The sequence below is a fragment of the Mytilus galloprovincialis genome, chromosome 10 (genome assembly GCF_965363235.1).
Source record: "Mytilus galloprovincialis chromosome 10, xbMytGall1.hap1.1, whole genome shotgun sequence".
Classification (NCBI taxonomy): domain Eukaryota; kingdom Metazoa; phylum Mollusca; class Bivalvia; order Mytilida; family Mytilidae; genus Mytilus; species Mytilus galloprovincialis.
In genome coordinates this window covers 20,445,018-20,517,106 of record NC_134847.1, presented here as the reverse complement: position 1 = coordinate 20,517,106, position 72,089 = coordinate 20,445,018, and the positions used below count along the sequence as shown (strand labels likewise).

The 72,089-nt window shown below is 31.0% G+C and overlaps 2 protein-coding genes and 2 long non-coding RNA genes across 5 annotated transcripts in view; 1 reads left to right on the top strand and 3 right to left on the bottom strand.

Moving 5' to 3' along the window:
- LOC143049036 (uncharacterized) overlaps nt 1–1,800 on the bottom strand; it is a 13,415-nt gene extending 11,615 nt beyond the window's left edge. Inside the window, exon 1 of the long non-coding RNA XR_012970015.1 lies at nt 1,481–1,800. This is a non-coding gene — a long non-coding RNA (uncharacterized LOC143049036). The remainder of the gene's footprint in view (nt 1–1,480) is intronic.
- A 9,866-nt stretch (nt 1,801–11,666) lies between these two features.
- On the bottom strand, nt 11,667–15,668 carry LOC143047135 (uncharacterized). The gene is made up of 3 exons (XR_012969419.1): nt 13,918–15,668; nt 12,946–13,063; nt 11,667–11,854 (listed from the first exon to the last, which is right to left on the bottom strand). It is a non-coding gene; the product is annotated as an uncharacterized LOC143047135 (long non-coding RNA).
- Nucleotides 15,669–28,163: 12,495 nt separating this feature from the next.
- On the bottom strand, nt 28,164–64,915 carry LOC143047133 (uncharacterized). Of its 2 annotated transcripts, none has more exons than XM_076220085.1 (5): nt 64,505–64,915; nt 63,300–63,408; nt 59,432–59,561; nt 35,911–36,050; nt 28,164–28,762 (listed from the first exon to the last, which is right to left on the bottom strand). In XM_076220085.1, exons 1-5 carry the CDS (start codon nt 64,770–64,772, stop codon nt 28,519–28,521), a joined length of 891 nt encoding a protein of 296 aa, XP_076076200.1. In that variant the 5' UTR covers nt 64,773–64,915; the 3' UTR covers nt 28,164–28,518. The 2 variants fall into 2 exon arrangements, with proteins under 2 accessions (XP_076076200.1, XP_076076201.1); XM_076220086.1 differs by having other exon boundaries at nt 59,444–59,561; nt 64,505–64,912.
- Nucleotides 39,222–57,578, top strand: LOC143047134 (uncharacterized). The gene is made up of 2 exons (XM_076220087.1): nt 39,222–39,656; nt 56,733–57,578. Exons 1-2 carry the CDS (start codon nt 39,383–39,385, stop codon nt 57,293–57,295), a joined length of 837 nt encoding a protein of 278 aa, XP_076076202.1. The 5' UTR covers nt 39,222–39,382; the 3' UTR covers nt 57,296–57,578.
- Nucleotides 64,916–72,089: the final 7,174 nt, after the last annotated feature.

Genomic DNA, 72,089 nt, shown 5'->3' with positions numbered 1-72,089 from the left:
ATAAAATCAAAAGTAAAAAATAAACTTAACCTTTGCATTAATAGAAAAGAAAAAAATAAGATAATAAGTTTACAAGTAATGGAAACAAGACAGATATACACACACATTAATAGTGGAAATGAAGACACGCCTTCAAGTTTCTTTAAATGGAAACGTGTCCTAAATTTAGATTCTTTAATCCCAATTAAATCAATGCTTAACTTTGTATTTACTTATTTAAAAGATAACAGATTAAAAATATTTAAATGGAAATTGCTGCATCATATCCTTCCTTGTAAACAACTGCTTTTTCAATGGAAGATAAAAGAAGACAGTAAATGTGACTTATGTAATGTAACAGAAGATTATAAACATTTTTTTCTAGAATGTCATTACTTTAAAACTTTTTGGGAAAAGATCAAAATACTATTATAGTCGCCGTCAGCTGAAATTCGTAGCGGTTATCGGTAAAAATAATCTAAACTATCAATCGCGTTCACTCGAGATATAGTTTTTCACATTCCATTCATAAATCGCAAAAAGAAAAACCACTACTGACCTACCTTTTAAGTGATCGCACTGTAATAATCCTGACCTTCACTTTTTCATAGACGATTTTGAATGGTGGAATCAGCCATTGTTTTTACCGGAAGTGTTTCCATGGAGTTCAATTTCATAAAATTTGCATAAAGCGCGGGAAACCTTATCACATCAATGAAAGGAACATTTCAGGAAACTGCGTACAGTGACGAATGTCATATGTAAACAAATGATGCTCATAGAAACGAAGATGGCGGAATAACAATGGAAAATATTCTGGAAAATGTGAAGGTCAGGATTATTACAGTGTGATCACTTAAAAGGTAGGTCAGTAGTGGTTTTTCTTTTTGCGATTTATGAATGGAATGTGAAAAACTATATCTCGAGTGAACGCGATTGATAGTTTAGATTATTTTTACCGATAACCGCTACGAATTTCAGCTGACGGCGACTATAAACAAAGTTAAAATAGGTCATCATATCCTAAACTACAGAAATCTCATTATAGGATATAAAATCAGTGATATTAATTATTATGATATAAATCTGTTGGTGACACTCATCACATTTTCTATTCACAAGTGCACCCACAGTTCAAATTATAAAACTACAAATTTTGATGTGTATGTCCTGTTCAAAAAAGATTTTTTGAACTACTTAAATATTTCGACACTTTCAGGTGGTAAACATGGTAAAATTTTGAAAGAAGTAAGCTTGTACATATAATAATTATTCTTGCATATATGTTATATGCTATATTTATGCAGCAATACATGTGTCTCAATATTATTTAATCTTAGAACCACGTGCTGTGGACTTCGTCATGATCATGATCAGCGACAGTGATAAAAGATTTAACCCCTACTATTCTTGAAGCATCCTTCATGTAATATATCACATATTCATAAATAAATAAACTTATATAATGTACTTCAATTCGCAACCAAGTATATACACCTACATAATTAATATAACAAACTGCTTCGACTGTTAATTTTGCCTCCATCGTGTGATCCTTGATCAATAGGTGATGACCAGGTCAACTAGCATATATACAGAGTCAAAGCGGTTCACGAATGTAATTTTTTCCGGAAATTAATTTCTGTAGTAATCTGTATACATACTATTGTTACATGTAAATCTAACCTTCTATTATTATTATTAATTTACTGAACAATCTCCCTGTTTGTTCAGTAAAACTAACACTACAGGGGTGCCCTGTCAAATGCTGTAGACATGGTATTCATTATAACAGCAATAGTGCAATAAATCAGATTTTAGATAAAAAAAAAAAAAAAGAATGTAAGTGTGCTCAAATGTTACATTTTATGCATCAAATGAAAAAAAAATATTTGTTTTAAAGTTGGAACAGTTTTGGTAATTGCAGTAGATAAAAATAAAAATTTAAAAACAGGATAGAAATGCTGGACCAACCTCCTTTTCTACCTGTTTCTAAGCCATGTTAATATCAAATTTCAAGACAATAAAATGAAAATGAGGAATGTGTCTAAGGGACAATAACCTAACCAAAGAACAAAGCTCTCCAATAATGTATGGGGATTTTATATTTATCATCAATACCATACATTAAGTTGAATTTACCTGGATCAAAGAGGAATATCTGGAATTTCCTCATCATCCTCTTCATCATCAGTACCAAGGTCTGCTGTTTGATTGTTATATTCCTCGTTATCTACAGAAATATATCCTCTACCTACCCTACCTAGCATCCTATCTAAGTCAATGTCCATTTTGATCATATCTATATTTGAAGAAGGCTGAGTTGGTAAGTTAGGGAAAGAACATTTTCTACCATTAGTATTTATTTTTCTCAAACTATTACTGACAACTCTCATATTCTCTGTAGAAATAATTTTACTATGTCTGGAAGCTTTTTTGGAATGTTGTGTTCAGCATCAAAATTCCTGCATATTTGGGAAATGACTGGTGCTGCTGCAGTAACAACAGAAATAGCTGTTTCAGTTTTATTAGTGCCCAGACCCCTGATCAACTCTTTTTGATTCCTTACAGAATGTTCCTGTACCAAGTCGGCCTCGATGTTATTGCCTTGTCCACCTCTCAAATTAACCATACTGCCTTCCAACACTCTAAGTTTTTCCAAAGGAGAAAGAAAACAGGTTACTTTAGTTATGTAATCGACACATTCAAATAAGTATTTTGAAAGGCAAGAATGTGCATAAAACATTGGGATGCACACTTTCAGGTTTGGAATGATTCTAGAAATGTCACCTTCTTTTATAGTGTCCTCCATTTGTAGGTAGTGTAATCCTCTAATTGTTAAATTTGTACTGTAATTGAATAATTCGTCATTGCTTTCTGAAGGTACTTCTGTACGCATAACATCAAATTTATGAAGTATTTCACCTGATAGTTCCATCATTTTGTTTTCTTTGGTGAGTCTGCTTGCCTTGCTGATATTTTGTGGATAAGCTGTAATATTTTCGAAATTAAGGTTAAAGAGTTCAAATACCTGTTCTCGAATCAGCTCCCTTACAGTAAATTTTAAATTCGCTGTGTGAATTGAAGTGACCCTTGACTTTGCCATTAACATCAGTTTTCTTTAATCTATTTCTCCAAAATGTCAAGGTACCTAATTTGTCCATTGAATCCATCTTGTAAAGTGCTTTAAAAGTTTTCTGTCAAAGAAAATTGGAAATATATAATTATACTGAGATAGAGTAGCATTATACTGTTTTCATTGGATATGACCATCACATGATTCAACGGTTATTTTACGTATCTGACGCCTTGTTTCTATTTTTTCATATATTGATCCCATGTTTAGAATCATATGTATGTAAGTGATCAATGTCAAAAAATTCTTGCTAAATTTAGATAGAGACATCATGACGTCACACATAACAAACATGTAATGTTTAATACAGATGATGAAAATACAAGAATGATAATGCAACAAACTATGCAGTTGTTAAAACAAATTGAATTTTCAATTACATGTTTAATTTCTTGCAAAATACAGTTAAAAAAATGCAGATCCATATACATGCATAATAAGGCATTGACCTCGTCAAAAGTCCACAACTGATATACATGCTTTAACAAAGTCTTTGTCTATAGATAAATATAATAAAGATGTTATCATGTTTGAGGAATATGTACCCATGTGTTCATTCAATACTAAAGATATGGAAATTTTATAGAAAATGAACATACTTTTCCCCTTGTACTCTCCATATTTTGCAATTCTTACTTGATAGAGAGAGGATTATTGCATGGAGTGCTACTAGCAATAATTTCCTTCTTGAAAATTTAGATATCAGTTGAAAATGAACTTAGAAAGCCATGTCTAAAAATTAAAAAGATCAACAGACAAAGTCACAAAAAATAGTACACAGAACATATTGGACAGAAAACATGAAACTTCAAGTAGAATTTTACTCTTTGCCGGTGGGTTGCTGTCTAATCCCTGGATAACCCACATCTCCTTTTATTCATATGTCAATTTAATTAGTGCAATTCCATAACAACCAAAATTATCTGACTAAATAATTTAGCACTGAATTATAATATACATTATTTGAGGTAATATTTTGCCAAACCATCACTAATTATGGCTGCATTCTATAATTAAAATGATATTTTATTCATACAAACTTCTAAGTAATCTTGTTTAAGATGCCACAGCTCAATAACAAATGGTCTCAAATGATCAAGTCTTCCTGATGTTGTTGGAGACGTAGTTTTTTTGCGCCTTCAAATCTGACTTTGGTCAGTTGGTCACCAGATGCAATAACTCCAAATTCATCTAACATTTCAACTGTTCCTGAACAAAAATATAGAAGAGCTTTATATATATATATATTTGTTTTTGTTTATTTTTTTTTTTTTTGCACATAAATCAGGCAATATATTACATCATTTTGTTTTTTTGCTGCCTTTTACTACTGAATATGTGGTGAGTGCTTTTTCATTGTTTAAGGCAATACGATGAATTAAATGGTATAATTTCTGTTCCTCAAATTTTGTGCTTTTTCACATATCCTGAGTGGTGTGAGGAAAATATTTACTGAATAACTTATTGTGACGACAAGAAAAAAGATGTCCATGTCTGAAAAACATCAAAATGTGTAGAATTTTATTAAAATTGCAACAATTTTAGTTTTGAAAATGAACCACTTTAAAATCTAGGGAATCAAGTTTGATTGGACTTCAGCTTCATCAAAAACTACCTTGACCATTACATGATAGATATGGAAGAGGAACTTCTGTATCTACTGGCCTCAAAGTCAGGTTGTTGATAAGTATAAAACTGAGGACATGCTTTATTGCCGATGACACAATCATGTTCAAATGAAGTCAACATAAGAAATTATAGGCCTGCATGCAGCCTTTAGCAATGATAAAAACCCAAACTCTGTAAGGCTTGTTTTTCCCAGCCCCTAGGTTGCTGTGTAGTATATATTTTTTTATTGTTGCTTGTCTTTTTGTCGATCTTGCTTTTGAATATAGTGTTGCCTGTTTTAAAACAATACACGATAAGTCCTAGTTGTATATGAAATAATCAAATTTAGTTTAAATAATGTTCAAATGAGCCGACCGTGCAAGGGCTGTATAGGCAGTCAAGGTCGTTAAAAACTTTCATTTTAATGAAGAACATTGTATTAATTTATGATAAACTGTTTAACAAATACAAAATGTTTGTCGAGAAAATAATTTTTATTTACTTTGCTGGATCATGGGAATTTACTCAGATATATACTTCCATAAAGGAATGTTAAGTTGTTGTTTTTTTTATATTTCTTATAAATCAATTAAACTGTTTTCTTTTTACTTTCTATTTGTTAGATAATTTTACACTTATAAATAGTAATTATTTTACTATTTATGACCTTAAATAAATTGCGCCAAAAAAAATGGTAAAATATGGTATGGATTTTCACATATTTGAAGGCCACGCAGTAAACAGTTGTTGTTTTGCATTCTCATTTTTTTTACCATTAGTCGATTGCTGTCTCAGTGAAGTTCGTAACAATTCTGTTTCTTGTAATAGATGACAGATACATACATCATCTAATCAACTATAATAAAAATCCTTCGTTTTACGTATGTTTATGTTCAAGTTGGTGACTCGGAAAAACAAACAAAAGATAAATATTTTTTTATTACCTGCCTATCGTATCGAGAAAGAAATATAATAACATTATTTCCACAATATCCAGTTTCAAAGTTCCACTTATATTTCCTCAGACTGTTTACAAAAGTCCTTGCTTGACTTCTTCCCTTACTGAAACAAAATATAAATTTAAAATTAGAAAAACACTGTAGATTTGCACTAGATTTCTCTACTGATTTGTATTTCTGTTCAACCCTGTAGGTAAACAATAAAGTGTAGTCACCCTTATGTGGAATAGTTGATGACAACTGACTTTTAGTAAGCATATTAATTGTTTACATGAGACCGAAAATGTTCATTTGTATCAAATACATGCTATGACGCTAGATATATATATCTTGGGAACAATCTTGGCTAAAATCTTATAACTTGTAAACAATAGCTAAAAAAGGAAGATTCTTTGTCATTTTTTAAAGTTTGGCACGGAAAGTGTTCCGTTTGCAAAACAAATGACATTTCATAGACCGACGTTTTACAAAGATTTGAATGATGTTATATTAGTTGAAATACTACTTCTTTCATTTTCGTACCTTAGGAACAAAAACTGTTGTATTATCATTAACTCCTCTTTGTATAAGAATTTAAAAATATGACTCTTGTATAACAACTTATTGGCGTACTAAATTATAATCCTGGTACCTTTGATAACTATTGACGTTAGAACAGAACTATCAGTGACGCGAAAATAACAACCAACGATATCACAATATCTGGTCGATATTCGGCAACATCAAAATTAAAGTTTAAAGAAGCCTGTATATAGTTATCAAAGGTACCAGGATTATATCTTTCACCTCATTTAGAAGTTTTGTATAAAATTGATAAAATACAAAAACAATATGTATTATAGTTGAATATCATGCTGACCTCTAACTTTAGTTACTTATTCCAATTTTAATTATTACTGCTCAATGCATGCTTTATGCCTCACTTGGTGTTTTAACGTTGTTAATACGTGCGTTCCTGGTGAGTCGTAAGTAAATGATACCAGCGTTTGGCGTACAGTTGTTTTTATCCTGGTATATATGATGAGTTTATTAATTACAATTTCAAATATAAATCAAACATAGAGTGAGTGTAATTGGAAAGTCTTTACGTTGTGATTAATCGATATTTTGTTCATATGCAAGTTGGTTTTCAAAACTACATATCATTTCCTCGTTTACATATGATCATATATGATATATTTTATGAAATGAACTATGAAAAGTCCAAAGGTGAAATAACACTACAGATAGGAAATCTACAATTCATTATCGTAAAGTTTAAGTCAAATATTCTTTCTGGCATTATGAAAAATAACTATCCAATGAAATTTAGGCAAGATTAGCTAATATGCTAAGATTGTCCACGAAAAAAATAACCAGCACAGAAGAAAAGACGATATGTCTCAGAACTCACGTCATAATTCGGCCTTCAGTATCGACAAAATCCTTATTAGTCAGCTTACACCCGACAGTACAGCAAGGCTTAAGAAATATGAAATAGGAGAAAACAAATACAATAATTACTAATGTAACGTAACTAAATCAAACTTTGCATCTATACTACTAAAGGAAGAGACCGATTTTATTGAACTGCAACTCCTTTGAAACAATACAAAGTCGGAAATATTTGTGATGTGACGTAGAAATGTAGTGTTTTGTTTGGCTTTATAACTATTTTGATCTGAGCGCCACTGATGTAGACGAAACGCACGTCTGGCGTACTAAATTATAATCCTGGTACCTTACTATTAACACCACTGTGTCGATGACACTACTGGTGAGCGTTTCTTCCCTGAGGGTTTCACCAGCCCAGCAGTCAGCACTTCGGTGGTGACATGAATATCAATTATATGGTCATTATCATAAATTTCCTACTCCTTCCTGTTACAAAATTTTGAATTTTTCGAAAAAAACAAAGATTTTCTTATCGCAGGAATAAATTACCTTAGCTGTATTTGGCAAAACGTTTTGGAATTCTGGGATGTCAATGCTCTTCAATATTGTACTTGTTTGGCTTTATAACTAAGTTTTGATCTGAGCGTCACTGATGAGTCTTATGTAGACGAAACGCGCGTCTGGAGTACTAAGTTATAATCCTGAATGATCTTTATTCTCATAAACCAAATACATAGTTACAGAGAAGATATTACAATAATATATATAACATATATACGATATAGTATGTGTGAAATACAAAATTAATATGATAAATATTTACACAAATGATAAATAAACATATAGTTGTATTAACCAGGAGGATATACTTTCACAGAAATAGATTTGATAAATCTACAAAGTTTCTCAAGCTCAACAATATTTTGGGTTGAACATACTTGTTTGAATTTGATAACATTTATATTTTTATTACAATAATGTGGTAAGTATTTGCATCTTTCATCTTTGAAATAATTACAAGACATGATATAATGGTATTCATCACCAATGTCAGCTGAGCCACAAAGGTGACACAATCTTTCAGATCTTGGGATGTTGCGCCACCTTCCAGTCTCGATGGGCAAACGGTTATTCCCTAATCTAAATTTACATAAGGTTATTAATAAATTAAATGGTAGTACTGATAAATAGTGTTCAAATTTAAAAACATTTTTGTACAATCTATAACACAGCCCCTTTGGCGAATTGTTCATTTCTGTTGACCATTCTTGAATGAACTGATCTCTTAATATTTGCTGAACACTCAATACAACCCAACGTTTCTCAAATAAGTTGTGACTTTGCCATATATCTGACATTCCACAGTCATCAAAAATTTTCTTTATATATAATATCCATTTACTATCATAACCATAGTTATTGAGATTTACATATAACAGCTTATTAGGCGAGTGACTTATTTCAAAAAGACGCTTAGTTAACGACTTTAATGCACCCACCTAACACACGGCTGTATTATATATCATTCGAAAGCTGTTTATCTGTACTTTCTGTTTTGCCCGGTCGTAAAAAAATCGTACGGTGCAATTTTTGTTTAATAAAGGTCAAAGGTCATGAAAAAACATTCCAATTTTTGCGATTACTAAATAAAACGCCATTTTCTAATTCTTGTACCATAAAATTTTCCAAAAGATCGTATGAACTTTATGGAACATGATACATAATTTCCAAATCAAACAAAAATACAAGATTCGATGCGCAAAATTTCTCGAAAATTTAACTTTATCACAAATCTAAAAAAAATGAAAAATTATTCAAAAAGCAAAGAATATCTTGGGGAATCGATATTTTTATGCTAAAAAAATAGATCAATGTATATGTTTTAGGTCAAGGAATATTTGTTTTGTAATTTTAAGATGCAATTATAAATTATTGTTCATGGAACAGCCTTCTATTGAAGTGTTTGCAGTTGCCCAAAAATCTGCCATCTGCAAATAGCGATCAATTTGTTAATCTGTGTTAAAATAGCACATCGCTAATTGTGAATATCAGGGAGGAGAAGGATTTTCCATAATAAAAGAAGGGGTATTTAAAGTAAGAAAAGAGTATAAGCGAGGTTATTGAGGTTAAAATATGTATTTTACGAAGTCAAACCTTTTTACTTTTTGTAATCATGTTTAAATGCAAACATTACTTTGCTACTAAATCGTAGGCAACATTGAAATAAGTAACCTTGTTTAGAAACACTTGGTTGTCTAAAGCGGGATGTAAACGAACTAAATAAAATGCGGCTGCTTCTTATTTAGTTTAAAATCGTGTTATAGTAAGTCATATTAAATGTGTTTAGAAGTTCAATCGCTTTAATTATTTGAATAAAAGATGCTTTGAGTATTTTCTACATAAGCTTTAAAAAATACAAATGCATGTCATTGTGTATGTTAAACACTATAAGCAGTTGTGAAATAACAAAATGAAAAAGTTAAATACCCTTCCTGACCTCATAAGATCATTCGCTGTTTTAGGAGTGTTCGTTTTCATGGTATGCTGTGTCTTTTGGACTGTTGTTCGTCTCTTGGACTTTAATTTTATTTTGTTCATGGTTTTAATTAACTTTATTTGATTCATGGTTTGAGATGTTGATTGTCCCTTTGGTATTATTTTACTTTGAAGACATTAACTTGCTGTAATAAAAATCGGCCAAAAAATCACCTCAAAGTAAAGTGAAGAAGATTAACGCAAAATGACAAATACCCGCGAAAATAACTTAATTTGCTCACGGTGATATACATATAGAACCAAATCGTTATCATGATACATTTAGCTACACTGATCTATAATTGTTAAACCTTTTACTACTTGAATAGTGACGAAATATATCAAAGGAACATCAAACTAATAATTAAAAACGAACTGACAAAGCCGGGCAAAAAACGAACAAGACAAGCAACAGTATACAAAACACAACATATAAAACAACAGATTTAGTAACACAAACCCCCCCAAAAAAAAATTTGAGTGAACTCAGGGGTTCCCAAAGGGTAGGCAGATCATGTTCTACATGTGACACCCGTCTTAGTTTAAACAAATTTATTTTATTTGACTAGTAAATCGATTGATGACCATTGAATAGCGGTATACCATAGTTGCCTTTATTTCAGAGGAGTTGAGGCTCAATGAAATCGGTCTCCTCCTTTAGTAGTATAGATATGCAGGCGTTGCTATAATGTTGTTACATAGAAATGAAAAGTTTATAATTTGGTAGTAAAGGGTGTTTTTATGGGTTGTTTTATGCTCATCTCTTTTGTCGTATAACGTGTTCTCAACCAACCCTCATCATCGACTTCAAGATACGTGATAGAGTAAACTATATTTGTTGAGTCTTTTATTTTCAATTTCTATGGAAAATACGAGTCCAACATTTTCACAAATTTTACACTGTTCAGTGAGATGACATCATCTATATAATGGAAAGTGAAGTTTCAAGATAATGATAGCTTCTTGTCAGTCGTCATCAGAAACTCTTGCATGAAGTCATTCTCGTATGAAATATGAACTAGTCATTCAAGCTTTTCAGGAAGTCTGGTTGTAACTAGAATCGTTGCGTATTAATGGATAGTTTTTCTTCAAAATTATTCTTATTTGATGAATTAATGCATGTAAACAATAAACAACGCAATCAAGTAGTCAAGTTTTATAATGTGTTTACTAGTTTTTGAAATTCTTTGAAATTTCAATTTTCATCAATTTATTTTCTATTTATTTTGGTCTAGATTTTCAATTCACATTAAATAAATAAAAGGTCTTTTCACTACATCAATATTTATAATGAAGCTACAAATCAAACAGTTAGAAAAGTCGAAATATGTTTATTTCAGTCTGGTAGTTACAATGCAGATTCCAATCTCTTAGTTTCACCCCCTTTAAGCAATAAGATGATTCGCGGACATATTTGTTTACTCTAAATTTTTCAGATTCTTAAGAATTTGTTTATTAAATCTTATATTGACCACATACAATGTTTAAATAGGAAGAAATGCTTAAAAGCTGTTTTTTCCGCAGATGGCGGTATTTTGGGCAACTGTATGAGTTGTTATGATTGGCTGTTTGATTAGAAGTAAGCATAATTTTAGGAAATTTTATGATGTCAAAAACTTCTTTGATAGTCATTACAGGGTTTTACTTAGTTTTAAATGATTTGCATTTGCACCAGAAAGAAAAATTTAGGTTTTCACACATTTTGTTAATTTTTACTCGAATTCAGGAAACATGTGTTCTCTGTCAAACATGTCAAAAACACGCTTTATATATTAAAAAATGCATTCGAATAATGACTGTTAATCTCTCTTCTAAAAGTTTAAATTGTTTGCATATGTGAATTTAGTATATAAAAGTCATATTATGCAATCAGGCTGAAATCTAAGAAAATATGCACTTATTCGTCCTTAGCCTTTGATCTTGATTTGACGGAAATTGCACCGTACGATTTTTTTACGACCGGGCAAAACAGATAGTACTGATGTGTAGCTTTCAAATGATATATAATTTAGCCGTGTGTTAGGTAGGTGCATTAAAAATTTAATTTTATGGTTAAAGTCACTCGCCTATATATAAGAAACATGATATTTTGCTCTCTTTTCCTTCTTGTAAACGACACCAGAAATTAATCATACGTGACTTGACGGTAACAGAAATCGGACATCTTCCCAATTCCCCATAGACCATAAAATTGGGGGTTGAATCCTTGTATATTTGACAATTATTGTACATCCCAGATTTGACTTTGAAACTATCTTTTTTCCTAAAAAAAAACCCGCAATGTTTTAGAAATATCCGAATTCGGAGACCGTTATCGGTCACTTTTACGCACAGTCGACGTACTCCCTACGATTTTTGTTTGTTTTCACACTTAATTTTTGTATCAAGGATTGGTTCTAGTGGTTGGAACACTCCTTTTCTGACGATTTATGCATTTAAAGGGGGACATACAGTTGAAACCCTTCCTTTTAAAAATAGCTGGATCCGCCCCTGCACTTGCCTAATTGTATCGCGATTTCGCGGGCATCTTCAAGTATAGATAATGTAAACTACTGACCACTTGACATAACGAAAATAATGGTGAGAAATAGTATTAAGGGCATATCCAACAGTTTATTTCTGACGGTGAGAATTTTTTCCTTTACGATATATAGGCCATCTTTTACCTGCTGAAATCAAATATGTAATAAAAAATATATCTTCATGTGCTACTTTTTGAGTAAAGTGAGGTCGAAATTTCAGATATTTGCTCAAAATTCTGATTTGTGGACGTATTTTCCACTAGATAGAAATGCATTTTTTTGTTTTAAAAGATAAACACGTCATGCTGTTTTGTTTAAATTATTTATAAGTTCTCTGAGATTTAAGTATCCTATAAATTTATGAAATATTTTCTTTAGAAATAACTTAAATTTATCAAATGCTCTAGAATGTAGAAAAAAACGTAAAATGTTTTGCTGCATATTTATTGAATTTAAAGAAATTGCATCATTGAATTTTTCATGCAATTTGGTACAAATAATCTGCATATGTAATCAAACCGAATGTCATTTTAAAAAAGAGGAGTCCACGAACTCGTTTACAAATCAAATCAGTTGGAATGAAAAAAAAATCAGTCGAAAAATGAATTTTTTCCCTATTTGTAACAGTTTGACGTCGCGAAAATAACATTTTTACGTTAGCAACGTCATTACCTCCCCTGAAATTGTCACGTATGCCCTTAATTAACGACCTACGACGAAAAACATTCCTTGGTATAAAACATCTCCAAAAATATTCTTTTTAGACCCTGATTTTTTTTATAAATCGTAAAAAAGGATGAAATACCAAAAAAAAAAAAATTGAACACATTACCCCGAATTCATTCTGTTTACTCTTGCTAATGAAATTCTGTATTTGTGCACATTGCGGCAAATAGTTTTAGGTGGTTTAACAACAAAAAGCATTTCATCAATTTCATCAATTTCATCAGCTGAAATAAACAAAACAAAAATTACGATTGTATTCTGTTGTAATTATCTTTTTTACATATTTAAATATTTAGATATATTTTTAATTCTTATTAATTGAAAATGACAATAAGCAGTTTTACACGTTATTATTAAACGTTTAAAGGTTAAGCATGCGTTTCTCAATGCATATAAATTATGCTATAATTTCAAATTAAAAAATATCAAGACGTCGATTTCGGGTTTTTTTTTTTTTTTTTTTTTTTGGTTAGTACAAAAATACACAGCAATGAAGAAGAAAATGCATTTTAATGAATTGTTTAAACATAACATTTTTTTCGCAATCATGTTGGTGAACATATTGAAGTAATTCCATTTTTGTACTACGCCTATTTTGAACATGACTTCTACAAATTTGTTTTAATCTCTTGTTATATCCATGTATAAGATGCCCTGGCATTAAATTTTCATGTCATAGGAGTACATGTTTAGAAAAAATATTTAAGAGTAAAAATCAATAAACCATCATGATGTATTCTATCGAAATAGTGTCACAAATCATGTGCAAAATGACAAATATGAGACTGGAACATCCAATAGGTCCGTACATTGAAGTTTCATAAATACGCGGACTGATCGTGCGAAGAAAAACTATCTAGACTTGACTCTATACATATCATGTATACAATAGGGCTGCAAACTGTTTATAAATAATTCAATTTACTGAACAGAATATTGTTGAAAAGTTTTGTCGGTTTGTGTTTATCAAAATGTCCGAAATCATTACACGTTACTTTTTACTGCTGATTACTTAAACAATTTAGTTACAATGTAATAACTACATGTTCTAAACACATCAGACTTATATAGGTGTTACCTTTTTATACGACTGCAAAATAATGTGCAGTTGTATATTGGTATCACGTCGTCTTCGTCGTTCTTTATATTGGGACTTGTGCATGTGTTACAATTTTCCATGCTATAAGTATTACATTCTTTTTCTTATGCTGAATCAAACTGTATTACTATATTTAGTTGTTGGACTTATTTTCTAGTTGATCCAAATGTTGGTGCTAAGGCTATAAAATGTGTTTTGTTTGATTTGATAAACATTAAATAAAATTTATAAGATAATAATTACAATGCTTTATTTATATTACCTCCCTTACATTGCTTTTAAACTATGTAAAGTTGTCAGCTAGTTATAGCATGAATTACTTTTTAGCTGTTTCTAGAAACATCAAAAACTGTAATGGTAGTATGCATTATATAATAATAGTGTATATCAAAGTGTTCAGTGGTAATACATATTCATATTCAGAATGGTTTGTTTTGTTTTTTTGTTTTTTTTTTTAGCTTTACGAGTTACCTCCCTTACAATTGTTTTGATATAAAGAAAAGTTGTATTGTCTTAAGGTGATTAGCAGTCAATTTATTTTAAGAAGAAATTTTTAAATGTTGTGAATATATATATTAATTTTAGCCATGATTATGTATGTCATAAAATGTAAAATCACAAAAATACTGAACACCGAGGAAAATTCAATCGGAAAGTCCCTAATCACATGGCAAAATAAAATCACAAACACATCAAACGAATGGACAACAATTTTATATTCTAATAATTTTATGATGTATTTATATGGGTTTTGATGGTTGCAAACTACATCGGAAATTTGAATTAGAATGATGACCATATTTTGAGGGAAAGATTTTTTTTTGGAAAAAGGGGGAGGTTAATACTAATAAATTAGGGGGAATTAAGATTCCAGAAAATGGCAAAAAAAGAAGGACAGGTGAGGTTAACATTTACTTAGGGGTGGGGCAATTTTTCTCCAAGATTTGTTATTTTCTGAAAGAAAAATTGTGTGTCACAATTGTTTATTCTTTGAATATCCCCTGAAAACATATTTACTAAGTATTGCGCAACAGCACAATGTATAGCACAAAAGCAAAAACTTAAATATAATTTCAAATCGTATAACCAATTTTAAGTTCTCTGACTACAGTTATTCTGTGTCAGAAACCTATAATGTGTCAAATATTTAATTACAATCCCAATTCAGTCCTGTATTACGCGCAAATATTGTGTACAATTTTGCCCCACTTGTTCAGGATTGAACCCATTCGGTCGTATCCAGCTGCCCTTTTCGAAGCAATTAATTGGAATTATTTTCGAGTTCGGTTATTTAAATCATTTTTAATCCCCATTTATGCGAATATTTTTTCGGTCTGTGCGTCTGTTTGTTGGTTCGTTCGTCCATCTGTCTCGCTTCAAGTTTTTCAGGTAAAAGTTTGTTTAGGTTTTTATCTCAATTTTCACGGTCAACTAAACATAGAAAACAATCGTGCAAGTTGGGCATCATTCATGTACTACGGACACATTGTTTATGTATAATTAAATCTTTTGTTCTGCGCACAATGCTGGCGGGATATCTAGTCCGATCGAAAAGGTCGAACATAAAAAAACTGGAGTCAATGCGCCCACTAACAAATAACCTTAAAAAGTAAAATCACAAAAATACTGTACCTAGAGGAAAATCAATTCGGAAAGTCCATAATCACATGGCAAAATCAAATAACAAAACGCATCAAAAACGAATGGTCAAGAACTGTCATATTCCTGACTTGAACCAGGGGTAGTTCAAAGAACTTCTCGTGCTTTTTCTTAAAAAATCGGACGGTACCAAGACCTGGTTGATAATTATTCTGTATCAAATGCCCAAATAATACAGGTTGGTCTTGAAGTATAGATTCTGGGCACTGACGTTGTTTATCATCTAATAACGTGTTATAGCACTCTTTTATTTTTCTTAATGAATATTAGTTTTACTGTCTGGTATGGTTTTGGTGATGCCCATTTGACGTGGGTCTGTACTTGTTCATCCTGTCATTGTGTTATTGTTCTTTGATAATTTTTGTATTCTTGTCTTTCCTTTTTGTGGTGTGAACGTGTCCACGCTTTTTTTGTAAGATGGTTTCTATTTGTATTCATTTGATAAGTTTAGCCTTTTCAACTGAGTTTTATGGTTCGTTCTTATGTTGTACTGTTGCACCACTCTCCAACATGAGGGGGATGGTTGGGATCCCGCTAACATGTTTAACCCAGTCACATTCTGTATGTATGTGCATGTCCCAGGTCAGGAGCCTATAATTCAGTGGTTGTCGTTTGTTGATGTTTTAGATACATGTGTATTTGTTTTTCGTTCATTTTATTTTTACTTACATTGAATCGTTTGTTTTCTGGTTGGAATTGTTTTGCATTTGTCATTTGATACATGTGACGTGGCTCTGTACTCAAACATCCTGTCATTATGTTATTGTTCTATAGTACAATTTTGAATTGTTGTCTTTCATTTTAACTCATGTGATTTGTCTATATACCACTTTGTGCTTCTTTGTTACATATGTGTTTGTTTTTATTGTGATTAAGATTATAAATAAATGTTTACCGCAGTACAAAATATAGTTTCATTTAAATACTTTATAAAATCTTTATTTTGAATATTAAAACTACATAAACAGGTATCTAAACTATGAATTTATATAGTTATATTTGCTCCGGTGGTATTTGGAAATATTGAATAGTAATTGCAAATAAAAAAAAAAAGTCTAGGGAATGAACCCTGAAATTTTTATCTTTAATGATTTCACAGTTAGAAACTTTATAATCTTACAATATTAAAATGTACATGCAGCCAAACTGTAAAAACTGTGAATTTTTATGATAGATTTGGGGACTACAAGGTACCTGCTCCTGAGATGGACAGGATGGAGGAAAAGATAAACAGTTACTTTGTTGTATAAGTAGAACACATATTAAAACAGGATTTTTTTTATCAATCCATGTCCTGATTGTTTCTTCTATAATTACATTAAGTAATTACATGATGTCTTCCCATAATTAGTCAAGATCATTTCAAGACTTTGAATGTAATTTCACAATTCTTCTGTAAGATACCAATGATAAGTAAATACAAATTTACGAAACAGGATATACCTATAGTATTTCTTATGTGTTATGATTATTCATACCAGTGATAAAATTGATTAGCGAATGTACTTTTAAATCAAATACTTTATAAATATTTGAATTAAATGTACAGGTATCTGAACAATCAATTCATATACTAGTTATATTTTTTTTCAGGTTGGAAGTTGCAATATTCAATACTAGTAGTAATAACAAATATAGAAATCCAGGGGATTCACCCTGAAATTACATCTTACTCCAGGCTTACTAAGCTATTGTAATCTTTAATGAATGGACAGTTAGGAAACTACACGATCCTACAATATTATGATGTATTTATCAACATGCAGCCAAATTGTCATTTCGTATGGATATAATGGAATAGTCAAAACTCAAAATTTTGAGATCATGTTACGAAAATGTGGTGGAGACTATTAAAGGTCTATTCAAAGTAAAGCAAAATTGGTTAATTCAGGTTTAAACAAAAACACAAGATAAGAGGTCTCCTTTGGTTAACTTCCTCTCTGTCTCACCTTTACAATTAACTATTCTTTACAACTTATTAGCTGATTTTGTTATGTTTGTCTAATAACTTTATATAAGTTAGTTCAATGTTGTCAGCTGCTGATCTGCTATTGTTGACATTTTCAACTATATTTGTTCACATATCGTTGTAAATATAATGGAATTTGATGCGATTGCATACAAGGGAGAGGTTTAGCTAGTTAAAAAGTCAGGTTTCATTCACAATTGTCTACATAGGAAAATACCTATACCAAGTCTGGAATATGGCAGTTGTTATTCATTCGTTTAATGTGTTTGAGTTTTTGATTTTGCCATTTGATTAGGGACTTTCATTTGGCTTTTCCTCGGTGTTTGAAAGTTAGAACAATGTGTCCTAGAATTTAAACTCGAAAAACAAAAGAACATTCATACACCAGTAGATATAGGATTTTTTAAAAAAAGTACAACAGATAAAATCGCATTTACAAGAGATTCATACTGAGAATGGTAAATTTTTTTTTAACTCTAAGATAACCAAGATATGTTCAAAATCAAAACTCCAATCATCATATGTAGCTTCGAACAGAAAGGGAACTGAAGTACGAAACAGTGGGACCTCATGGTTCCCGTCTTTAAAGGAAATATTCAACATCGCGAACGTTCCACACCCCCCCCCCCCCATATTTTACCAAGGAATACAAATGAGCGGATGCTTACAAAGAATATTGTAAAATGTTTAAAATGAAAATTGAATTAAGTAGTCGGGAAAACATAAAAATTGGCAATGTTTTGGTTTTATCACATTTTGGGCGTGGTAATCGAGTGCTTCATTCTGTGATTGATGTCAATACATCGACAGATCGACATGGAGCTTTTTTAAAATGACGGACGATCTATATTCCTTTCTGGCGACGTGTTTTCCTGCATTATCTATTCATGACACAAAATCAGTACTCGCACAGCAAATAACACCCAAACAGCAAAGGAACAGACCTTGTATTGCAGTTCTTCATTTCAAAGTCAAATTTCTGGCTTTTATTCCATTTCGAATATCATTAAGCTATACAAATTATGTATTTTTGTTTCAATTTGATGTTTGGTTCGAGTACCTGTAACCTATAAAATAGATCTGAATTATGTCGCTTTGTCTGACGATAACACTTAAAACAAATAAGACTGACGTAAAATTGAAAATCACACACAATTTTTAGATATTCTCCACCCTTACCCGCCACAATATATCTACACACAATTTTAGACGTAAGAAGATGATACAAAATTTATCATAAACGGTCTTTCTCTTTGTGAGCCGCATATAAAACTGTCAAATTTCTGAACAAAATAATTACACTAAGGTGAATATGAAAGAAACAGTTTTCAAATTTCTATTACATACATATATTAAAATCATGACTCGGTTCCGGACATGTGACATGAAGATGAAATCGTAATGGGGTTTAGATTTTTTTTTTGATTTCACTCGACCGTATTTAAAGTAGATTGACAAAACACTCATAAAAAAAACAGTACAGAAAGTCACTAAAATTAAATTTATGAATAATTGGTTTAATAAAAGGTTGTTAACTTACTTCACGGATAGCAAAGGAACCGCCTAATATCAGTCCTATACTTATATTCGGATTTTTTGCTTTATCTTGTTTATTGCAGTGCTTTTTAGACGTTTTGAATAATAAACGATCTATATGTAACTGCATATGTTCAGACAAAAGGTAGTAAATACTTCATTTTTTTTTTAAATTACTTACATAAAAGCACGAAGGAAATAGGCACATTGAAATTTAAGTACCAATTGAGTAACTGCGATGAAAGACATGTAGGATTAATTTCCCTCAATTGTCAATTTCAGGGGAACCTATTTTTCAACCCTTTTTCATATGCAATCTGACGTGATTCATGTACTATGATTTGGTGGTATTTACACATATAGGTGCTATTCATGACGTCTTGAATAGAACGCAAGTACGCTGTTTGTAGACAAAAAAGATATATTTCCTACCTAGGGACTGTATTGGCTATGATTCATTGTGATATTGGTAAATACATTCTAAATTTAAGATAGAAATAGGGGCCATTTTAAGGACTTATCGAACTTTTTTTTAGGTAAGCGTATGGATATTCACATGTTCCATTTGTTTATGTTAGTTTAAACAGTATTTATTAATGAAAAATGTCAAGATAAGTATTACAATGTTACATAAAGTTCAAATATGGGATTCGGAAACAAGTTTGGAAAAACTTTTATAAATCCGTCTCCCTAAAAAAAAAACCATCTATTTAACAAACAATATTACTTGCCAACAGTATATTCAGTTTATGGTATCATATGATAAATTGAATAAATACACAGGCACACACGCCAAAAAAATACAACAAATATAATAAATGAAAAAAATAAAATGTGGAAAAAAAAGGGAAAAAAAACACGAAACAGTCAACTCTTATTTACTTTTCTAGACAGAAACTGGAACCAACACACACGTCCGACTATATTCAATTACGCCGGGCAATCCACTCGAATTTACATCATATCAAAAAAAGTCTATATATATAATATATATACATATACTGGATTAACTTTCAAAACGTTTTGTTTTATTTATGTATTCAGAAACTTTATGAAACATTTGCATATTGTCCTCGTCAGCTTTAAGATTGTCCCCATATATGATAATCTTAAGATTAGAACAGGAGATCGTCCCGATAGTATCCCTTCGAATTTCATTATATTTTGGACATTTGAAGAAATAATGAGAGGTAGTTGCTACTTGACCACAGGAACACAGTGCGTTCTCGATTAGATTTTTGTTTAAATAGATGGTCCCTTAGAACACTACTCTGGAGTCTTAGTCTTGCTAAACATATCTGTTCTCTTTTACAGCCTAAGTGAAAATACAATGGTATTTTAATATTATTTTGAGAGAGATAAGTCTTAAAACACGATTTTGATTGACGTCTGGAATATTATTCCAAAGGTTTACTACGGCTGGTAGAAATGACTTTTGATAATAGCTTGTTCTGCATAATACAGTTTGTAAATTTGAAGACCCCCTAGTCCTGTGGTCGTGTAGACCTAGTCTCTGATTTGGAACTAACACAGAAAGATAATCAGGACAATCTCCGTGAAACATTTGATGAAATTTTAATAACTTATATTTATCACGTCGAGACTGGAGAGTTTCCCGGTAAATTTTAAAATAGTTTGTATGCACATTGAACGACAAATCTATGTGACGTATACAATTTTCTGACGTCAGACACACAAATCAATGAATGTGTTTGTAGATAGATGTTTTTGTGTTCAATGAAATTGTTCCTTTTATAATTGTTATACGATGATGTACCCATATTCTGACTATTTTATTTATTGCGTCTGTTTAGTTAACGCATAAATGTAAATATAACGGAAATTGATGAGACTGTCATCAAAGTGAAAGGGTTAGCTCTATAAGACCAGGTTAAATCTACCATTTTCTACATTTGAAGATGCCTGTACCAAGTCAGAAATATGACAGTTCTTGTCCATTCGTTTTTGATGCGTTTTGTTATTTGATTTTGCCAAGTGATTATGGACTTTTCGAATTGATTTTCCTCTAAGTTCAGTATTTTTGTGATTTTTCTTTTTCCCAACCGGTTTCATCGTACAGCAATTGTCTCGATGATATCTTAGTACCACATGTAACGATTTTTGCTGCTTCTAGTTGAAGGTTTTCCAGAGATGTTTTGAAATAATTAGGTATGTTATCCCAAACAATGTCCCCATATTCTAAGACTGGGCGTATGAAAGATAAATAAATAGTTTAAACTTTAACTTTCAGAATAATGCTTATCTAGAAATAGCCTTATCAATAATCATTTTTACATGATTATTCCAGCTTCCATCTTCATTTATAATAACCCCTAAATGCTTGTGCGACTCAACTTTTTTTTTATTATATTATTATTCATATACACTGGCGGGTGGTGGGGTTTATGGTGCCTTTTTGAAATGGTCATTATTTCTGTTTTGTTTGGGTTGAAATTGACAAGCCATTGTTTAGACCAATTATGTATTTTCTCAATATCTTTATTTAGCTTTTCTGCCGCTTCATATTCGTTAGCAACCACCATGTAAATGAGAAATAAAATAGGACCCAAGATAGACCCTTGGGCTACCCCAGCTGAAACATGTTCGTTGTTGGACGTTTCTCCACCAATAACAACCTGTTGCCTTCTTGAGTTTAAATAGCTTTCAAACCAAAGTAACAAGTTACCAATAATTCCTATTTTTCTAAGCTTATAAAGTAAGCCTTTATGCCAAACTCGGTCGAAAGTTCGACTAATGTCGCAGAAGATTACCCTGGCCTCTTTCCCTTCATCTAATGCTTTACCAATATCGTTAATAAGACATAGCAGTTGGTTTACTGTCGAATCACCAGGACTAAATGATGAAACATATGGGTCAAGTGAAATACCTATCTAATGAATCACAACAACAGAGTAGGTGTGTTCGAATAGCTTTTTTTTACTGAAAGTACTTGACGATAGTCTTTCAAGTTGGATGATGAAAATGCATATCTTCGAAAAATTATATTTTTTGTGTGTGAAAACTAGGGTTTATAATCTTCAACCACTAAAAAAAATCTAGTCTGCCCTTCCACGAAATATTTAATTATAATTTTTTTAAATATTTATGAATTTTCAAAAATTCCAACTGACAACCGATCAGACAATAGTTTTAAGTTGAATCAATGCAGACAAGATCATTAACTGATGCTCATTAGCTAGTTGATACATTTGTCTTTTAAAATACAACTGACATATAAGGATCGTAATGGTGCAATGTGGATAAATTTATCGGTTTCCGAGAGCAAAATTGGCAGCGCGTCATCCCTACAATGGCTTCCATTTCTACGATTGTGAAAATGAACTGGCGTAATGGGGAGATAATTTTGACGAAGTAGAATCCTGACTGCGTGGCAATACTTATGATGGTCAGTAAAATCAACAACGACGACAATACGCTCAAATTCATATTCTGAAGATCATCATTCTTCTTTTGAGTAACAGTTCAATCTAACATTCAGTAAAGCATAAAATAACTTTGTTATTTCAATGTTACATATTATTCGACATATGACATATAAATGTACACCAAAAGATTAGTACTTTGTTATGATCAGCAATAACACAAGTTGATCTATATTTAGGCGTAGATGCTTAGGCAATCGAGTAGACCACGAGTAATTTGACCCAACGCGTGCCCTATATGTAATTAGGTCAACGTTTGACATAACGGTATTATTATAGTAGATACTTCGTGTAATATAGGACACGCGTGGGGGCTTAATGTGCTCATAATATAAAAATGGTTATAATCTTATCGTGTGTTGGAGGTAACAGTGACTATCAACAACTGATAAGATTAGAATAGTAGGACGTGGATGACTGATAAAAAGTAAGTAATATAAAGTAAAATATATACAAAATGAAAAGGAGGTGGAACATGTAACAGGAAAAAAACAGGGTTTTACCACAACAGTGCCAAAAATAGTTGTATTGTTAGAAGAAAATAAATAGTATTAACTCTGTTTGAACATCAAGAGGCTTTTCGTATATCAAGAAAATATATTCCCTAAAATAAATAGTATTAACTCTGTTTGAACATCAAGAGGCTTTTCGAATATCAAGAAAATTTATGGGAATAAGTTTTTTTTGTTTGTTATTGGTGTTTTAATTGACTACAAATAAGCAAGGAACATAGGCTTTTTGAGTGAATTTGATCGTTTTAACTAATTCAGCTTTGCTTAGAGGTGAGTATGTATGCATCAACCTGATTTACTTAAAATAGTAAGATTAGTGTAGATTAAGTCTTTAAAAGAATCGTCTTTGATTTCTTTTTAACAAAACTTATACAATAGTGAATTTTCTTAATTATTCATCGTGACTGATATTCATCAGAAAATAGTATTGTAGGAATTCAGGTATGTTAAGTAAAGGGTGCAAAAAAAAACCAAAAAAGCTTAAACAATGCAAGAAAATAAAACAAACTAAAAAAAAATACCACAAAAAAACCCCAACAACATAACCAGCGAAAAAAAGGGGGGAAGTAAAGTAAAAAGCCAAAGGGAAACGGAAATACAGCTTATTTCGACCTAAGGGGTAAAATACAATGACACTTTGAATTACATGTAGTAGAACATAACTATTTTTGGCAATTTATTTTCTTTACATGTATCAAAGTAACAATATGTATAAATTTTCATAAGTACTAACATCAATTCTCTGTAATAATAGACCAAATATGAAAAATTTTGGCCAGATTATTTTTTTTCGATTACTTTTTTTTAAGTTGAAATGGTCCAAACTAACATTCAAATTAAAAAAAAGTCAATAAAAAACATCTGAAAAGTCTGGTTGCCATGGAAACCATGTGACATCATATGTTTATATTAGTATAGCAAGGAGAAATGGCTAACATTGTATTTTATGGTAAAAATGAGATAAAGCATATCATTTTTTGTTATTTTCATGGGTATAAGTGATGATTTCAATCATTTAAACTGCTAACTGACAAATTTTTCGAATAAAAACAGTTTTTTGGTACATAAGGTGGTCCACTTGACACAAAAATCGGCATGATTTTTGCCGATTTTTGTCATTGTTTACATCTGATTTTACCGGAAACGCAGAAATCCTCACATAAAAGACTATAAAATATAAAATTATGGATGTTTTGTCAACAAAATGCTGCAAAAAAAATCTTGGGTAAATGTTGCAGAAAGTTGCCAATAAAGGAATATTAGTCATTGTAATTTTCCCTGAAATTCCCCCTTTTTTAGGTTCTATTTGTAAAAAAATATTTCATATGAATATTTTCATGATAAAATAGTCCTTTCTTATGAAAATAATTATTTTTAGATGTATTGGGGGTAATTATATCATATAACATGTTCCAGCAATTCAAAATTCATGCTCAAACTAATCTGGATGTAATTTCGAAAAATGAGTTATTTCCCTTTTTTGAAAATCTTCGTTCAAGAGATAGATAAACTAGAGGCGCTCAAGAGCCTGTGTCGCTCACCTTGGTCTATATGCATACTAAACAATGGACATAGATAAATTCATGACAAAATTGTGCTTTGGTGATGGTGATGTGTTTGTATATCTTTCTTTACTGGACATTCTGTTGCTACAATTATTTCTATCTATAATGAAAATGGCCCAGTAATTACAGTTGAAAATATTTTCTAAAAATTTACAAAAATTTATGAAAATTGTTAAAAATTGACTATAAAGGGCAATAACTCCTTTAGGGGTCAATTGACAATTTCGGTCATGTACACAGATTTGTAGATCTTATTTTGTTGAACATTATTGCTGTTTACAATTTATCTCTATCTAAAAATCTGAGCCAAAAAAAGCCAAAATCTACATTTTATCCCTTTGTACTATTTTAGCCATGGTGGCCATCTTGGTTGGTTGACCGGATCATGCCACACATTTTTTATACCACATATCCCAATGATGATTGTGGCCAAGTTTGGTTTAATTTGGCCTAGTAGTTTCAGAGGAGAAGTTTTTTTTTAAAGAATACTAAAATTTTTGAAAATGGTTAAAAATGGACTATAAAGGGCAATAACTCCTTAAGGTGTCAACTGACAATTTTGGTCATGTTGACTTATTTGTAGATTTTAGTTTCCTGAACATTATTGTTGTTTATAGTTTATCTTTATCTATAATAATATTCAAGATAATAACCAACTAGAGGCTCCAAAGAGCCTGTGTTGCTCAACTTGGTCTTTATATGTGAATATTAAACAAAGGAAGCAGATGGATTCATGACAAAATTGTGTTTTGGTGATGGTGATGTGTTTGTACATTTTACTTTACTAAACAGTCTTGCTGCTTACAATTATCTCTATATATAATGAATTTGACCCAGTAGTTTCAGTGGAAAATGTTAATAAAAATTTACAAATTTTATGAAAATTGTTAGAAATTGACTATAAAGGACAATAACTCCTTAGGGAGTCAATTGACCATTTCGGTCATGTTGAGTGATTTGTAAATCCTACTTTGCTGAGCATTATTGCTGTTTACAGTTTATCTCTGTCTGAAATAATATTCAAGATAATAACCAAAAACAGCAATTTTTTTTTAAAATTAACGATTCAGGGGCAGCAACCCAACAATGGGTTATTCGATTCATCTGAAGAATTCAGGACAGATAGATCTTGACCTGTTAAACAATTACCCTATGTCAGATTTTCTCTTAATGCTTTGGTTTTTGAGTTATAATCCAAAAACTGCATTTTACCCCTATGTTCTATTTTTAGCCATTGCAGCAATTTTGGTTAGTTTGCCAGGTCACCGGACACATTTTTAAACTAGATACCCCAATGATGATTGTGGCCAAGTTTGGTTTAATTTGGCCTAGTAGTTTCAGAAGAGAAGATTTTTGTTAAAGTTAACGACGACGGACGACGATGACGGACGACGACGAACGCAAAGTGATGAGAAAAGCTCACTTGGCCTTTCGGGCCAGGTGAGCTAAAAACTGTAGCAGCAATAACATTTTGAGACAACTTGATTTTACTATTTCTGGATCACTATTCCTTTTTTGACAGCTTTAAAACAGTTATCATTGAAGTATTCCACAGATAGTGATATACTGAATTATGAATGTTGCCTGTCCATTTTCAAAACAATTTCCGGACACAATTTGTGACATTTATTTACACTGAAATATCACATTCAAACTCTGAGTATTGAAAACTTTCGACAATGAAAAACAAGGTACACGTTTGACAGAAATTGACTTAATAAATCGTGTAACCGTCATCTGAAACATATTGAAAGCCTTATAGAGCTCAGAAAAAGAAAAACCACTTGACAGTGTGAAGTTCCCGACTTCAATTAAACTGATTGAAAGATGTCACTTTTCAGATGGTTTTTGTCAAAAATGAAAGTGGCCGCATTCCGTGTTCATCCTAAACCTTTATATATGTTATGTATTATCATAAAATACAACTTACATTTCAATATTAAGGATGAACATGAAACACTTTCGTTTTATACGAAAACCGTCTAAAATTTAACAAAAATGATAAAATTCTGAAGATTTCAGTACTTTATCATGACTTAATGGTGATAGTACCCGTTATATGTGCATTTCATTGTCAAAAACAGCCCATATTTATGTAGCAGGAGCATTCTACTGTCCAATAAATAACTAAAAGTTTACATTTTAACAATTTTGTAAAACTGCTATATTTTGGGGCCAAACAATGGTCTTACTGGACCAAATCCTTTTCCATAAATTTAATGAACCTAGTAATGAGCCCATTTTGTTTATCTCTGTATCTAAAGAAAATAATTTGAAGCATCCATCCCAAAATTCTTTGATTTTAGTGCCTCTCTATTTCAAAATTTTTTGTGCGAAAAAAAAAAAAAAAAAAAAAAAAGCACTACCCCTCCCCCACCCCCTCTTTTTTTAAGGTTTGTATTAAGGTTATTTTATTGTCAACCATAGGTCAGTCATTTGAACAAAATTATGCAACAAACACCAACATCAATATAACATGTTAGTTGGTTTAGATGGTGGAAATTGTCTGGTATGATAGCACACATGTGAAAAATTGGCCTAGATGAACAGTTTACACCCTTTATATGACCCAATTTGAATTATCCGCCATCGATTTAAAATATGTTTACCCAGAGATATTTTTTCATTAATGATTAGCTAAATACCTAATCTTTAAGTGTAGTGAGTCATGTTTTGGCTATATTTCTGCAAAAAAAATATTTTAGGGACCAAATTTGGTCGAATTTGACTCTTTTTGCTTAAGATCCACAGCACCTAAAATTGCTTTTAGCTCTGATATTCTATACTGTATTTCACCGTATATGATTTACTTTAATAGATATATTTTTATGAAGCATATTCTGTTGTTCATTTAATGATAAACTATTTAAAGCTACCTGTCATAATAAATGAGCTGTTCATAATTGAAATTTTGTCATTTTGAGGTAAATTTTTCCTTGGTTGCTAAGGAAATTTATGTTCCTTAGCAACCGACAAGAAGGACTGGGATGATTAAGATTTTAAACTGATTTTTATGAATAATACAACTAACTTTGATGTTAGAGGTAGTTTTTCTAACACATAATTTTTTTTATGTGGCCAGCGGTTGGTTGATGCATACAGAGAATTGATGCTAATATGTCAAATGAGTACAAGTGTACGCTTGATTAAATTAAAATTTTCGCTGTAGAGAAACATTGTAAATGTGATATTTGTACATCGTTTTTCGTTGGTTGATCCACGTATTAATGGCTGTCGTTGTTTTGGTGTTGTCTCGTAGAAAAATTATCCATAAGTGGGTTCATTTAGACACAAAATTCATGGTTCGTGCACTGAAGTGTTTTCCTAGAGTTAAACAAATACACTGCTGTGGTAAAATGTGTTTGAAGTTGTCATTTACATTTTATCGGGATTTTTTACCAAGAGTCATTTACCATACCTGTTGGCACTGTTTGTTTATGTTAAAAACCATGTTTGATCTACTCTTTCAACGACATTGTAATATAAATTTACCGTACACGATTTTTCCTGTTTCATAAATTAATATATCTAAAGGAAATCATTTTTGTTTTAGTCGTTACAAATGCGTTTTAATAATAAAATATACAACAAAACATGTGCCGAAATGTACCCTGGAATAATATTCCGATTAAAATATGCACCGTTCATATCAGAGTCGTTCATTTATGGTCATGAATTCCAGTTTTTTTTCAAAGTTTATGTGTAAGTCAAATCTCTGTTTGTTTCTGTTTTATATCTATTTTTATGTCATCCAGTATAAGGTCGATAAACTACTTTACATATAGTATAATACAGCATATAAATAAGTCAACGTTAGTATCTTTAACTCTAAATGCATTTTCTCATTTTACAACTAATTAAAAAACTACTCTTGAACCCTAGTTTATAATCTCATCTTAACAACCACCGCCTCCTCCTCCTCCTCCTCCTCCTCCTCCTCCACCTCCGCCACCTCCACCTCCTCCTCCCACTTCGCCCCATCCACCCCGTCCGCTGCTACTGCATGAACCGTCGCCATGACACATTTTCAAAATCAAAAAAGAAACACCAAAATACATGATACAACCAGATACTATCCATACGATTATGAGTTCCCATGCTATTGAATCATAGGAGCATTTTCCTTCTTCTAAAGCTTTTCTGAAAGAAAATTGCATCAATATATGAAACACTATTTACAAGCTAATATACAACACAAATTGCATACAATCAACAAAATGATAAATTAAAAGATAATTGAAATTATAGATAACTAGCATGATTTTCAAAGCTGTATGCGTTTGCAGTTATATATGCGGTATGAATTATGAGCCTTAGAGATTTTCCAATCAAAATTCACAATGTCGGATACTAATTTTATTTTTTCACATTTACAATTTTAGTTTTAAGAGAATAATACGTTATTGTATCATTTACATTTCATTAACCAAGTGTACCGGAATCAGACAATAAAATCACAAGATGAATAATTGTTTTGTTTCAGACATATAATAAAGTGGATTATAAAATGACGGACAAATCAGCATGTGCAATACTGAGGACGTTGCTCAGTCGATATAAATCAAGAGTTAATTCTGCTTTTCGGACTCGTCCAATACGCCAGACATGCGATTCGTCCACACAAGTGACTCTCAGATGAAAAATATTCGAAAAAGTACAGAGTTAAATAGCACAGAGAACCAAAAGTTCCAAAACGTTGCGATCAATACGGCTTTCTGTCTATGTTAAGAACATCCTTGTTATTTAGAATAATTCATACTTTTGCGAACAGTAAATTTTATAAAATTACTATTTAATAGATATACATGATTAAACTGATGTGGTGACTAACTACAGAATAAAAACGGATACATTACATAAAATAACCATAAATCATGAATGACATCAATGTTGACAAATATGTCATCATCACTGAACGATCTAAATTTGTAAATATTGTTTTATAATTATTATGTTTGTTTGCGATGTTTAGATACGCAGACTCTGTTGTAACTACTCTACCGTTGTCAAATTCAAAATATTTACAAATTTAGATCGTTCAGAGCGGTTTATTTGGAATTTGTATTGACGCAATCGTTCTTGTAACATCATAACTGTCTTCACCGTTAAAGTTTTAGAATTGTGCTAGTTCATATCGCATATTATTATTTTTATTTAAAGCATATATTTAAACTCTTTGTTGTTATTAGCCATATAACCTGTGTCATTTTTCACACATTTTTAGAATGGTGCAAGCGTCTAAACTAATGTTCGGTTTGACTTTTTTTATTGTATAAATTTCAAGATTGTTATAGTTTAATCTAAGTAGACTGACATATGATTTAACATCACAATCAAATTGATGAAGGATATATGTTATCCGAAATATTTATAAATAATTACATTTATAGTTGCCTTTTTTTATTGGTGTTGTTGTGAACACTTTTTAGGCGTTATTTATTATTTGCACAACATTTTCCAAAAGACCAAAAACGAGAAAAGTATAATTTAACATTACGCATTTGACTAGCAGGTCGCACAACTGATGTTCTTAAACCCTGATGACTGCCATTGGTGATACCAAATAAACGGATCACAAGATGTAACAAAATGGATCTGATTATTAAAAAGTAAAATCACAAAAATACTGCACTTTTATAGCAATTCAATTTTTTTTTTCAATTCAAAGTTTTATTGCCATATAAACTATACAGTTTGTGACATACAACAACAACAAAAACAAATAAAGACAATAACTAAGTAACTCAATATATATACACAAATTCAGGTAAATATTAAAGGGTCCCCTGTCCTCAGTTCCATTGACTTTTTTTATAAAGGATCCTAGTTTATTCACTTGTGTTGGTGTTGATGGGTTAAGTATATATATATAACTTTGTCATTGTCAGTGAGATTAGCAAATGAATTACTTTCTCTGTTAATGCAATTAAAATATGTTAATCTAATATTTGAATTATGAGAACAATTTATTAAGAAATGTTTCTCATCATCTAGTACTTTGCATTTTTTGCAAAGTCTCTCTTCGCGAGGAATTTTAAAATGCCTTTCTTTTTCAATTAGTAATGTATGGTCACTGATTCTAAGTTTTGTAATTAATTTTCTAAATTCAAAGTTTGGGTTAGAGAGGTAAGGTTTGATCAATAGATTTGGCTCAAGTCCTTTATAAAAAATTAATTTACTTTTATCGTCAATAGATTTCAACTTATCCATCAACAGGTTGTTGTAATATGAGTTTATTTGGGGTTTAATATAGCTTTTAATATTTTTTAATTGTTTTAAATTATTACTGGTTTGTAGTCTATCTATATCAATGTTAGATTCAGAAAGAATATCTTTTGCAAAAGTGAACCATGAATAGGAGCCACTAGAATCCAAAGTTTTAGTTAATTGAAAAGATTCATGTAATAAGGGATTCAAATTTGAGGTGAAAGGCCTTGCTAAATACATAATAGTTTGGGTTTTTATATGACATTCAATAGGCAGTCTTCCCAATTCGTTCCTTGTACCAAAATTTGAGGCACTCTTGTTAGTGCCAAGGGTAAACTTGCAATAAACAAGATGCAAGTTTTCTATTGGAGTCTTGTCAATAAAATTAAACGGGTCCACAATTTTTCCAGAAACCAAAGCTCTTTTTTTAGCTTTGAAATATGTTATATATGAGTCCAAATATGTTATCTCAGAATTATAAAAATTAGTGTATGTTTTAATAGAAAACAAAACCTTTTTTGCCTTTTTTGTTAATTCAGCTGTACTATGACTGAGATTACCATTTGATTTAATCAGCAGACCCAAGTAAGGATATTTCATAACATTCTCTATTTTTTTGTTTTTATATACAAGTATAGATGTTTCAGGCTTTTGCTTTGTTGTTGAAAAGACCATACTTTTTGTTTTATTTATGTTTAGAGAAAGCTGCCAGTTTTCACAAAACATGGAAACTTTATTTAGACTATTTTGGAGACCCTCCTTAGATTCTGATATTAAAAGCAGATCATCAGCAAACAGGAGGGAGCCTAGTTTACTATTTATGAGCTCCAATGGACTTGAGTTGTCATCTTCCAAACCTTTAGTGATATCATTTATAAAAATATTGAACAAAGTAGGACTTAATGAGTCCCCTTGTTTCACATCTCTAGTAATGTCAAAATAGTCAGAAATGTGATCTTTATATTTTAAAGAGGATTTTGTATTTAAATATTGTTGTTTTATTACCCTGTAAAAAGACTTTCCTACTCCCATTTTGCATAATTTATATAGAAGCGCTGTCCTCCATACAGAGTCAAATGCCTTTCTTAAGTCAATGAAGCATGCATATATTTTTTTGTTATTTTTGTGTATATATTTATTAATTAAAGATTTTAATATGAAAATACTGTCAGCAGTTCTGTGGTTTTCTCTGAAGCCAAACTGACAGTTATTCAGCTGTTTATCCACAACTGTGATTAGTCTATTATTGAGTACAGCATTGAATATTTTAGGAAGATTGCTGATTAAAGATTTACCTCTGTAATTATTGGGATCAGATTTGTCTCCCTTCTTATGAAGTGCTATTATATATGAGTCCTTCCATGATTTTGGGTATATACCCGTTTTTAGAATTAAATTAAATATTTTAATAATTGACTTAATTATTACTTGATTTGAGGTTTTAATTATTTCATTTATAATTCTATCTGGTCCAGCAGACCTTTGCAGTTTTAGTCCTCTGATTACCTTATTTACTTCTGAACAAGATATTGGAGCATCTGTTTCAGCTTTGAAATCTATATTATTTTCTAATAGCTTTAATTGTGATTCAATGTCTATCATAAAAGCATTATTTATAGATGAAGGTTTACCTTGATCTTGAAAATGCTTTATTAAAACTTCTTCATCTTTTAATACCTCTGGTATTTCATCTTTTTCTGTTTTATTCTTAAGAGATTTTAAAATTTTCCAATATTCCTTTGGATTTTGATTGATATAATCACTTAAACAATTATAAAGTTTTTGTTTATATTCATACTTTTTCTGTTTAACCATTTTCTTTAAGTTTTTTTTTAACTCAAAAAACTTTTGCTTTAAACTATTATTATTTGGATTATTCCTTATTTTGTTTCCTATTTTATTTATTTGACGCTTGGTTTCATATATAACATTTTCTGACCAAACTTGTTTAAATTTCCTTTTCTTTTTCCTCCTCTTAGTTTTTGGAGTTGCTTTACAAGACAGGCTTGAAATATTATCTAAAATTTTTGTTAATTTTTCTGTAGCCTCATCAACACCAACCTGATTTTCCTCGTAATTAACCATTTCAAACTCTATTATCTCATTCTTTACATTTTCAGTCAATAAAGCATCAATAAGTTTAAGTTTAGAATTTTCTGACCATTTATAAGATTTAATCCAGTGCCACCCTTTTTCCTCAAGGCCAATTTCTTTATCTATATTTATAGAGCACTTCATATATAAAGTAATTTGAAAATGATAATAGCGCTAAACCTCTCACATTGTACAACATTCTCATCAACTTCAGCCTTCAACAATGAACAAACAGCAAGAACAAACTTATTACCAAAAATAAAACAACAAACCTGCGAAAATGGTATACCGCAAATATTAGGTGCAAAAATATGAACACCATATCCGGATAGATATTTGTTTATACATTGCCAAATTAACGGATCACAAGATGTTACAAAATGGATCTTATAATTAATCTATTATCAAACAGAAAACGATAATTCAAAACAATTCTGATGGTGTACCACAAACACGAGAACTTGTTTATATATTGTCATTTTATATATATATATATATATATATAATTTGTAGGATCCTTTACTATAGATAATTTAGCTGATATGTAAGAAAAAAGTAAAAATACAAAAATATTGAACTCCGAGTAAATTTCAAAAAGGAAAGTCCCAAATCAAATGGCAAATTCAAAAGTTCAAACACATCAAACGAATGGATAACAACTGTCATATTCCTGACTTGGTACAGGCATTTTCTTATGTAGGAAATGGTGGATTGAACCTGGTTTTATAGCTAGCTAAACCTCTCACTTGTATGACAGTCGCATCAAATTCCATTACATTGTCAACGATGCGTCAACAAAACAAACAGACACAATAGGTAAAAATGTCAAAAATAGGGGTACAGCAGTCAACATTGTATTATCATCTTAATCACTATAAAAACAACAAATGTAACGAAGAAGCACAAAAAGGCATACATCAAATTTAACATCCTCATTTTGCTTACATTATACGATTTTATTTATCTATGTAAAGTCCGCCCATAAAGGATAGAAAGTTTTCAGTATTGGTGTAAAATTGCGTTTGAAATTCGCACAGGTAGACATAAAATAATGTTGTCGTTCAAGTATGACGGCATAATAAATACAGAGTCAAGTAAAGTAGATATAACAAAAAACATACTTAACAGTAAAAGTAATAATAATAAATAGAATAATTGTGTGGTTCAAAGTATAACGGGATACATAAGTACAGAGTCACGTCAAATATATATCACAAGTACCCTCATTTTTAGATAGACTCTTGAATTTTAAGAGTCAATATAAGATGAACGGATCATATAAACTGGAGGGAAAAATATGATACAAGCCCTAACGAAAAAATATAAACGAGTCTAAATTGAAAACTACGTTCAAACCTATGATTGCGTTGGATAAAAACCGCAAGTTTTATACGTGTGCATATAAAACAAATTTCGTTGTAGAAGGGTCTAAAAACAGCACAAACAACATTTTCCAAAAGACCAAAAAAGTGAAAAAGTATATTTAAACAAAACGCATTTGACTAACAGGTCGAACAATTGATGTTCTTTAACCCTGCTGACTGCCATTGGCGATTGCCAAATAAAATTGATCACAAGATGTAACAAAATGGATCTTATTATAAATTCAATACTAAACAGAAAACAATTAACTTGTGGCCACGATGTTATGCCACAAACATAAGGTGTTAATATTTTTTTGTACACCAGATCCGGATTTCGACAATAAATGTCTCTTCAGTGATGTTAGGGATCGAAACGGTATTTTGAAGGCCATATAAAATGTACCCTCATTTTTAGATAGACTCTTGAATTTTAAGAGTCAATATAGGATGAACGGATCATATAAACTGGAGGGGAAAATATGATACAAGCCCAAACAAAAAATATAAACGAGTCTAAATTGAAAACTACGTTCAAATCTATGATTGCGTTGGATAAAAACCGGAATTTTTATACGTGTGCATGTAAACAAATTTCGTAGTAGAAGGGTCTAAATACAGCACAAACAACATTTTCCAAAAGACCAAAAGGTGAAGAAGTATATTTAAACAACTGATGTTCTTTAACCCTGCTGACTGCCATTGGCGATTGCCAAATAAAATTATATATGAGACAACTCTCCACAAGTGACCAAATAACACAGAAATTAACACAAATAGTCTTCAGCCTTCAACAATGAGCAAAAACAATATTGCATACTGTCTATTTTGATAATTTGTACAGTGAGACTGACTGAATTCTGACAAAACATTTCAACTGTGTTTAGTGTCAGATAAAAGATCCAGTGATAGGGGAACAAAGGAGTCAACCCAAATTTTTACCGTAAACAGCAAGAATTAAATGGTCGAAATCAGCAAGTACTAAATGATCCAATATATTATCCCTAAGGAGTGCTTTTTTAAATTAAAAAGTATGATAGAGCAGACTTTGATTGTAATATATCTTGTAATTATTGTAAAGATATATACATGTATAAGATAGTTTTTTTAAATTGTTGCATATTCTTTATATTTTTATCAATTTTGAATTCTTGATTTACCTTAGATCACCTAAGTGCATCCTTAAATTATTTGACGAGTATACTTAGTAAATAAATGTTACTTTGTTATTCTTAATTTGAGAGCTATGTTTTTTCTGAAAAAAGAGAGACGAAAGATACCAGAGGGACATTCAAACCTATAAGCCGAAAATAAACTTTCAAATAAAAAGACAAACGGACGAACAATAGTACACAAAAAAAAATAGACTAAGCAACACGAAAAATTGCAAGTGATCTCATGTGCTCCGAAAGGGTTAACATATCCTGCTCCACATCGTGTTCCTCGTGTAATACAAACCCGGTAGTAAGTTTAATTCGGTCAGTCACGTACGTTCATGTATTCAGTTTTGAGTTGTCTAGTGGAGAGACCTCGTTAAATTTGCATCTTGTCACGAAGGTATTAACCTGTTGGATTTCATGATTAACGAATACAGTACGAACATATATAATAGAAATAAATCCATACTTGTATTCCTGTACCATGAATTTCAATCCTCCTTCAAAGTCATCAGATAAAAAATAGTCTTCCTTTGCTTTTTTGTATATGCCAGTTATGCACTTTTCATTCAAAACCTTGAAAGCAGCTTCACCAGCTGATGTATATATCTACAGAACAACATGAATCATCGTCATGTCAAATATGATATTTGCTAGTAAACAAGTTCATTGCAGCAATATTTACCAGAAGTTTTTAAAATTCAAAAATGTTGCTATATTTTGATTTATGCTTAAGATATCCGCTCTGGTCGTCAAGGCTATGCTTTAGTTGCATTTTGAAAATGTAAACATAGCCAAATATCCTTTTTTCACATTTCCAAGTGACGTAACCGTTTGTCGTTATCTTAAAAAAAATGACAAAGGTCGACAAACTTTGTTATTCTAGAGGTTATTAAAAAACAAAAACAGACAACAGTAATGACTTTGAAAAGATGCCAAAACCTTGCTTCTTTTAAAAAGCGGTAAACTACTGTTGCCTTAATTTTTCTCATTGCTAGTAATATGTTGAATAATAAAGCTAGATCCTCCTGAAGGCAGTTATTATAATTTCAGATATTGATGGTAGCAGTCATGAAATCGAAAGTCGCGAGTACTCTCAGATCTGTTCATTGTGTCTTTTTGTGTCGGGATGTATAAGTACCCGGCCACGTCCATTTGTATTTTTTTCATCTGATGAGTTAAGCCTTTTTCAACTGGTTTTTATAGTTTGTTCTTATGTTGTACTGTTATACCACTGTTCCAGGTTAGAGGGATATTTGGGATCCCGCTAACATGTTTAACCCAGCCACATTATTTGTGTATGTGCCTGTCCCAAGTCAGGAGCCTGTAATTCAGTGGTTGTCGTTTGTTTATGTGTTACATACTTGTTTTTCGTTCATTTTTTATATAAATAAGACCGTTAGTTTTCTCGTTTGAATTGTTTTACATTGTCTTATAGTGCCTTTTATAGCTGACTATGCGGTATGGTCTTTGTTCAATTTGTTGAAGGCCGTACGGTGACCTATAGTTGTTAATGTCTGTCATTTTCGGTCTCTTGTGGACAGTTGTCTCATTGGCAAGCATACCAAATCTTCTTTTTTATATTACATTTCAAACTATTGTTTTGAAAGTACCGCATTACATGATAGATATGGAAGAGGAACTTCTGTATCTGCTGGCCTCTAAGTCAGGTTGTTGATAAGTATAAAACTAATGACATGCTTTATTGCCGAAGACACAATCATGTTCAAATGAAGTCAACGTAAGAAATTATAAGCCAGCATACAGCCTTTATCAATGATAAAAACCAAAACCGTGTAAGGCGTGTTTTTCTTAACCCCTTGTTTGCTGAATAGTATATATGTTTTTCAGGGATGGGCACGACTACTGACAAATGTAATCGATAAATAATCGATTACATGAAGGATTTTTGTGCAATCGATTAATAATCGATTACATGCAGGATTTTTGTGCAATCGATTAATAATCGATTACTCAAATTTTAGTATGTAATCGATTACAATCGATTACTTTATCAAAAGTAATTACATTACTTTTCGATTACTGTCAATTACATACTTCAACATTTCAACAAAAAATAACATGAGTAAAACACAATTATATTGCTCAACATTTGTATATATAGTTGAAATTAAGATCTTTACCTAATGCATCATTCAAAGCATTGTTTCTAAATTATAAGTTAATAGCTGCTTTTTAGATCAAATCTCTTGATGAAAATTAGAAATATTTAAAAAATCTTGTAATTTTGACTTTCAACATATATGAAAGATGTCATCGCATTGCAATAATCACTTATTCATAACTAATTATTTAAAAAAAATAGCTTTCTTACTTACACGTTAGCTTTTTTGTTTTTACTCTTTAAAAAAAAATATTTTAGCATAGTTAATGACAATGTTTAAGAAAATATAAAAAAAAGGAGAATAATTAATTAGTTCAGCTAATTTTTAAGATCAAAATTTATTTATGCATGTTTTAAAACTTTTGTTTGGATAACTACCCTAATTACAGATTATTTAACTGCCAATGGAGTACAATTTATAACCTTGGGCTAAATATTGTAAATTTCCTTCTTTATATTAGACATAAGATAATTGAAATAAAAACAAAGTATGCTTGTTATTGATTAGAAGACTATGATCATCTCATTAGAAAAGGCAAGAATGTTGTTAACTTCTCCAATCAAATTATATACAAAATATATTTATAGTGTCAAAGGGATACATGTATCTATGTATTAGTTACCCTATGAAAAACTGTTGGTTAGTATGTAGATACACTATGGGTGGGACTAAATGCACGAGAAAGCTCTGCTTTCGAGTGTGTTTTAGTCCTACCCATCGTGTATCTTCATACTGACCAATCGTTTTTCATTAGGGTAAATAATATGTGCCATGGTTGGTTTTAAAAACAATAGATCCCGTGCATTCGCTGCCCAGTATTTTTTTGTCCTCTCCATGATGTATCTACATACTGGCCAATCGTTTTTCATATAGGGTAAATAAAATGAGTAAAGGTTATTAGGCCCGTGCATTCGTGGCACATAACCTTCACTATGATGGACGTGACGGAGATAGATTTTTTAGAGGCACACTGGGACAACACTGTCGATGATGTTACTTTGTCGCAAATTTGCAATGATATAGAAAATGAAAACACCGCAGTTGAGAAGCTAGAATATTTAAGTTTGAGTCAAGTTATGGACATGTATGAGGTCAACGCGGAGATGGATAAAATGATAGACACGCCGGGTAGTTTCGATTTAATGAGGTTGAAATAACTCCTGAAAATGTTATTGAACAGCTTGAGAAGGCGCTTGATAGTTTACATACTTCGCGGTATTCGTTTGTCGACGATGCAAGTGTTGGAACTTTGATAAAATCTACAGAGAGCAAAAACACACGGAAAATACCAATTGGAGTATAGCGACTTTTAATGACTGGAGAGGAGAACGGATGATGAAAACAAATTGTGCTATTCCTGAATTGCTGAACTTCACGGCTATGGATATAAATCAGTGGTTGAGCAAATTTGCAATTGAAATTCGCCGGAAAGATGGAAAACTTTACCCTCCAAGAACACTGTACATCTTATGTGTCGGTTTATTGAGGTGTCTCAGAGAAAATGGTGTCAATTTGAACTTTTTAGATGAACGTGATTCCAGGTTTTATGAATTCAGACGCGCGCTGAGTGCAAGAATGATAGAGCTTACCGCTCAAGGGGTGGGAACTACAACAAAACAAGCCGAGTCAAATCAGTGGTTGAGCAAATTTGCAATTGAAATTCGCCGGAAAGATGGAAAACCTTACCCTACAAGAACACTGTACATCTTATGTGTCGGTTTATTGAGGTGTCTCAGAGAAAATGGTGTCAATTTGAACTTTTTAGATGAACGTGATTCCAGGTTTTATGAATTCAGACGCGCGCTGAGTGCAAGAATGATAGAGCTTACCGCTCAAGGGGTGAGAACTACAACAAAACAAGCCGAGCCCATATCTAAAGAAACAGAAAAACATCTCTGGGATAAGGGCCTTCTAGGGAAGACCACCGCAAAATCCATGACCAATACCATGTTCTACTATAATAGTAAGCTATTTGGATTACGAGGGGTCGACGAGCACAAACATCTAAACACAGACCAGTTCGACCTTGGAGTAGATCAGAGAGGGAAATACATAACTTTCAACGGGAGGGCTAGTAAAACATACAAAGGTAAGACGATTTTCCTATAATTGTGTTGATGAAATGCATTTGATATACCATTGTTTATTCGTTAGGTTACTAATTCGCCGAAGCGAAAGACTTTTCGAACTGTCTGTGTTTATCTGTGCTGATAACAGGAAAATACCGAGAAAACGAAAAATTGAAAAATGGGGGGGGGGGGGGGCATGTACATGTATGTTTTTGAAAAATAAGACAAACAAAAAACCCGCCAATTATTGGGAAATAAACTTGAGTAACAAAGAGGTGAAATTTTAAAAAGAAAAAAAAATGAAAAACACCTAATTATCCCCCCTTCCCCCCCCCCAAATCACACACATTGTATAGGTTAGATCAGTGGTCGGTCCCTTAAAATATTTTTTTATTTAAATTATAGAGTATGTGGTAAATAAATTATAAACAGTATTGGTAACTACAAAAATATTCCTAGTGATGATAAAATAACCTCGTACTGTAATTTTAATCGGGTGAATGAGCCAGGGGTGGGGATGGGGGGGGGGGTCACTTCGGTTAAAAGTAGGTACAGGTGTGCCGGTGGGATTCATATATTTATCTGTTTATGCTAACAATTAGTATCTATAGTGCGTTACAAGTTCGGTGTTTGCTATATTATGGTTCACTTAGAGGCTGTTTATCACAATGCCAATAAATGCAGTATTTAAACTAGAATGTTGTTTTTTTGCTTTATTTTTAGAAATTATTTTGCTATGAATAGATGTAACATTTTTCAAAAAGACACCCTTCATGCCCTTTTAAAAAGACAAAACTTCTGTAAAAAGTCAATAGTTTTGTTGACTTTTGCAGCCCAAACCTTATATTGTATTATACTTATAGTGTGTGATAACATTGTGTGAGGGAATTCGACGTTTGATGTACCACTGTTCACTCCAGTGCAATTTATGACAATACCACTGCATCAATCAGAATTATTTTTTTTTGCAGTGTTTTAAGAAATGATTTTGCTTTGTTGTCGCGTATTATTTGTGAAACATTCAATGTTTTAAAAAGGCGAATTTTCTTTATAAAGTCAATGATTATGTTGACTTTTGAAGGCCAAACTTTCTACAGCCTTAAATACGCTAATGAAAGATCCAAAAACTATACCAATACATAACGACATGTTTATGAAATTATACCAAATCTATTGGTTAACAAATTTTTACTCGTTATTGCAAAATAATGCACTTCATATATCTGACATTTTCTCCCTACCCAGTTTACCCCTATACATTTTTATGATGTGGACTGGTCATTGTTATTGAATCGTAGGCAATTTGATTGGATTAAGTTGTTATTAGTTTACCTTCAAACTTGTTTATGCTTTTCATACATGACTATTGATTAATTAGAACGTGCATGAATGTGTACGGTAACTAAAATGACCTTCAAACTGGACATAATTTCATAGAAATTGATCCAATATCCACCCATTTAGGTGCGAATCATATCTCTGGCCTTACATTGATACTGTGCTATGTACGCAATGTTTCGGGTTATTTCGGAAATGTTTTTATTCCAGGGAAACCTTCATCAGAGACCACCCCTATTGTTTTTGTTTTGATTTGTTTTGATTTGTTTATTTTTGATTTTTAATTTATTTCTTTTTTATTACTATTTTACTTTAATTTATTTACTTTTTTTTTTTTTTTTTTTTTTTTTAATTCTAAATATTTTACACCGTTTATGAATTGTGTTTTAAATAATTCCATTGTTTGATTTGTTTTTTGTTTTTTGTTTTTCTTAACTTTTTCAACCAATGTTGAATTAATTAATTAAACGTTTCAGAGTACGAACTTGTCCTCAGAAGAATATCAGTTTACATGTGTTGTTTACATGATGGTCATTAATTAGTTCCGCACAGTTAAATGTTTAGTAGGAACTGTGAGGTTTAGATAAATTATTTTATAGTTCGTTTAACTAATTCACCAATGTTTCTGTTTCTTTTGAAACCTATTGATAGGTTTTTATGGAATTTAGCACCTATTGTAGAATCCGTTTTAATAAGATGCCAGTATTTCCTGAATACTTTTTGAAGTTTTTCTGCTTGAGGATGATAATTTGTAATGAATGATACATTGTATTTATTTTCAACTTTGTTCTTTTTCTTTAATTTAATTTGTCTGTCTTGGAATTTGATTTTTGATAGAATTTGTTCTACCAATTTCCGTTTATATCCTCTTACTAACAGTTTTTCAATAAAGAGATTTTTTCTGGTTAGAAATTGACTTTCATTGTTGGTGTTTCTAAGTATACGAATGCCTTCACCTTTAATAAAAGATTTAAAGTTTGAGATGGGATGGTTTGAGTTTTTATGAAGATATTGGAATTTTTCAGTTTTCTTTGTAAAACATTTCAGGTCTAAAACACCAGTATTTTTGAAGCGTTCGCCCTTGAAGATTTCTAGGTCTAGAAATTTTATGGACTGTTTATTGCATTCGTAAGTGAACTTTAGCAGGTCATGTTGTTTATTTGCATTTTCAAACATAAAGTCAATTTCAGACTCTTTTGCTTTCACCATTAGAAGTCCATCATCTCTCATTCTTTTATGAAAAATTATTTTCATAGAAATTGATCCAATATCCACCCATTTAGGTGCGAATCATATCTCTGGCCTTACATTGATACTGTGCTATGTACGCAATGTTTCGGGTTATTTCGGAAATGTTTTTATTCCAGGGAAACCTTCATCAGAGACCACCCCTATTGTTTTTGTTTTGATTTGTTTTGATTTGTTTATTTTTGATTTTTAATTTATTTCTTTTTTATTACTATTTTACTTTAATTTATTTACTTTTTTTTTTTTTTTTTTTTTTTTTTTTTAATTCTAAATATTTTACACCGTTTATGAATTGTGTTTTAAATAATTCCATTGTTTGATTTGTTTTTTGTTTTTTGTTTTTCTTAACTTTTTCAACCAATGTTGAATTAATTAATTAAACGTTTCAGAGTACGAACTTGTCCTCAGAAGAATATCAGTTTACATGTGTTGTTTACATGATGGTCATTAATTAGTTCCGCACAGTTAAATGTTTAGTAGGAACTGTGAGGTTTAGATAAATTATTTTATAGTTCGTTTAACTAATTCACCAATGTTTCTGTTTCTTTTGAAACCTATTGATAGGTTTTTATGGAATTTAGCACCTATTGTAGAATCCGTTTTAATAAGATGCCAGTATTTCCTGAATACTTTTTGAAGTTTTTCTGCTTGAGGATGATAATTTGTAATGAATGATACATTGTATTTATTTTCAACTTTGTTCTTTTTCTTTAATTTAATTTGTCTGTCTTGGAATTTGATTTTTGATAGAATTTGTTCTACCAATTTCCGTTTATATCCTCTTACTAACAGTTTTTCAATAAAGAGATTTTTTCTGGTTAGAAATTGACTTTCATTGTTGGTGTTTCTAAGTATACGAATGCCTTCACCTTTAATAAAAGATTTAAAGTTTGAGATGGGATGGTTTGAGTTTTTATGAAGATATTGGAATTTTTCAGTTTTCTTTGTAAAACATTTCAGGTCTAAAACACCAGTATTTTTGAAGCGTTCGCCCTTGAAGATTTCTAGGTCTAGAAATTTTATGGACTGTTTATTGCATTCGTAAGTGAACTTTAGCAGGTCATGTTGTTTATTTGCATTTTCAAACATAAAGTCAATTTCAGACTCTTTTGCTTTCACCATTAGAAGTCCATCATCTCTCATTCTTTTATGAAAAATTATTTTTTCAGAGATTGGAGAGTTTTTAAGGATTGAGTTTATGTGATTGTAAATAGCAATGTCACATATTTCAGGGGAAGCTGTTGCTCCCATTGATGCTCCAATGATTTGGCGATATGAATTTCCATGAAAGGTAAATTCATTATTGGAAAGGATGAGTTTTGTTATTTCAATCAAAAAATTGTTGGTAGGTTTTGTTATAGAATATTCAATTTTGTCATGTTCATCAAGCGCTTTTTGTAATGCTTCTGTGATTTCTTCAAATCTGAGATTGGTATATAGTGATGTTATATCATATGTAACAAGTAGAACATTATTATCAAATGTACAGTTTTCAATATTTCTGATTAAGTCACCTGTATCAGATATGTATGTTTTTTGTGTTTTCACTAAGGGAAGTAAAAAATAATCTAAGTATCTCCCTAACCTTTCAAGTGGTCCATTACACTGTGATATTATTGGTCTACCAGGGACATTTATAGTTTTTATTTGATTTTTCTCGTTTTCAATGTTTTGTAAAACTTCACGTTCTAGTTTGTGAATTTTAGGGAGGAAGTATGCAAAAGGTGTTTTTATATAATTTTGTTCATTTTTAATGTATTTGAAAGATATTTCATCAATACAGTTTTCTTCTTTCATTTTGTAGATTATTTCATATACCTTTATCTGAGTGTTTTTAAGATTTATATCTTGGATTTGTTCATAATGTATGTTATCATTCAATTGTTTTTCACCTTCTTCTAGATAGTCAGAAAGATTTTGAATGACTGTTACATTGTTTTTATCTGCTTTATGAATTATGATATTTTCATCGTGTTTTAGATTCTTTAGACAAATCCTTTCTTGTAGTGAAAGGTTAAATTCAGTTTTAGGGACATATTTAGATAATTCCATTTTCGTATAGAAAATATATTTTTCAATAGGGTTGTCGGCAAATGCCGGCACCGAAAATTTTGATTTCTCCTTAAAAGGATGAATTTTACTGTGTATATTTCGATTTTCAAGGAAAAAGTATGAGAGTCTCAAATTTCTTTCCGTTTTTTTAAAATCTTTCATTATTTGTTTTGTGGATGTTTTTGTTGTTGGAACAAAGTTTAGTCCTTTAGCAAGAACTAATGTTTCTGGTTGTGATAATGTTTTAGAGGATAGGTTCAGCACAAATTGTTTTGCAATTTTAAGCTTGATTTCTTTTTGATGTAGTTTTATTTTATTTTTAACTGCTTTGAATTTTTCAATGTTTTTATACTTTTTCTTGTTTTTATTAAGTCTTCTATGTTTTCCCATGCTTTTCTTTTTGCATTGGTAATAATTTTATTTTGTAGTATTTCATATACTTAAATATGATTCTGTATCACTATTCTCATTGGATGTTTTTAATTGTGTAATGACCACAAGGGGTGTGTCCTTCTTCATTATTGTTTGGTCAGTATCTATAATTGCTATCTAGATCAATCGTGGATACGCAGTAGGCAATAAATAAACAAACCTAGGGATAAAATATTCCCAGGTTTATTGGTTTACTGTCATTAATTTGCAATATATCAACAATTCAAGTAAAAGCAAAAGTAGAGTTTAGGTATTTTAGTAATCATTTGATAAAAGACAAAAGTTTGACATAGATTCTATATGGTTTAATTAGTAATGATTACAGATTTATCTCACATGAAATAATTATGAAATTTGTAATTACTGTTCGTTTTAATCCATATGGATAGGAATGAGATATTTTCTTGTTTATTCATAATTACTTTTCACTTTAAGCATGTAATCCATTATTTGTGTTTAGCTAACAGTTTGGCTAGTTCATTCAATACTTTTTCATTTCCATTCTTCTTAGTTTCTGGTTTCCTTCTGCTAGGAGTATTCTTTCTGGTTTCATATTTTAAGCTTTTTGAATAGTTTCTTAAGCGTTTTTCGAAATCATCATTTATTTCCCTAGACTTTCTATTTAACATATTTCTTGCGTCACCACTTTTTGCCGTAGTTACTCCAATAGATTCTATTGTTTCTGTATATGCATCACTTAGCATCACATTCAGTTTATTAATATGTTCGTTCAGCACTTGTATTATAGAATCCTGAAGATTGTCTATTGCAGGTTTCAATGTTTTGTTGATATCTGCGTTGACCTCATTGTTGGTCTTCGGTCCTACGTTTCCATTGAAATGCACGGATATTATTCCAGATTTAATGGAGTGTTTCTTTTGGAACTCCAACAAAGTTTTCATTGTCAAAAGAGGATATCTTCTCTTACTGAGTTCTGTAATAGTTTGCACTCCCTCCTCAGCGATTTCAACTTCATCTTTAGGTTTTTGACTGTTTGGGATTTGACTGCAAGGTATGGTGAAGTCATCGTTTAAATCCAGATTTTCATCAGAGTACAGATTTTCTGTGGAAATACTAAAATCCATATTTTCAGCCATGGTGTGTTGCTTTGCGTTGGTTATACTTGAACTAGTGAAGTTTACAAAAGCTTTAAGTTTTAAAATTTGCAGCAACCTTAAATAGTGTCCTTGACCATTGTTATTTAGATGGGCGTGGTTTAGTATTACACATGATTTAATTGGGCATAATTTCATAGAAATTGATCCAATATCCACCCATTTAGGTGCGAATCATATCTCTGGCCTAGACATAATTTCATAGAAATTGATCCAATATCCACCCATTTAGGTGCGAATCATATCTCTGGCCTTACATTGATACTGTGCTATGTACGCAATGTTTCGGGTTATTTCGGAAATGTTTTTATTCCAGGGAAACCTTCATCAGAGACCACCCCTATTGTTTTTGTTTTGATTTGTTTTGATTTGTTTATTTTTGATTTTTAATTTATTTCTTTTTTATTACTATTTTACTTTAATTTATTTACTTTTTTTTTTTTTTTTTTTTAATTCTAAATATTTTACACCGTTTATGAATTGTGTTTTAAATAATTCCATTGTTTGATTTGTTTTTTGTTTTTTGTTTTTCTTAACTTTTTCAACCAATGTTGAATTAATTAATTAAACGTTTCAGAGTACGAACTTGTCCTCAGAAGAATATCAGTTTACATGTGTTGTTTACATGATGGTCATTAATTAGTTCCGCACAGTTAAATGTTTAGTAGGAACTGTGAGGTTTAGATAAATTATTTTATAGTTCGTTTAACTAATTCACCAATGTTTCTGTTTCTTTTGAAACCTATTGATAGGTTTTTATGGAATTTAGCACCTATTGTAGAATCCGTTTTAATAAGATGCCAGTATTTCCTGAATACTTTTTGAAGTTTTTCTGCTTGAGGATGATAATTTGTAATGAATGATACATTGTATTTATTTTCAACTTTGTTCTTTTTCTTTAATTTAATTTGTCTGTCTTGGAATTTGATTTTTGATAGAATTTGTTCTACCAATTTCCGTTTATATCCTCTTACTAACAGTTTTTCAATAAAGAGATTTTTTCTGGTTAGAAATTGACTTTCATTGTTGGTGTTTCTAAGTATACGAATGCCTTCACCTTTAATAAAAGATTTAAAGTTTGAGATGGGATGGTTTGAGTTTTTATGAAGATATTGGAATTTTTCAGTTTTCTTTGTAAAACATTTCAGGTCTAAAACACCAGTATTTTTGAAGCGTTCTATGAAATTAATTAGACAGTTACACTAAAACCAAAGGAAGGTGCGTTGACAATGAAAAATGCATATTGAAACGTATCTTAAACTAAATCTAATAACCAAAACCAGTTATCCATACGCTGATAAAACGAACAATAATAAATAAAAGGTAGAATAATAAATAAAATGTACAAAATAATAAACAAACAAACATTTAGAAAATAAAAATAAAACGGACGACCTCTGAAGAGAGTTACCTGGAATATAATTCCGAAAGAACTCGAAACATTGTACACGTAGCACGTAATCAATGTAAGGTCGGAAATGTGATCCATACTATAAACGGGTGGATATTGGATCAATATACCTATAATTTATGAAAATAAAACTACATCAAAAAGAAATCAAGCTTAAAATTGCAAAACAATTTGTGCTGAACCTATCCTCTAAAACATTATCACAACCAGAAACATTAGTTCTTGCTAAAGGACTAAACTTTGTTCCAACAACAAAAACATCCACAAAACAAATAATGAAAGATTTTAAAAAAACGGAAAGAAATTTGAGACTCTCATACTTTTTCCTTGAAAATCGAAATATACACAGTAAAATTCATCCTTTTAAGGAGAAATCAAAATTTTCGGTGCCGGCATTTGCCGACAACCCTATTGAAAAATATATTTTCTATACGAAAATGGAATTATCTAAATATGTCCCTAAAACTGAATTTAACCTTTCACTACAAGAAAGGATTTGTCTAAAGAATCTAAAACACGATGAAAATATCATAATTCATAAAGCAGATAAAAACAATGTAACAGTCATTCAAAATCTTTCTGACTATCTAGAAGAAGGTGAAAAACAATTGAATGATAACATACATTATGAACAAATCCAAGATATAAATCTTAAAAACACTCAGATAAAGGTATATGAAATAATCTACAAAATGAAAGAAGAAAACTGTATTGATGAAATATCTTTCAAATACATTAAAAATGAACAAAATTATATAAAAACACCTTTTGCATACTTCCTCCCTAAAATTCACAAACTAGAACGTGAAGTTTTACAAAACATTGAAAACGAGAAAAATCAAATAAAAACTATAAATGTCCCTGGTAGACCAATAATATCACAGTGTAATGGACCACTTGAAAGGTTAGGGAGATACTTAGATTATTTTTTACTTCCCTTAGTGAAAACACAAAAAACATACATATCTGATACAGGTGACTTAATCAGAAATATTGAAAACTGTACATTTGATAATAATGTTCTACTTGTTACATATGATATAACATCACTATATACCAATCTCAGATTTGAAGAAATCACAGAAGCATTACAAAAAGCGCTTGATGAACATGACAAAATTGAATATTCTATAACAAAACCTACCAACAATTTTTTGATTGAAATAACAAAACTCATCCTTTCCAATAATGAATTTACCTTTCATGGAAATTCATATCGCCAAATCATTGGAGCATCAATGGGAGCAACAGCTTCCCCTGAAATATGTGACATTGCTATTTACAATCACATAAACTCAATCCTTAAAAACTCTCCAATCTCTGAAAAAATAATTTTTCATAAAAGAATGAGAGATGATGGACTTCTAATGGTGAAAGCAAAAGAGTCTGAAATTGACTTTATGTTTGAAAATGCAAATAAACAACATGACCTGCTAAAGTTCACTTACGAATGCAATAAACAGTCCATAAAATTTCTAGACCTAGAAATCTTCAAGGGCGAACGCTTCAAAAATACTGGTGTTTTAGACCTGAAATGTTTTACAAAGAAAACTGAAAAATTCCAATATCTTCATAAAAACTCAAACCATCCCATCTCAAACTTTAAATCTTTTATTAAAGGTGAAGGCATTCGTATACTTAGAAACACCAACAATGAAAGTCAATTTCTAACCAGAAAAAATCTCTTTATTGAAAAACTGTTAGTAAGAGGATATAAACGGAAATTGGTAGAACAAATTCTATCAAAAATCAAATTCCAAGACAGACAAATTAAATTAAAGAAAAAGAACAAAGTTGAAAATAAATACAATGTATCATTCATTACAAATTATCATCCTCAAGCAGAAAAACTTCAAAAAGTATTCAGGAAATACTGGCATCTTATTAAAACGGATTCTACAATAGGTGCTAAATTCCATAAAAACCTATCAATAGGTTTCAAAAGAAACAGAAACATTGGTGAATTAGTTAAACGAACTATAAAATAATTTATCTAAACCTCACAGTTCCTACTAAACATTTAACTGTGCGGAACTAATTAATGACCATCATGTAAACAACACATGTAAACTGATATTCTTCTGAGGACAAGTTCGTACTCTGAAACGTTTAATTAATTAATTCAACATTGGTTGAAAAAGTTAAGAAAAACAAAAAACAAAAAACAAATCAAACAATGGAATTATTTAAAACACAATTCATAAACGGTGTAAAATATTTAGAATTAAAAAAAAAAAAAAAAAAAAAAAAAAAAAAAGTAAATAAATTAAAGTAAAATAGTAATAAAAAAGAAATAAATTAAAAATCAAAAATAAACAAATCAAAACAAATCAAAACAAAAACAATAGGGGTGGTCTCTGATGAAGGTTTCCCTGGAATAAAAACATTTCCGAAATAACCCGAAACATTGCGTACATAGCACAGTATCAATGTAAGGCCAGAGATATGATTCGCACCTAAATGGGTGGATATTGGATCAATTTCTATGAAATTATGTCTAGATCTTATCTTATTGATCTCATCCGTGCATCTGATCACTTGTGATCATGGTCCCTGTTTGTGGCTGCTAAAAATTGTATCTCTGAGCTTGATACTGTGCTACATACAAACAAATATTGAACATATTAAATTTAAACATCAAAATTCATCCTCAAAATCAAAAACAAAATACAAATCCTAAAATAAAACCCAATAATTATTTTAAATGAAATTAAAACACTTATTAACATTAAAACCATAATGAAAATAAAAAACTGGTCAAAAGTCATTTATAGACTTAACCAATTAAATCATGTGTAATACTAAACCACGCCCATCTAAATAACAATGGTCAAGGACACTATTTAAGGTTGCTGCAAATTTTAAAACTTAAAGCTTTTGTAAACTTCACTAGTTCAAGTATAACCAACGCAAAGCAACACACCATGGCTGAAAATATGGATTTTAGTATTTCCACAGAAAATCTGTACTCTGATGAAAATCTGGATTTAAACGATGACTTCACCATACCTTGCAGTCAAATCCCAAACAGTCAAAAACCTAAAGATGAAGTTGAAATCGCTGAGGAGGGAGTGCAAACTATTACAGAACTCAGTAAGAGAAGATATCCTCTTTTGACAATGAAAACTTTGTTGGAGTTCCAAAAGAAACACTCCATTAAATCTGGAATAATATCCGTGCATTTCAATGGAAACGTAGGACCGAAGACCAACAATGAGGTCAACGCAGATATCAACAAAACATTGAAACCTGCAATAGACAATCTTCAGGATTCTATAATACAAGTGCTGAACGAACATATTAATAAACTGAATGTGATGCTAAGTGATGCATATACAGAAACAATAGAATCTATTGGAGTAACTACGGCAAAAAGTGGTGACGCAAGAAATATGTTAAATAGAAAGTCTAGGGAAATAAATGATGATTTCGAAAAACGCTTAAGAAACTATTCAAAAAGCTTAAAATATGAAACCAGAAAGAATACTCCTAGCAGAAGGAAACCAGAAACTAAGAAGAATGGAAATGAAAAAGTATTGAATGAACTAGCCAAACTGTTAGCTAAACACAAATAATGGATTACATGCTTAAAGTGAAAAGTAATTATGAATAAACAAGAAAATATCTCATTCCTATCCATATGGATTAAAACGAACAGTAATTACAAATTTCATAATTATTTCATGTGAGATAAATCTGTAATCATTACTAATTAAACCATATAGAATCTATGTCAAACTTTTGTCTTTTATCAAATGATTACTAAAATACCTAAACTCTACTTTTGCTTTTACTTGAATTGTTGATATATTGCAAATTAATGACAGTAAACCAATAAACCTGGGAATATTTTATCCCTAGGTTTGTTTATTTATTGCCTACTGCGTATCCACGATTGATCTAGATAGCAATTATAGATACTGACCAAACAATAATGAAGAAGGACACACCCCTTGTGGTCATTACACAATTAAAAACATCCAATGAGAATAGTGATACAGAATCATATTTAAGTATATGAAATACTACAAAATAAAATTATTACCAATGCAAAAAGAAAAGCATGGGAAAACATAGAAGACTTAATAAAAACAAGAAAAAGTATAAAAACATTGAAAAATTCAAAGCAGTTAAAAATAAAATAAAACTACATCAAAAAGAAATCAAGCTTAAAATTGCAAAACAATTTGTGCTGAACCTATCCTCTAAAACATTATCACAACCAGAAACATTAGTTCTTGCTAAAGGACTAAACTTTGTTCCAACAACAAAAACATCCACAAAACAAATAATGAAAGATTTTAAAAAAACGGAAAGAAATTTGAGACTCTCATACTTTTTCCTTGAAAATCGAAATATACACAGTAAAATTCATCCTTTTAAGGAGAAATCAAAATTTTCGGTGCCGGCATTTGCCGACAACCCTATTGAAAAATATATTTTCTATACGAAAATGGAATTATCTAAATATGTCCCTAAAACTGAATTTAACCTTTCACTACAAGAAAGGATTTGTCTAAAGAATCTAAAACACGATGAAAATATCATAATTCATAAAGCAGATAAAAACAATGTAACAGTCATTCAAAATCTTTCTGACTATCTAGAAGAAGGTGAAAAACAATTGAATGATAACATACATTATGAACAAATCCAAGATATAAATCTTAAAAACACTCAGATAAAGGTATATGAAATAATCTACAAAATGAAAGAAGAAAACTGTATTGATGAAATATCTTTCAAATACATTAAAAATGAACAAAATTATATAAAAACACCTTTTGCATACTTCCTCCCTAAAATTCACAAACTAGAACGTGAAGTTTTACAAAACATTGAAAACGAGAAAAATCAAATAAAAACTATAAATGTCCCTGGTAGACCAATAATATCACAGTGTAATGGACCACTTGAAAGGTTAGGGAGATACTTAGATTATTTTTTACTTCCCTTAGTGAAAACACAAAAAACATACATATCTGATACAGGTGACTTAATCAGAAATATTGAAAACTGTACATTTGATAATAATGTTCTACTTGTTACATATGATATAACATCACTATATACCAATCTCAGATTTGAAGAAATCACAGAAGCATTACAAAAAGCGCTTGATGAACATGACAAAATTGAATATTCTATAACAAAACCTACCAACAATTTTTTGATTGAAATAACAAAACTCATCCTTTCCAATAATGAATTTACCTTTCATGGAAATTCATATCGCCAAATCATTGGAGCATCAATGGGAGCAACAGCTTCCCCTGAAATATGTGACATTGCTATTTACAATCACATAAACTCAATCCTTAAAAACTCTCCAATCTCTGAAAAAATAATTTTTCATAAAAGAATGAGAGATGATGGACTTCTAATGGTGAAAGCAAAAGAGTCTGAAATTGACTTTATGTTTGAAAATGCAAATAAACAACATGACCTGCTAAAGTTCACTTACGAATGCAATAAACAGTCCATAAAATTTCTAGACCTAGAAATCTTCAAGGGCGAACGCTTCAAAAATACTGGTGTTTTAGACCTGAAATGTTTTACAAAGAAAACTGAAAAATTCCAATATCTTCATAAAAACTCAAACCATCCCATCTCAAACTTTAAATCTTTTATTAAAGGTGAAGGCATTCGTATACTTAGAAACACCAACAATGAAAGTCAATTTCTAACCAGAAAAAATCTCTTTATTGAAAAACTGTTAGTAAGAGGATATAAACGGAAATTGGTAGAACAAATTCTATCAAAAATCAAATTCCAAGACAGACAAATTAAATTAAAGAAAAAGAACAAAGTTGAAAATAAATACAATGTATCATTCATTACAAATTATCATCCTCAAGCAGAAAAACTTCAAAAAGTATTCAGGAAATACTGGCATCTTATTAAAACGGATTCTACAATAGGTGCTAAATTCCATAAAAACCTATCAATAGGTTTCAAAAGAAACAGAAACATTGGTGAATTAGTTAAACGAACTATAAAATAATTTATCTAAACCTCACAGTTCCTACTAAACATTTAACTGTGCGGAACTAATTAATGACCATCATGTAAACAACACATGTAAACTGATATTCTTCTGAGGACAAGTTCGTACTCTGAAACGTTTAATTAATTAATTCAACATTGGTTGAAAAAGTTAAGAAAAACAAAAAACAAAAAACAAATCAAACAATGGAATTATTTAAAACACAATTCATAAACGGTGTAAAATATTTAGAATTAAAAAAAAAAAAAAAAAAAAAAGTAAATAAATTAAAGTAAAATAGTAATAAAAAAGAAATAAATTAAAAATCAAAAATAAACAAATCAAAACAAATCAAAACAAAAACAATAGGGGTGGTCTCTGATGAAGGTTTCCCTGGAATAAAAACATTTCCGAAATAACCCGAAACATTGCGTACATAGCACAGTATCAATGTAAGGCCAGAGATATGATTCGCACCTAAATGGGTGGATATTGGATCAATTTCTATGAAATTATGTCTGGACGAGTCAATATTATGTTTTATCAATGAAAGTTAAGGTATGAAAGGTAAGAATTGCCACTTATTCGATTTTCACAAAATTTTCGGAATATACAGTTGAAAGGTTATTTTTTAAAAGCCTATTGTGAAGAGTAAAGAGAAAGTTTACAAATAATACGTTTTGTTCCATTAAACAAGTCATTTTCGTAAGAGAAATACCGAAATATATTTTACGCACGACTACGGCAGGTAAAATTATTATTTATCATAATAAAAAAAAACATTTTTTAGTCTCATTGGAATATGTTGATTACAATTAATCCCAAACTTAAGAAGTAAGTAACTAAAGTCAAAATATGTCCGATCTGCCTATTTCTACACATCAAAAGTCAATACGATCGTTTTAAAGTCAATTTCGTCTACCTCACAAAATCTTGTTAGGCACTATAGTACGCTAATGAATGATCTGAAAACTATGTTAAAAAGTTTAATTTTGTCAATTATTTTTCGCTTGTTATTATAAAAAAAATCATAAAATAAAATACGTCATTATCTCCAAGCCCATGCAATTTACCCCCTAGTACTTATTTTGATTTGGACTGGTCATTGTTATTCAATTTCCCACAGTTTAATTGGACATGGATATAAATTTTCAACTTTACCTATTACATTTCTATTTATTTACACACGTTTATCATGTTTATACAGTAATTTAATTGACATCCAGTGAGCACGTGGACGAGTTCATCTTTTTTATGAATGAACACAAGGTTTTGGAAGGATCTTACTTTTTCACATATTTTTCGTATTAAAGTCATAAGAAACCAGTGAGTGGTGAAAAATAATGTTTATCAAATTCTTGAACCAATGCATGTAAATGTCATAAACTTAGTCCTCTGTGCACGATTTTATCATTTTTTACGCAAATATATCGTATAATCGTCAATTTTTTTTTCTCTCTGTCTGTTATGATTTAACAAATATGGCTGCTCATTAAATACCGTGTTTTGAAGCCGAAGTTTACCGATTGTCACCTAATAGTAAACAAATAACAATAAGCATGGGTATTGGGCACGTGTTTAACATGTACAATCCGAAAATTGTTTATTTTAATGACAGATTCATGCGTATTGCGATCACCGGATTTTTACGAGGATGGTTACGCTCAGGTCAGTATGCATACGGAAAATATGTCGGCGAATTGCTTTCTGGAAGCAAGCAATTAAAAATAAATAAACTTCTTCTAAATGTGGACAAATTACAGAACTTTCTTCAGAAAAAAGTATATGTACATAAGTTTTATAATGAAAACTATCCATTTAGTTATAAAAAAAACATATGCATATTTTTTTTAATTTGAGGTTTCTTATGACTTTAATACAAAGAATCTTTAAAGTATCAAAATAGCACATTTGTGGTTTTAGATATGTATTTTAGCAGTGCTTTGCATGTATTTTAATGTGCCTTAAAATTTGCTGTTATATATCTTGTCTGCATGTTTGTGTGTTTAATGTTGTGTATATGTTATTTTATATTATGTTTGTATTGTTATATGTAAATCGAAGCAAAATAAAACTTTCTCATTCGTATTCGTTTTCGTCAGAAATGGAAGAAACTTTATAGATTATCCCTTTGTATCCATTTAACGAGTTGTTATTTAGAAGATAAATACTGAAATACATTTTACTCAAGTTTATGCAAGGTAAACAGTAAGCTATCAGGAAATGCATTTTTCACTACGATTTTGCTGTAACAATTCCGAATAAAACAATGTTATAAAGGTGATTTGATCATATTAAGACCGAATTCGTCTACCCCCCCCCCACCCCCCCCCCCCCCACCCCCGGCAGAATGAGATTATCATAAAACAAATAAAAATCCTTATGCATTTTCAAGCAAACTCAATTATAAAACATACGGTTGTATGCAGGAGGGGCACCAATAATCCATATCCCTTTAATTTATAAAGAAATATCCCATATCTCTAAAAAAAAAATCGTCAAGTTAGTATACATCAAATTTCAGAAGCAAATTGATCAATATCATTTTAAATAAAATATAAGATAATCTGTATACCTAAAATAAAAATGGCAAATCATCAATATCCCTTAAACCCCTATACAACCCACAGACACTTGTCTCAGAATTTTGTTTCCCTATATACAATTTACCTAAATCTTATATTAAGGTAGAAAAGGAAACAAATTCTGAGACAAGTGCCTATGATACAATTTTCACAAATAGCTCGACAACAATATTCATTGTTTTTTTTATTTAGGCCGCATTTCTTTCTAACCCAAATTTTGTAAACGTTGTGTCGCGTTTGTTGTTGTTTTCTAAACGCTACAAAAGTAGAAACAAATACATCGTTTAATTATTCTTTACTGACCCCGTTTGAACTTTCAATAAGGCATGCACATGTTGTTGGTAAACAGACTTTTAAAAACGTAGAAACATCGTTTAATCGGGTTGTAGTACGAAGAAACAAATGTAACGTTTGTACTGACAAACGACAAACTGCAGACGCATTTTTATCGTTTTCATAGTTTGTCAAAGGTTATGCAAACTTTGCAAACGTATGTTTGAAAGAAATGATCAAAACATGTGCGCGCTTAACCGTTTGCATCGTTTGTGTTAGAAAGAAATGCACTCTTAATTTGTTGGATTTTTTTTGTGAATTTCATTTATTACCATTCAACGCGGACCTCAACGAAAACACCGATTTTTGTATTCTGGTAGATTCCTCCCTTCTAAAGAGCACCCTCATAAATGAGTTGAGGCAAGCAGGATATCCGTTGAATTCCTTCATTGATTGTATTTTGTTTCCCTAACACTCTGATATCGAGCCGAACGCGCCAGGTCTATTGGCAAAAGTGTATTTTAATGAAAGTAGAAATCATAATTGCCGCGTCTTAATCGATGACTGCGGTTATAGACTACTGACTTGAAAAGTAGATATATATATATCTTAATGAACTATATCAATGTTTACTTTTCTAATTTTTTTTATTGAAGGTGGACTAAACCAACGCCATTTATCCGCCAAGAACATCAAACACTACTTCCAGAATGATGAGCTTTATGAGATTTACGAATACTACTTCCAGTTGGTCGGCAGTTTAAAAGGAAATTGTTTTTACAGAAGACCGTTAGATTCGAAAAATGGTGTAAAATTTGGTGAGCAACCTATTGGTGTAAACAAGCTTTCCTCCATCATGAAAACCATGTGTGCTGACGCAGGCGTTGAGGGATATTTCACGAATCACTCAGGAAAACGTACTTGTGCCACAACGTTGTACCAAGCGGGAATACCCGAGCAAGAAATCATGTACAGAACTGGGCACAGGTCGGTCGAAAGTGTAAGGAAGTACAAAAGGGCTGCTGATGATATGCTCAAAGATATTTCAAATGTTTTGGAACCGGAGGCGATACCCGTTAAAAAAATGAGATGTGAAACCGTGACCTCTCCTTCCGTGACTTCTGAGAATGAAACCGACGTAATATCAAATATTAATATACCATGTGGTGTGCACAGTAATTTTAGTGGATGCGTGTTTCACTTTGGAACTCAAAAGTGAATAAATGCTTATTGTGGGATTAAAATGTGTTTGGGATTATATATTGAGGTGATACTTATGTTTACTATAAATTTATGCTGGTGCCGATTACAAGGAAGTAATTTATTTTGTGTGGTTATTATAAAGCGAGATTTCGTTATATTTTCGAACATGCGTGTGATGATTAAAAACGTATTAATAAAATTGAATAAAAGTCCCACTTTAGTTTCTATTTCATTGTTATATTCCAATCAATCAAAGTTGACGGGGGTATATAAAAATCACCGGGTCAGTCTTTATGTCCGTCCGTTAGTCCTTCCTTCCCCCTTTCGTTAGTGAGTCTGTCTGTCTGTCTGTCTGTCTGTACGTGAAACTTGTAAGCACCCATAAACAGATGCATGGATCTTAATGAATCTTTAGAAAACAATTCATATATTATACTATGTGAAGATTTGCACGAAGAAATATTAATTCGGAGAAAGAACCGATCCGGAGTTTGTAAACATTTCGTTTGAAAAAGAATGAGGTATACGTATACACCACTGTTCACAAAACTTTTAATTGGTTAACCAATTGAAGGCTTGGTATAAAACAGTGGATTTGTATGTAGATACCTCACTGTTTTTTCAAGGGAAATTTGCTTCAACTATGGTACATTTCTAAAAAGAATTGCTATGCATTGCCATCAGTTCATTGTTAAAAGGATTTTGTGTTCTTTTTAAATTTAATTTATATACATGTATATTTATCATAACATTTAAGAAATCAACTGTTAATGTATTCTAAGCTTTAATTTCAACTCTGATTGAAAATGATGTTTTCATGAAATTTAATACAAATAAGCTTACTACTTTTAAAAAATGTAGTACAGAACTGAACGAAAGACAGACACATTTCTTATTTAAGATCTATTTTATTTTTTCAAATCTATTTTCTTATTTAAATATTAAAGCTCTTGAATTATTGACAAGCACATACATCCATTTGTTTCAAAAGCTAGATATAAAGTAAATTTAGGTAGGGGAAGGATCTGGTTACTCATAATGCAGCTAGAGACAATAGATAGAAATAAGGCAGTTGCTTAAATCTCAAGTATTGTTAATGCATAATATTATCTGTACTACAAAGTGATAACATACATATTTTCCTCTGAAATAGGTTATTTTTCATCAAACTATTTTACTAAAGTAATCGAAATGTAATCGAAAAGTAATCGATGATTACATCCAAATTTTTGCTGTAATCGATTAAATTACGATTACATGTAATCGAAAATGTCTTCGATTACAGATTACTGTTGATTACTTGAAAAAATGTAATCAATTACAATCGATTACGATTACAGATAACGATTACCCCATCCCTGATGTTTTTATTGTTGCTTGTCTTTTTGTCAATCTTGCTTTTGACTAAAGTGTTGCCTGTTTTAAAACAATAAACGATAGGTCTTAGTTATACATGAAATAGGCAAATTTCGATATAATATTGTTCAAATGAAGAACTTTGTATTAACTTTTGATAAACTGTTTAACAAATACAAAATGTTTTTCGAGAAAATCTTATTTTTTTTAACTTTGCTGGATCATTGGAATTTACTAAGATATATACTTCCATAAAGGAATGTTACTTGTTTTTTATAGTTGTTAAACAGTTTTCTTTGTCTTCTATTTGATAGATCATTTTTTTTCATTTTTATTTAAAAATATGTTGGGGTTAAGTGTTCTTTTAATATACATAAAAAGTTCTTGATTGTTAAAACAAAATGTACGCATTTATCACAACCTACAGTATTCTCGGTGAAACGTTTGTTCTATTTCGAAAAAAAAAAATACACAAGATATAAACTATTTGTTAACAATATACAAAAAAGTGTGACATTGTTATGTTTTAACCCTAATATAATCTTTTATAATTTACATAAAAAAAAACAATTGGTAAAATATGGTATGGATTTTCACATCTTTGAAGGCCATGAGTTAAACAGTTGTTGTTTTGCATTTTCGTTTTTTTACCTTAACCGTCAGTCGATTGCTGTCTGAGTGAAGTTCGTAACAATTCTGTTTCTTGTAATAGATGATAGATACATACATCATCCAATCAACTATCATAAAAATCCTCCTTTTTACGTTTATGTTTAAGTTGATGACTCCGACTGACTAATTTTATTACCTGCCTATCGTATCGAGAAAGAAATATAACAACATTATTTCCACAAGATCCAGTTTCAAAGTTCCACTCGTATTTCCTCAGACTGGTTGCAAAAGTCTTTGCTTGACTTGTTCCCTTACTGAAACAAAATATAAATTTAAAATTAGAAAAAACACTGTAGATTTGCACTAAATTTCTCTACTGACTTCCATTTCTGTTCAACCCTGTAGGTAAACAATTAAGTGTATTCAGCATTATGTTGAATAGTTGATGACAACTGGCTTTTAGTATAAATATTAATGGTTTACATGAGACCGATAATTTACATCTGTATAAAATACATGCTATGACGCTAGACATATTTATTTTGGGAAAAATCTTGGCTAAAATCTTATAACTTGTAAACGATAGCTGAAAAAGGAAGATTCTTTTTCCTTTTTTAAAATTTGGCACGTAAAGTGTTTCGTTTGCAACACTCACAGACCTACGTTTTACAAACATTTGAATGATGTTATTAGTTGAAATACTACTTCTTTTATTTTCGTACCTTTGGAACCAAAACAGTTGTGTTATCATAAACTCCTCTTTGTAAAAGGATTTGAAAAATAATTCTTGTGTAACAACTTATTGAAGTCAGAACAGAACTATCAGTGACGCTAAAATAACAACGATATTATAATATAAGATCGATATTCAGCAACATCAAAATTACAGTTTAAAGAAGCCTGTATATATCTTCCACCTCATTTAGAAGTTTTGTATAAAATTGATAAAATACAAAAACAATATTTATTATAGTTTTTGGTTAAAGAGCGAAAAATGGCGAAACATTTTCATATAAGCGCAATCTTAATCTACTTCAGTTTCATCAAGGGTAATAATAACTCTAGACCTATAAAAGTCTATGACGACTTCAGCCAAGATGTTTTTTATATATCTTGTCCTGCTTGAGCACTTTCTACTACACCTTATGTGGAAAACATAAAAATGAATAAATTTCGTCGCCTTTGTAAGGGCAATGACAATTGTGACATTTTCATAATAATAATTACCTCTGTTCTGCATGCATGAAAGTTGTATTTTAAGGACAAGGGCTAAAATTGTACATTTTTGTATAAATACCTGGGTCCTACATCTTTATGTAAATTTTCTAGACCCTCGTCAATAAATGAAGTTAAAACCCTTTATTGACTTTTTAATTGTATAATATATTAATTCTAATACCTTGTATATATGATGAGTTTATTAATTACCATTTCACATATAAATCAAACATAGAGTGAGTTTAATGTGAAATGTCTTTACGTTGTGAATAATCGATATTTTGTTCATATGCAAGTTGGTTTTCAAAACTAATCATTTTCTCGATTATATATGATCATATATGATATATATTTTATGAAATAAACTATAAAATTTTAACGAACGCAACCTATATATTACTGGTAAATTATTAAACCAGGGATATCGTTACCATAAATTACTTAAAACCTTTACTAAATTTTTCCATAGATATAAAGATTTGGTTTGGAAGTTTGGTTGTACCTGTAGAAAACTTATTTCAAACGGATAGCACATCCTCATTTTTACGGAAATGTTGTTAACCGTGCCCGGAAATTTAAAAATGATCCATGTAAACTTGTCGCTCCTTTAAATAAACTTATTCTAAAAGGTTACCTATTCAACACTGTAGTAAGATCGTTGAATATTGTTTTTATTGGTATAAATATTGATTTTGTTATCAGTAAATTAAAAGCTAACTAAATATTACTAGTATGTTATATACATATATATATTCATGGATCTACAATTTGTCGATACCTGTAACTTGGCATTGCACAAGGTCATGTTTTTCTCTGGCTGTTTATGGCGTCTTTACACTAAATCCATTGGATGTTGGATGTGTACGGATTGATTGTTTAGTCTTAGATGCATGATTTTTTAAGTTGTTAATGGTTTTGAACTAGCTGTCAGATAACTGCGAGTACTCTCAGATCTGTTCATTGCGTCTTTTTGTGTCGGGATGTATAAGTACCCGGCCACGTCTACTTGTATTTTTGTCCATCTGATGAGTTAAGCCTTTTTCAACTGATTTTTATAGTTCGTTCTTATGTTGTACTGTTATGCCACTGTCCCAGGTTAGGGGAGGGTTGGGATCCCGCTAACATGTTTAACCCCGCCACATTATTTATGTGTGTGCCTGTCCCAAGTCAGGAGCCTGTAATTCAATGGTTGTCGTTTGTTTATGTGTTACATATTTGTTTTTCGTTCATTTTTTTACATAAATAAGGCCGTTAGTTTTCTCGTTTGAATTGTTTTACATTGTCTTATCGGGGCCTATTATATCTGACTATGCGGTATGGGCTTTGCTCATTGTTGAAGGCCGTACGGTGACCTATAGTTGTTAATGTCTGTGTCATTTTGGTCTTTTGTGGATAGCTGTCTCATTGGCAATCATACCACATCTTTTTTTTTATATATAAAAAGTCTAAAGGTGAAATAACACTACAGATATGAAATCTTCAATTTATTATCAATGATATCAAGTCAAATATTCTTTCGGGCATTATGAAAAATAACTATCCAATGACAATTTAGGCCAGATGAGCTAATATATAGATATGCTTAGCCTGCCTACGAAAAAAATAATTAGCACAGAACAAACGACGATATGTTTTAAACCTCAGGTTATAATTCGGCCTTCAGTAACGAGAAAATTCTTATAAGTAAGCTTACTCCTGACAGTACAGCAAGGTTTAAGAAATATGTAATAGGAGAAAACAAAAACAATAATAACTAATGTAACATAACTAGATCAAACTTTGCATCTATACTACTGACGGAAGAGACCGATTTCATTGAGCTGCAACTCCTTTGAAACCATAAACAGTCGGAAATATTTTTGATGTGACGTATAAATGTAGTGTTTATGTTTGGCGTATAAATATCTTGATCTGAGCGTCACTGATTAGTCTTATGTAGACGAAACGCGCGTCTGGCGTACTAAATTATAATCCTGGTACCTTTGATAACTATTTACACCACTGGGTCGATGCCACTGCTGGTGGACGTTTCGTCCCCGAGGGTATCACCAGCCCAGTAGCCAACATTTCGGTGTTGACATGGATATCAATTATATGGTCATTTTTATAAATTTCTTGTTACAAAATTTTGAATTTTTCGAAAAAAAACAAAAATTTCGTATCCCAGGAATAGATTACCTGAGCCGTATTTGGCACAACCTTTTGGAATTTTGGGTTCTCAATGGTCTTCAATTTTGTACTTGTAGGGCTTTATAACTATTTTGATCTGGGCGTCACTGATGAGTCTTGTGTAGACGAAACGCGCGTCGGGAGTACTAAATTATAACCCTGGTACCTTCGATAACTATTATACATCCTAGATTTGTCTTTGAAACTATCTTTTTTCCTAAAAAAAAACGCATTTTTTTAGAAATATCCGAATTCGGTCACTTTTGCGCACAGTCGACGTACTCCCTACGATTTTTGTTTGTTTTCACACATAGTTTTGGTATCAATGATGGGGTGCAGTGGTTGGAACCCCCCTTTGTTGACGATTTATGGATTTAAAAGGGGACATACAGTTGAAACTCTTCCATTTAAAAATAGCTGGAGTCGCCCCTGCACTTGCCTATAAACTGTACCGCGATTTCGCAGGCATCTTCTAGTATAGATAATGCGAACTATTGATCACTTGACACAATGAAAATAATGGTGAGAATTAGTATTAATTAACGACGTACGAAGAAAAACATTCCTTGGTTTAAAACATCCCCGAAAATATTCTTGTTAGACCCTTGTTTTTTATAAATCATAAAGGAGGAAGAAATACCAAAACATAAAATAAAACACATTACCCCGAATTCATTCTGTTAACTATTGCTAATGAAATTCTGTATTTGCGCACATTACGGCAAATAGTTTTAGGTGGTTCAACAACAAAAAGCATCTCATCAATTTCATCAGCTGAAATGAACAAAACAAAAATTACGATTGTATACGATTGTATTCTATTGCAATTATCTATTTTACATATTTAGATATATTTTTACTTCTTTAAAATTTAAAATGACAATAAGCAGTTTTACACGTTATTATTAAACGTTTAAAGGTTAAGCATACGTTTATCTCAATGCATATTTTTAAATTATTTTTTTTAGAGAAACTTTTAAATGTTGTGAAAATATATTAATTTTAGCCATGATTATGTATGTCATTTTATATTCTTTTTGATGTATTTAAATGGGTTTTGATGGTTGCAAACTCCATCGGAAATTTGAATTGAGATGATAACCATATCTTGAGGGAAAGATTAGAAATTGGCAAAAAGGGGACGGGTGGGGGTAAACAATTTATTGGGGGGGGGGGGTAATTTTTCTTCAAGATTTCTTATTTCAAATCGTATAACAGTTCTTTGACTACGGTTATTCTGTGTCAGAAACCTATAATGTGTCCAATTTTGTCCCAACTGTTCAGGGTTGTACCTATACGGTCGTATCCAGCTTCGCTTTGGGAAGCAATTTTATTGGAATTATTTTCAAGTTCTGTTATTTAATTATTTTTTAATCCCCATTTATGCAAATATTTTTTTCGGTCTGTGCGTCTGTTTGTTGGTTCGTTCGTCCCTCTGTCTCGCTTCAAGTTTTTCAGGTTAAAGTTGTTTAGGTTTTGACCCCAATTTTTACGGTCAACTAAACATAGAAAATGATCGTGCAAGTTGGGCATCATTCATGTACTATGGACACATTGTTTATGTATAATTACATCTTTTGTTCTGCGCACAATGCTGGCGGGATATCTGTTCCGATCGAAAAGGTCGAACATTAAAAAACTGGCGCCAATACACGGACTAACAAATAATCTTAAAATTGTGCACATATGTCGGTACCAATTTTCTAATATATGAGTTTTTAAATATCAAGTCTAATTTTAAATAGTTGTGATATATTTTCTAGACTTCTTAAAAATTACCAGATACATTGTCCTCTCCTTTAAATGGACCATTTATATTTATATATTTTAGTCTGCTCTATGCATTGATCCTTCACATCAAAATAATTACCTGCTGTACTGTTTAGTATTTGACAAGGGTCACAAATCCATGAATATTTACAATGTCGTCCACACAGTCCACTTGCATTATGTGGCATTGGCATTTTCCCTGCATCATATCCAACAAGACACTCCGGAGAAGCACAGAATGAACTATTAGTATGTCGAACAAGAAGATACCAAATCAGTAAAGGAAAAATGTAATGAAACACATACCACGTTTTTTTCTTATGACAGAATCCTCGAGAGTTTATGTAATTTTGTTTAAATAAATCCATTTAAAAACTTTGTAAATGATTACTCGCTATTGTCACATTGGATACATCTGTAGAGTTATATACAAAATAGTTCCAACCAGTGCAGTTGCTAATTTTATATATACATTTGGGAGTACGTGTATTTTGCAATTTTAAATACACAAATGTGTAAATAAACACAATTTTATTTTTAATACGCAAAAAGTAGTCGACCTTGAAATCTGTTCCGTGTGATTTGCAATAGATATCTATATCATGTACAACCATCTTAAACTGCAAACAAACTGCAGAAGTATAAGACACAGTAAATTTACAGTAGTGTATATTTTTTTATGTTTTATTTATAAAAATTTATACAATACGGGTACATATGATTTGTGTACGTGTAATACACATTTTCCAAAAGTAATTCAGATAACTATTTTATAACACAAAAGGTATTTATCCTTAAAGGTGTTTATAGTTACATGTATTAACGTTCCGGGTGCGTTTTTAAATGTTAAACATACGTTCCTAATTATTGTTCTGAAGGGGAATATCTCTACCAGCATTTCAAAAGGTTTATTTATTACACAAATCATATTTTTTATTTGCTTTTATTCTTATTTAGCCCTTATAATTATAATTGCAAAACAAAATGAAGAAAAAAAATTGAATAACCAACGACAACAAAATTTAGACAAAAAATAAATACCTATTACACAGATTGTCAATTTAAGATGTTTGTTATAATCAGTTTCTTTTCCTATGAGAACAAACGATGTGCCTCTCCTTGCCAACCTCTACTTATTTTCATACGAACCGGAGTTCCTTCAGACATTTGTCAAAAACAAAAAGGCCTAGTTATTTAATTTCACATTAAGATATATTGATGATTTTTGTTCAATTAACAATCCGAACTTTTCTGATTGGGTTCCATTAATATATTCCCAAATAGAAAAAAGTAAAATCACAAAAATACTGAACTCAGAGGAAACTCAATTCGGAAAGTCCATAATCACATGGCAAAATCAAATAACAAAACGCATCAAAAATGAATGGACAAGAACTGTCATATTCCTGACTTGGTACAGGCACTTCAAATGTAGAAAATGGTGGATTGAACCTGGTTTTATAGCTAGCTAAACCTCTCACTTGTATGACAGTCGCATCAAATTCCATTATATTGTCACCGATGCGTGAACAAAACAAACAGACACAATAGGTAAAAATGTCAAAAATAGGGGTACAGCAGTCAACATTGTGTTATCATCTTAATCACTATAAAAACAACAAATGTAACGAAGAAGCACAAAAAGGGCATACATCAAATTAACATCCTCATTTTGATTATATTATACGATTTTATTTGTCTATGTAAAATGCACCCATCAAGGAAGAAGGGTTTTGAGTACTGGTGTAAAATTGCGCGTTTGAAATTCGCACAGGTAGACATGAAATAATTTTGTCGTTCAAAGTATGACGGGATGCATAAATACAGTCACGCAAAATAGATATAACAAAAACTGGCTTAACAGTTAAAGTAATAATAATAAATAAAATAATAGTGTGGTTCAAAGTATGACGGGATACATTAGTACAGAGTCACGTCAAATGTATATCACAAAAACAGTGGGTTAACAGTAAAAGTAATATTAATAAATAAAATAATTTTGTCATTCAAGGTATGACAAGATACATTGGTAGAGAGTCACATCATAAAATAGTTTTGTCGTTCAAAGTATGATGGGATACATAAGCACAGAGTTACGTCAAAAGGATATCTCAAAAAACAGACTTAACAGTAAAAGTAATATAGATAAAGACAAATAAAAGAATAATATAAAACGGTATTAAGATGATAAACAACGTCAGTACGCAAAATCTATACTTCAAGACCATTGTGTACTATTTGTGAAGTTGATACGGAATATTTATCAACAAGTTCTGGGTACCTTCCGATGAACTTTTTTAGAAAAAGGACGAGACGTTCTTTGACATACCCCTGGTTCATCAACTTGCTGCTCAGACACTGGTGACGTTTTACAAAGTCTGAGTAGGAGCTGCAAGCTCTTGAATACCGAATAAGTTGGGAAATGTATATTCCATATGCGGGTGAAGTTGGTATAGAAATTAAACGAAAAAAAAAGACACGGTTTTCTCCGGCTCATTTTTAGACTTATTCCTCGAATTTGACATACACAGGCATCTCAGGACCATAATTTTTGACAAACGAGTAGATTTTAATTTTCTAAAATTTCAATTTCTCCCACCTTAGTAGCAATATACCAGCTTCACCTGCACATAGGATATACATTTCCCAACTTATTCAGTATTCAAGAGTTTGCAGTTTCTACTCAGACTTGTAATGCGTCACCAGTGTCTGAGCAGAAAGTTAATGAACCAGGGGTATTTCAAATAACGTCTCGTGCTTTTTTATAAAACATCGGAAGGTACCAAGACCTTGTTGATAAATATTCTGTATCAAATGCCCAAATAATATAGGTTGGTCTTGAAGAATAGATTCTGGGTACTGACGTTGTTTATCATCTTAATAACATGTTATAGTACTCTTTTATTTTTCTTAATGAATATTAGTTTTACTGTCTGGTCTGTTTTTGGTGATGTCCATTTGACGTGGGTCTGAACTTGTTCGTCCTGTCATTATGTTATTGTTCTTTGATAATTTTTGTATTCTTGTCTTTCCTAATTGCTGATGTGAAAGTCCACGCAGTTTTTGTTAGATGTGTTTCTATTTGTATTCATCTGATAAGTTTAGCCTTTTCAACTGAGTTTTATAGTTCATTCTTATGTTGTACTGTTACACCACTGTTCAACATGAGGGGGATGGTTGGGATTGCTGTGCTGTACAAAATGTAGTTTCATTTAAATACTTTATAAAATCTTTATTTTGAATATTAAAAATACATACAAAGGTATCTAAACTATGAATTTATATACTAGTAGTTATATTTGCTCCGGTAGTATTTGGAAATATTGAATAGTAATGGCAAATAAAAAAAAACCTAGGGAATTAACCCTGAAATTTTAATCTTTAATGATTTCACAGTTTAAGATCTTACAATATTATAATGTACATGCAGCCAAACTGTAAAAACTGTGAACTTTTCTGATAGAGTGGGGGACTACAAGGATACCTGTTCCTGAGATTGACAGAATGGAGGTCAAGATAAACAGTTACTGTGTTGTATAAGTATAACACATATTAAAACAGGAAATTTTTTAATCAATCCATGTCCTGATTGTTTCTTCCTTTAAGTACATTGAGTAATTACATGAAGTATGTCTTCCAATAAATCAAGATCATTTCAAGACTTTGAATGTTATTTCACAATTCTTGTGTAAGATACCAATGATGTGTAAATAAAAATTTACGAAACAGGATATGCCTAAAGTATTTTGTTATGTGTTATGATTATTCATGCAGAAAGTGATAAAATTGATTAGTATATGTACTTTTAAATTTAATACTTTATAAATATCTGAAATAAATGTACAGGTATTCGAACAATGTATTCATTTAGTTATAATTTTTTCCGGTTGGAAATTGAAATATTGAATATTAATTACAAATAAAAAAAATTCAAGGGATTCACCCTGAAATTACATATGACACTAGGCTTACTAAGCGATTGTAATCTAAAATGAATTCGCAAGAAACCACATGATACTACGATATTTTAATGTATCTACGAACATGCAGACAAATTGTGAATTTTTATGGACATGATGGAATGATCTAATTTCTCGGAGTTTTGTAAATATTTAAATCTTATTACGAAAATGTGAATGAAATTACCAAAAGTCAATTCGCACATGTCAAAGTAAATTAAAATTTAGTTTTTCAGATAAAACAAAACCATGTTATTCGATCACAATTTCATAAAAAATCGAATATTGAAACAAATTGCAGTAACTATAATAATAGCGCTGTATAAGAATTTAATTTGTTGGAGATAGTATAAAAAAGTATCCTTTTGACTCATGCGGTTTATGAATTTTGACCCTGTTCAACGTCCACCAGTATTTGCATCCATCAAAAAGTAAAATCACAAAAATACTGAACTTAGAGGAAGATCAATTGGGAAAGTCCATAATCACATGGCAAAATCAAATAACAAAACGCATCAAAAACGAATGGACAAAAACTGTCATATTCAAATGGTTGTAAAATGTCCTCTATAATACCAATCTTTTAACCTACTTTATATGTACTTATTGTTTTTAAACCTTATTTTACACACATAACACAAAACAACAGTAAAACGCACATTTACAGATAATTATCCTACTACAACTATTACAAAAAATACTCCATTTATAGGAATGAACCACGCATCGCACACACGCAAACAAGACCTTGGATTAGAGGTGTTCTTTGGTCAACCTCCTATCCGTCTCACATTGTATATAAATCCTTCTTTACAACTTATCAGCATTTTAAGTTATGTTTGTCTAATAACAGAAGAAGATTAAATCTTCTTTAAATTATTATATTATCATATGTTCATATACATTTAAGTTGATGTGCCACAAAAGAAAAATAATTGATAAAACGTAAAAGAAACAACTTTTATATATCATATCTTGACTTACATCTAGAAATTGACAATGAGGGTCGGTTGAAAACAAAACTTTACGACAAAAGAGATGATTTCAGCTTTCCAATTGTGAACTTTCCATTTCTAAGTAGCAACATTCCAGCAGCACCTGCATACGGGGTATATATCTCCCAATTGATACGATATTCCCGTGCTTGCATTTCCTATCATGATTTTCTTGATAGAGGTTTGCTGCTAACAAGGAAGCTATTAAACCAAGAGTTCCAAATGGTGAAGTTGAAATCATCACTTCGTAAATTTTACGGACAACATCACGAGTTGGTTGACCGTTATGGAATAACCGTTTCACAAATGATATCGGATATGTTCCTTACGTCGTAACTACAATCCCCTTCCCTTTCATGAATATGACCTACCGAATTAGACAATTTACCGGATTTGTAATCACATAAGCAACACGACGGGTGCCACATGTGGAGCAGGATCTGCTTACCCTTCCGGAGCACCTGAGATCACCCCTAGTTTTTGGTGGGGTTCGTGTTGTTTATTCTTTAGTTTTCTATGTTGTGTCGTGTGTACTATTGTTTTTCTGTTTGTCTTTTTCATTTTTAGCCATGGCGTTGTCAGTTTGTTTTGGATTTATGAGTTTGACTGTCCCTTTGGTATCTTTCGTCCCTCTTTTATATAAGATAGTTCACTGTTGTCTGCTGTTCCCCTATTTTTTACATTTTCGCCTATTAAGTCTGTTTATTTTGTTCACATATTGCTGTCAATATAATGGAATTTGATGCTATTTCATTCAAATGAGAGGTTTAGCTAGTTATAAAACCAGGTTTAATCCACCATTTTCTACATAAGAAAATGTTGGTACCAAGTCAGGAATATGGCAGTTTTTATCCATTCGTTTGAGGTTTTTATTTTGCCATTTGATTAGGAACTTTATTTTTGAATTTTCTTCGGAGTTCAGTATTTTTTAGTGATTTTAATTTTTAGACTGAAAAATGGGTTAGTACAGGTTAAGAATTGGTTAAGGCGTTTTCAGACGGGGCTTGAGTACTGTCGAGTAAAATTTTAAAGAACAATTCAGACTGGTCGAGTAAAACTCAGTACAGTCGATTACAGATATTGGTCATTTCAGACTTTTACTGGTTTTTAGTGATATACATGTAATACGGGGTTCACACAGTGATGATTATTGCTCCCGTTTGAGATAAGACAGCGCTAAGACACGAAAAGTAAAAAAAGTCGGAGTACTATATAAAGGCAACAGTAGTATACCGCTGTTCAAACTCATAAATCCATGGACAAAAAACAAAATCGGGGTAACAAACTAAAACTGACGGAAACGCATAAATATAAGAGGAGAACAACGACACAACAATACAATGTAACTAACACACACAGAAACGGACCAAGCATCAGACAAAATCCCACGAAAATAACAAATATAACATCAAAACCAAATACATGAATTTGGGATAGACAAGTACCGTGACACGTCTTATCGCAATGTCAATTTACACTCAAAAATAAGAGAAAACAAACGACGCAACGTTAAACTGTAACCCTCATGTTCTGGAATGTCCTATTATTGCCTGAACGCTGAATTATACGTTCGTAACAGATTCCCTTGGATCGGAGAGGTCGGCCAAGCACCCCAGACAGTTAGGTGCGTCCCGTAACTTTCGGGAAAACTCATCCGATTTTGTCTAGTCAGATTACAATCGTGATATTCCTGACTTTGTACATGCATTCTTTTTATGTAGAAAATTTTCGAACACAAAAATTTTCTACATAAAAAGAATGCATGTACAAAGTCAGGAATATGTTAGTTATTAACTATTCATTTGATGTGTTTCAGCTTTTGATTTGCCATGGCATTTGTTAAAGGATTTTTCGGTTGTGAATTTGCCTTAGAAATTGGTATTTTTGATATTTTACTTTTTGACAAGTATAAACATATATCATGTAATTAGGGCAAAAAACTAATGATGGGCTTCTAATCCGCAAACAGTAACAAAACAGATGACGCGAGAACTACTAGAATAAACCCTCTTCTTTAAAAAAATAAAAGGCGAGAAAATCAAGGGTAGACAATTCCGGTTAACGATACTGATTTAAATATATTTAAACAAATATCGTAAAAAAGGAAATTATCTGTTAAACTGTGGCGTTACAAAATATACATTAAGAATCATTATTGATCGTAATGATTGCATTAGAAGCCTGTGAAACAAACATTTAAAATATATTAAATTTTGCTGCATATTAAGAAAAATTTGGTAAATAATCCAGTTCATAGAAATTGTATAAATCGTTCAGGTCACTAATTTTCCAATAATCCCACATATATAGTTCTCAGCATGTTATAATTTCCCAAAATATACATGTTCACAAAAAAGTTTTCGATGAGACACTTGTCTGTTCTTGTCACGTCTTCTTTTAATCAAGAAATGTTTTTTTCTTTCACGTGAAAATAACAAAAAATTGAAAAAATTGTCCGTACAGGTCTGATTAAAGATAAATATTTTACTATGTAGGTTATGCGTTTTAAGATTTTCACTATTTAAGGTAAAATTTTAAGAAAAGTTCGTTTCGATTTTTGTGTAAGTATTTGCGGTCTTCTCTTCAATCTATTTACATTCAATATTTAAGGCTGGGTGAGGTCTATTTGAATTAGCCTAGTAGCTTAACTTCTTAAGAGTTAATCTTTGCTGCATTCCAATTGATTTATTTAGAATTCGTCCCCCCCCTGAACTTCTTCAATGTAGATGCA

Coding starts and splice junctions, on each gene's coding strand:
- LOC143047133 (XM_076220085.1), bottom strand. CDS start 64,772: ATGGATTTATTTAAACAAAATTACATAAACTCTCGAGGATTCTGTCAT. Junction 63,409..64,504: donor AATACTAAACAGTACAGCAG/GTAATTATTTTG, acceptor TGTTCATTTCAG/CTGATGAAATTGATGAGATG. Junction 36,051..59,431: donor ATAGGCAGGTAATAAAATTA/GTCAGTCGGAGT, acceptor GTTGTTCTGTAG/ATATATACATCAGCTGGTGA.
- LOC143047134 (XM_076220087.1), top strand. CDS start 39,383: ATGATAGAGCTTACCGCTCAAGGGGTGAGAACTACAACAAAACAAGCC. Junction 39,657..56,732: donor GGCTAGTAAAACATACAAAG/GTAAGACGATTT, acceptor TTTTTATTGAAG/GTGGACTAAACCAACGCCAT.